General features: G+C 44.7%; 3 protein-coding genes and 1 pseudogene across 6 annotated transcripts; all 4 read left to right on the forward strand.

Moving 5' to 3' along the window:
• The first annotated feature begins 25823 nt into the window (after positions 1-25823).
• LOC124703378 (serine/threonine-protein kinase ATG1t-like) lies at positions 25824-27771 on the forward strand. Of its 4 annotated transcripts, XM_047235595.1 has the most exons (8): positions 25824-26075; positions 26151-26268; positions 26383-26441; positions 26543-26607; positions 26880-26973; positions 27047-27127; positions 27199-27310; positions 27394-27771. In XM_047235595.1, exons 1-8 carry the CDS (start codon positions 25824-25826, stop codon positions 27456-27458), a joined length of 846 nt encoding a protein of 281 aa, XP_047091551.1. In that variant the 3' UTR covers positions 27459-27771. The 4 variants fall into 4 exon arrangements, with proteins under 4 accessions (XP_047091551.1, XP_047091549.1, XP_047091550.1 ...); XM_047235593.1 differs by having other exon boundaries at positions 25824-26268; XM_047235594.1 differs by having other exon boundaries at positions 25824-26268; positions 27208-27310.
• A 1441-nt stretch (positions 27772-29212) lies between these two features.
• Positions 29213-36076, forward strand: LOC124696446 (annotated as a pseudogene).
• A 14549-nt stretch (positions 36077-50625) lies between these two features.
• Positions 50626-52395, forward strand: LOC124703379 (serine/threonine-protein kinase ATG1t-like). Its single transcript, XM_047235597.1, has 8 exons — positions 50626-50877; positions 50953-51070; positions 51166-51224; positions 51324-51388; positions 51649-51742; positions 51818-51898; positions 51970-52081; positions 52166-52395. Exons 1-8 carry the CDS (start codon positions 50626-50628, stop codon positions 52228-52230), a joined length of 846 nt encoding a protein of 281 aa, XP_047091553.1. The 3' UTR covers positions 52231-52395.
• A 5513-nt stretch (positions 52396-57908) lies between these two features.
• On the forward strand, positions 57909-60116 carry LOC124703377 (putative pentatricopeptide repeat-containing protein At3g15130). Its single transcript, XM_047235592.1, is given in 2 exon segments — positions 57909-58988; positions 58990-60116. Coding segments are annotated over 2 exon segments (2106 nt in total). The 3' UTR covers positions 60016-60116.
• The last annotated feature ends 11973 nt before the right edge of the window (positions 60117-72089 follow it).

The following is a 72089-nucleotide window of genomic DNA, read 5'->3' on the forward strand; positions in this document are numbered from 1 at the left end:
CAGTTGACACAAGTGTTTGCTTCTAGGATAGAAAGAATAGGTAAACTGACTCAACAATAAAGTAAAAGATAGGCCCTTCGCAGAGGGAAGCATGGATTACTATTTTTGTGCTAGAGCTTTTCATTTTGAAAACAAGAAACAATTTTGTCAACGGTAGTAATAAAGCATATGTGTTATGTATAAGATATCCTATAAGTTGCAAGCCTCATGCATAGTATACCAATAGTGCTCGCACCTTGTCCTAATTAGCTTGGATTAACATGGATTATCATTGCATAGCATATGTTTCAACCAAGTGTCACAAAGGGGTACCTCTATGCCGCTCTGTACAAAGGTCTAAGGAGAAAGCTCGCATTGGATTTCTCGCTTTTGGTTATTCTCAACTTAGACATCCATACCGGGACAACATAGACAACAGATAATGGACTCCTCTTTAATGCATAAGCATTCAACAACAGATAAAATTCTCATAAGAGATTGAGGATTAGTTGTCCAAACTGAAACTTCCACCATGAATCATGGCTATAGTTAGCGGGCCAATGTTCTTCTCTAACAATATGCATACTCAAACCATTTGATCATGAAAATCGCCCTTACTTCAGACAAGACGAACATGCATAGCAACTCACATGATATTCAACAAAGGTAAAGTTGATGGCGTCCCAGAAACATGGTTACCGCTCAACAAGCAACTTATTAAGAAATAAGACACATAAGTACATATTCTTCACCACAATAGTTTTTAAGGCTATTTTCCCATGAGCTATATATTGTAAAGACAAAGAATAGAATTTTAAAGATAGCACTCAAGTAATGTACTTTGGAATGGCAGAGAAATACCATGTAGTAGGTAGGTATGGTGGACACAAATGGCATAGTTTTTGGCTCAAGGATTTGGATGCACGAGAAGAATTCCTCTCAATACAAGGCTAGGCTAGCAAGGTTGTTTGAAGCAAACTCAAGTATAAAAGGTGTAGCAAAGCTCACATATGAACATATTGTAAGTATTATAAGACTTTACATTGTCTCCTTGTTGTTCAAACACCTTAACCGAGAAAATATCTAGACTCTAGAGATCAATCATGCAAACCAAATTTTAACAAGCTCTATGTAGTTCTTCATTAATAGGTACAAAGTACATGATGCAAGAGCTTAAACATGATCTATATGAGCACAACAATTGCCAAGTATCACATTATTCAAGACATTATACCATTTACCACATGCAGCATTTTCTGTTTCCAACCATATAACAATGAATGAAATAGTTCAACTTTCGCAATGAACATTAAAAATAAAGCTAAGAACATATGTGTTCATACGAAACAGCGGGGCGTGTCTCTCTCCCAAGCAAAGAATGCTAGGATCCGAATTTATTCAAACAAAAACAAAAACAAAAACATAAAGACGCTCCAAGTAAAGCACATAAGATGTGACGGAATAAAAATATAGTTTCACTAGAGGTGACCTGATAAGTTGTCGATGAAGAAGGGATGCCTTGGGCATCCCCAAGCTTAGATGCTTGAGTCTTCTTAAAATATGCAGGGATGAACCACGGGGGCATCCCCAAGCTTAGACTTTTCACTCTTCTTGATCATATTGTATCATCCTCCTCTCTTGACCCTTGAAAACTTCCTCCACACCAAACTCAAAACAAACTCATTAGAGGGTCAGTGCATAATTCATATATTCAGAGGTGACATAATCATTCTTAACACTTCTGGACATTGCACAAATCTACTGAAAGTTAATGGAACAAGGAAATCCATCAAACATAGCAAAACAGACAATGCGAAATAAAAGGCAGAATCTGTCAAAACAGAACAGTCCGTAAAGACGAATTTTTTAGAGGCACCAGACTTGCTCAGATGAAAATGCCCAAATTGAATGAAAGTTGCGTACATATCTGAGGATCACGCGCGTAAATTGGCAGATTTTAATAAATTTTCTACAGCAGGGGCGGCTCAATTTCGTGTCAGCAAGAAATCTGTTCCTGCGCAGTAATCCAAATCTAGTATTGACTTTACTATCAAAGACTTTACTTGGCACAACAATGCAATAAAATAAAGAGAAGGAGAGGTTGCTACAGTAGTAACAACTTCCAAGACTCAAATATAAAACAAAGTGCAGAAGTAAAATAATGGGTTGTCTCCCATAAGCGCTTTTCTTTAACGCCTTTCAGCTAGGCGCGGAAAGTGTGAATCAAGTATTATCAAGAGACGAAGCATCAACATCATAATTTGTTATAATAATAGAATCATAAGGTAACTTCATTCTCTTTCTAGGGAAGTGTTCCATACCTTTCTTGAGAGGAAATTGATATTTAATATTACCTTCCTTCATATCAATGGTAGCACCAACGGTTCGAAGAAAAGGTCTTCCCAATATAATGGGACAAGATGCATTGCATTCAATATCCAAGACAACAAAATAAACGGGGACAAGGTTATTCTTAACCATAATACGAACATTATCAATCCTCCCCAAAGGTTTCTTTATAGCATTATCAGCAAGATTAACATCCAAATAACAGTTTTTCAATGGTGGCAAGTCAAGCATATCATAAATTTTCTTAGGCATAACAGAAATACTTGCACCAAGATCACATAAAGCATTACAATCAAAATCATTGACCCTCATCTTAATGATGGGCTCTGTGGGTGACCCAGCGTACCACTGCATGGTGTAGTACACAAGTCGTTGACATAACACAAGTGAAACACCGTTCCACTCATATTACATCTCTCAGAGTGGTACAACAGAAACATATGCGAGTCCAAGGTATGTCTATAGAAGTACACACGAGCTGTTTACAGAAGATCAACACAGCATCCTACTTTACAGTGAGGTAAAACTTCAAATAAAGCTCCAGAAGAACGTCTCGTGGTCTATCTTATTGCTAACTTAAGTTCAAGAGCTACTTGGCTTGCTATAGAAATCTAGCTACTTAGGTTCTAGGGTTAGGGAAATGTTCCCTTCTATTACTAGTCTAGGTTTCCATAATAGCTGATGTAGAAGTTGACTCCATTGACTTCTTTGATTGGATTCTTCATCTTGTTGCAGTTGACTCCTTTGTCTTTGAGTTCCACGGTAGTTTCTCCTTCGGTGCCTTGATCTAAGAAGGGGGTTCAAACGGGATAGAATGAGTACGAGCGTACTCAGCAAGTTCATATTAGGAAATAGGTGTATCATGCACTAGCTACAGCCATAGACCAGAAAGTCATAGGCCAATGCAAGTTTTCATAAACATTTCTTCCAAAGGTTTATTTTATTCTGAAAACTATGCCCGTCAGTCTTCACAGAGTTGACTAGAACTTCGTGGAGTTCCTTTCTGCCGCGTTCGCAGTTCCCTTCCCGGAACAGGGAGTGACGAGTCACAATTCTTGATACCCTCTGCAGAGGTGCGTTACTTTACCCCACAAGAGATCTTAACTTTGTTGCCGGCCGAGAGTATGTCCCCGTCCACACTTCCTTGGGTGTGAGGCCCGAGTATAAGATCCAAGCCAATCACTGCCTTCTCCGCGACCACCGCAAACCCACCCTTTTGTCCAACCGTACACCCCCGGTAGACTTCTCCCGATAATATGGCTTTACTCACGGTGTACTCCGGACAATCCATCATAGATCGTAGAGCTTATCATCACTAATGGATGGGGATTTAAAAGGCTATCCCAACCTATTGCGGCGGTGCCTCCGGCACCCCACCAGCTCTACCAATCCGTTGGCGTGCGAGAAGGGAAAAGATACGGCTGACTTCCCCGAGCCATTATAGATCTTATGGATAACGCGATATGTACGGCGCTAGAATCATCTGGACGGCATTGGTACTTAGTCCTAGATGAGTAGTACCCATGCAATGGAACCTCCACCATATCAACACATACCATGGTTCCATTGCCCACCACATAGTCATATTCATAATTGTAAAATAATACTTTGCTTTTCAATGCATGAGTTATAAGTATAGTACTTTGCATATAGCTTGATACAAATAATCAAATGACATGAGCAAGCGATGAACTTGCCTTTCTTGACTGCAAGATTATGCAGGCAAAAGCTTCGATACGTGATAACTCCAAATGCTGAAATACCATCATCGTCCGGTAAGGACAATGTTTAAGAAGCTGGCAAAGATGCTATAATGCATAATATGAGATGCAATCGTCCGAGCGTAACCTAACCTCGATGATTTAGGATGTATGAGTTGTAAAGATTTCTTTAGGGTTGGTTGCACTTTTATAATGGTTCTGAAACAAGGTTCTTATTAGGGTTTGGTTATATTAGCATCATAACCAAGTGATATAAGGCATCATAACAATCATATACATAAGAATAGTGATGGAATAGTATGTAAAGAACAGTTGTCAATTTTAAGTTCTACAGAACATGGTTGATGATTACTTATACTATACTTCAAAAGAATAACTTTTGAAGAACATGTTGTTTAAGAAATAATGAGTATTTCAAAGAAGGATAGGGTTTCTAAGGTTTGATTGACATTTGTACTTCAAAAGAATAACTTTTGAAGAACAGGTTAAAATAACAATATGAACTACTTTAAATAGGAGCTAAGTGCTATTAGGGTTTACTAATAGGACTGGTTGTTGCTTAAGTAGAAGTGATCTACATGTAGCAAGTATTAGTAGGTTTATTACTATGGTTTCTCCTAAGCATCATATCAAAGGATGGTTATTAAGGTGTTGCTATGAGTTAGGGTTTACTATGACTTCATATTTGCTTTACCAAATAATCTCTAATAGTTTCTAAGCTAAGTGGTTTATCATTTCCTAAGTAAGGTTTAGTTGGATAGGAACATGTAATGTGATTTGCTACACAAAGTTGATACTAGGGTTTATCATTATGGTTCTACTAGGGTTTAATGAATGAGGTTGATCTTAATGGTATGGTATATAGGAGTGGTGATCAATGGTACTAATTCAATTAACAAGTTAGGGTTTCTACCTAGGTGACATTAGTGGATCATATAGGTTTTAATTAAGAATAGGAACATGAAATGATAATCTCATGTGACTTGGTTTTATGCTAGTGGATTCTAAGCATGTATTCAACTGTTGATAATTAGGGTTCTATATGTCAAGTAAATCTCCCATGATCATATGTGACACATATCCAGGGTTTTAGAGTTGGTTCTAAGGTGGAATGATCACATGAAATAATGGGATCCAGGTCTTACTCAATTTGAAACTAGGGTTTCTAAATCATGGTACAACTCCTAAAAAGGATGGTTGGACATATAGGTGTGGTAACTAATTACTCAAAATTAGGAATGGTTTGACATTTTATTACTCTTCACAAGATTTAATAATTAGAGTACTCCTATTTTGGTTTAATTAAGAATCAAGGTTTAATAATTTTTATTAGGGTTTAAAATAATTAACTTGTTAACTAAAGATGTTTAAGTAAATAAGTTTTGATTTACCAAAATAATATTGACTTATAATATTTTCTTGAGTTATTACTATTTAAAGAAAATAGAAAATAGTAATTTGGAGAGTAGGGTTTATGAATTACCACTAATAATTAAGTTAATGCAAATATGGTAAATAAAATGAATCTTAACATTTTACTTAGTTACTGAATAGTTAAAATTTAATTTTTTAAACTTAACTATTTATTGAATTCAATTTGTATTTCAAATAATTGAAATAGCATAATTAATAAGGTTAAAAAATAAGTGAATTTTGATTTTGACACACATTTTTGTTTTATATTTTATTTGAATAGAGTTTATTTTTGTGAGCATTTTGACATATTATTCATAATTTTCTGAGTTGAAATGAAATTTCTATGATTTTGCAAAGTTTCGACTATTTCTTGGAATTTGAAATTAAAGGAAAATACTAAAGATACCGGTTCATTTCTACTCCTAGACACCGACGAGTGGGACCCATGGACACGTAGAGCTGCCACGCGAGGCAAAGACCGGTCAAAACGGGTCGAGGTTGTTGACCTCCCCGACGTTTAAACGACGGCGGCCAGAGCACGGTGGCGCCGCCGCTAAAAGGCCTCCCTAGATGCGTGGTTGGTACTAAACGAACGGGAAGAAGACAAGGAACACGATGGTGGTGATGGTTTGTCGAATAGTTCATCGGAGCTTCGCCGGCAGTCATGTCCGCGGCGGAGTACTCCGGCCAATATATGAACTAATGCTAGGATGATCTTTAGGAAGCAAGAAATGGCTCAATCGACGCGCTGCTCACCTTGATGCTTCCCGGATGCTCGGCGGAGCTCTGCGGAGACGAGGACGACGACAATCTTCAATGTTCTGCGGGATGCCGATCAAAGGGAACGGTCGATTGGCTGCGATTGAGACCTCCTCTCCTCGATTCCTTCCACGAGGATGCTCCCTGAGACATGGCGCTTCTCCTCGACTACACGGTGGACTCCGGGGTGGCTTCTATCGATGACTAGCCGGAGAACTGGCCGGCCATGGCGGTGGTTCCAGTGGGAGATAGAGAGCGATTGAGAGAGAATGGATGGGCGACGAAGAACAAGGATTATGCGGTGATGATCTCCAACTATTTATAGGCCGAGGGGAGCTCTGAGACCTCGACACGACGACGGCGATGGTCGGGAGGTGGCGGTCTCTAGAAGGTGGTCTGGCGAAGATCTTTTCTCTCCCGCGGATAGACTCGGACGCGAAACGATTAGGGTGACGTTCTGGAACCTTCTGCGACGTCCGGGCATCCTTATCGTCGACGAGAGCGGTGTCTACGGCGATGCCGCGGCTGTCGACGCCGGAGAAGAAGACGATGACGAAGTCCCTCCATTGCACGATTTTTAAAGCAATTGAATCGGTAAGTGGCTTTGGGCTGGCCGCGTACGGGCTGCGTTGGCCTGCTTTGGCTGGTGCGGATGCGGGCTGCGACGTGGTGGTAATGGGCTGCCACCGGGGTAAGTTTCCCTCCACTTCTTATTTCAAATTTTTATTTCTGTTTTTATTTTCTGTTTTGAATTTTGTTATTTGAATTCAATTCTGATTTCTATTTTGTTTTGTAGGTTCTAACTTATTTGAATATCATAACAATTTGATAATGATACTCATTGTCTTGTTTTGTTTTTAAACAACCATTTATAATTGATTAATTTTGGTTCTTATTAGGTACAAATTAAGATTCAAATAGATATTATTTTAGGGTTCATCTCAATTGCTTTTAAATTTAGAAATCAAATCTGTTTAAATGCTTTAAAATTTTAGAACATGTGCGTGGTGAATAAATTATATTTTTCTATTGCTTAACCATAGTGATTGCTCACATATAGTTGAATTATGGATAGGGTTTAACAAATGGTAAGCTGTATTGGATTGGTTCATGATTTTATGTGTATGATTGTTTCTAAGGTTTGAGAAAATGGTTGATTAAACTCTATAATTACTAATCTTGCTTAGCAACTTCTAGGTTGGATTATACTTGTGATCCAGGATACACAAGTTAGGCATATCATTTTATGTGGAGTGGATCCTATGTGGAAGGTTTAGGGTTTTGGTGATGCTTCATTATTTGAAGTAACAATAGGCATGAGGCATGGCGGGGTTCTTTTCATGATCCCATTTGATACTTGGATTCAAATGTGGTCTAGGGTTTTATTTGGGATTACCCATGTAATACACAAGCTAGAATTGGGTATAAGCATAAGCTTTGATTATGTTTTATTGGCTAGCTAGGGTGACTCCTCCACACAAGGCATGAGGATTGGTGCAGGGGTTAACTACTAGTGATATACTTATTATTTTGTGTGATAGATGAGATCTAGTAATCATATGGTTTAACTTATTATCTAGGTCTACAAGATATGATCATGCATTATACAAGATCCACTCATTCCTCACTAATCCTTCTTTAATATTTATCTCATCACACTCATCCAAGATTCTTAGGGTTTGTAATTAATACCAAGTTGTGATGATTATGGAATTGGTTTGCTAAGGTATTGTTATTGAAATAGGGTTCTCACCTCCAAGATCAAATATTGACTTGAATAACTAGGTTTAGTACTTCTCTAATATGCTTGTATGAACATGGCTATGGTTAGTATTATAACTTCTCTCACTTATCAATGTCTTGGAATATCCTAAGGTCCTACTCAAGATATGATGATATGATCCTCTAAATATATGGTTTCCCTAGGAATTCTACCTTGGTATCTTTTGTAGCTTGTTCTTCGGAAATCCGATAAACCTGCATCTTGTGGTATGCCTCCACCTCCTAGCTTCTTCATCTTGATCCTAGCTAATTCACATGGAGTGGCTCTATGTGTTCTCTTCCTTGTGTCATGCTACAAGGTGATGAAATGGATGAAGGGTGTGGCTCTATTTATAGGCTTGGGCAAGCTCTAGTATCATGACACATAGGTGGTGACTCTTGTGTTGGTTTGATGAGTAAGGTGCTTGGTTGTCATGCCCTTATCCATAGCAATCCTTTGAGCATGAGGTGGCAAAGCTTGGAAAGCAAGTCATGTAGATATTTTCATCCCACATGGCTAGAGATTATCCTCTCATATGATTTATTTTTGGATAGCCAAGTGGCATTTGCTACTAAATATCATGTGGATGGTTTTATTAATGTGGATGAGTCATCATACCATCTTTGATTGGATTTACACTATAATATTGGTAAAAAGGTTAAGGTTGAGGGTTATTTCTCAAACTTGGATTGTTGTTGTTTGATTTCACCAAGGCATGATCATATGAGTTTCAAAATACTCATAGTTAGTTTTATTTAAATAGTTTGAACTATAATTCGTAATGTAAATGGATTTAGTTTTATGATATTCCATATACTTAATAAGTTATGATTTAAATAAGAATGTGTGGCTTTTATGCACTTTAGACCCTGTGGTTTACCTTATTTATAAGTGAATTAAATTACACACAAAGGTAGTTGCTAACTTTTAAGTGTTAATAAGTTAGAGTTTGATTCTTAAAGAATGTGTTGTTGTAAATCTAATTCCATTTGATCTAATCCATAGATCAAATCATCTCTACCCAAAACAAGGTTTAGCAAAGATCACAGTGAAGTTTATAGCGCTTGACTTGATGATCTACTTCAATTCCAGCAAGTCAAGTGAAACTTCGATGGCTTGTGGTAAGTTTTATTTGAAAGCGCTAAAATTCCCCGGATTTTCTATGCATGAATGCAATGCACACTTTGGTGTTCTCTCATTTTATTGCCTCTAAACCTGGGATATTACAGCCTCTCCCCCTTAAAGCTGAACTTCGTCCCGAAGTTCGAACGCTCTCATGTTTCGGAACATTGAAATGTCTTGAACAGATCACCATCCTTCAACTCCATGGTGATCACACTAGATATAGTTGAATATATCCCTTGTCTTGATCCTTCATGAAGTCCTTTGATATCTGGCACTGATACTTTCTTCAATTCTATGATTCCTTCCAACACTCTAAGCTTATAGGCTTACTCTCCAAAGATTCTTGGATTAGGACATCTTCTTATGCTAATGGACTTTACTAATGGTTGTGGTGATAGCTTCCTATCTGGGTACTCAAAACTTGGTTCTACCAGCTGCGATAATCCAACTGCGGTGCAATATGGCACTATGGTGTACCAGCTGTGATGTCCAAACCTTAATTCTAAAAGATTCACTTAAGGTAGGGTATTGTTTTCCCTTACTACCATAACGAAAGTAATGGTACTTGGTATGGTATTTACAATAGGCATGATCCTGGTTGTTTAGTCCTACGAATGGATTAGACTCATTTAGTCCATCCAATCATGGCTTCTAGTTTATACTAATTATCTTCCCTTTGGTTTCTTTAGGTTTCATGAAAGGAATCTTTCTAATAGGCTTATGTTTTAGTATGGTCAAACTCTTTCGTATAGTATATTCTTAAGCTTTGATTGTCCTCCGACATCTTCTTCATCCAACTTCATTATCTTAAGCTTACTTAAGTTCTCTTGGTTTTGGAGTAATTACAATTACCCACTTAAGTTAAGGTCTAACCCTTACTTCTTCAATATATAAACCTCGGCTTCTGGTCTGACAATCTCCTGAGAGTACTTTTATATGGGTACTTCCCAACAACCTTATAAAAATAAGATCGGACTTCCTCTCAGTTTAGACCTTTTTCTCCGTCTATCATACTCCAAATCATATTTTAATACTTCTCCTTCAACCTTCCTCTCCCCCTTGGAGTTTACTAATGATCTTCAAACTTCCTTTCTTCTAATCATTAAACTCCAAGGTTTGAAGATTAGTGTTGGTCTAACTTGTAGTTTGTACTTTTCTAGAGTCTCACGAAGAATTCTTTGTGGTGTATCCACTCAGTTGTGGGTATCCATTATGAATCCTCCAATTAAAAAAATTTACCAGCTACGAGATACCAGCTGTGAAATACTAGCTGCGGAATCCCCCTTTCTTTTAGGTAAAGAAATGTTCAGGCTGTGGCTATCTGGTACCAGCTGCAGACTACCTAGTACCAGATGTAGCTTATTGGATACCAGTTGTGGCTATGTTGTGGTTGTCAATATCTACCTACCAGCTGTGGCTACTTACATAGCTTTAGTTAAGATATACCTCACTTAACATTCCTTCTCTTCATGGTTATCCTATATCAGCTGCGGTCTTATTATACCAGCTACGACTTCACTTGTCTATTTTCCTTCTTCCAGGGTTTGTTTTGCAAGAAACCACTTGTTGACACTATGAAAATAGTATTGTAAGTGACTTCGCTTGCATTCCCTTCTTCCATAATGAATACGGCTCCACTTCTACTACTCCATATTCACTATTTTTCTCACTTTTATGGTACTTCCATGTTGAAATACTCCTTGATTAAGGATAAAAGTGAGTTTTGATTGGTCTTTCCTTTAGAGTATTGTGGTTGCTTCCCACAATTTGACTTCCTTCATCTAGTGAACCTTCATCTTTTCTTCAAAATCTCCGAATTCGTCACTTCCTCACCCGAATACCTTTACCCTCTAGACCTATAACATCAAGTAAGAGCTTGATATCGCAACATGCATTTGCATATCAAAGTCAAACTTCATGTATGGATCTAGTCAATCAATGAAGATTCAAGAAAATCCAAGAAGATCCAGCTTTGTGCTTATAATACACATCCTTATATGCCTGAATACAACAGTTGGGTAAGACATCCCTAAACATCAGGATCAGATGTGTAGTATATAACACCACATTACATAGGTTTAGGTCGTGATACTTAGCACGAATACGTGAATTTCTACTATTTGTCTCAACATTTATCATAATTGCACATTTGCAATGAGACAAACTTGAAACAAAATGGCCTGGGATAGTTGAAGTTAACCTAGTTTTCTTTGGAAGTACTAACAAAATAGTATATCATATATATGTGCTATTGAGGATTACTTCCTATAATACAATTAGTTCTAACATGTCTACTCTAAACACATGATGGTTTAGAATATACCACCTATAACTCTAGGATTTCTCAATGTGATATGCTTTAAATAAGCCTTCTTTAAATTAAGGACTATGGTTCTAGAATACTTGGCACAGCTATTAGGATTTTAAGGCCTAAGCTTTCGAACTATTCCTTAAATCCTACTCCTTATCATCCTTTTGTTATCGTACTTATGATGTTCTTTTCCCTCACATCATGATTCACAAGTGAATCATATACGATTACCAACTTTACCATGAAAAGTAGAGCTGTATAACTCCTATCATTCTTCCTTACCTCCTATAATTGACTCATCATAGACAGATACTACCTTATATAACTTATCTTCATTACTTAACATCAGTCATTTGACATTTTAAAGGACTCTTATTTAACCATAACATGACTTGGTATACATCTTCCAATAGGATATCTTCCTTATGGTTGTATCCTCTCTTTGGACTACCATGTGTTGTATACCAGTTGTGGTCTACTACCACCCATTATCTTAAGCTTCAAAGGTGTTCTACTATTTTGGAATGAAGCAAGATAACTAATTAACCTCATTTAAGAAATATAGGATAGAAAGATTGACTCAAGTGTGTCAGGATTATTCTCAAGTGAATACCCATCTCAAGTCAAAAGAATAGTTGGTTTAGCTATGACAACTTCCTATAGACACTACCAAACCTATAGGTCTCCTTTAAAGGGTTTTAATCCTAGGGTCAAAGCATTTGCTCTGATACTAGCTGTGGGTGACCCAGCGTACCACTGCATGGTGTAGTACACAAGTCGTTGACATAACACAAGTGAAACACCGTTCCACTCATATTACATCTCTCGAGTGGTACAACGAAACATATGCGAGTCCAAGGTATGTCTATAGAAGTACACACGAGCTGTTTGACGAAGATCAACACAGCATCCAACTTTACAGTGAGGTAAAACTTCAAATAAAGCTCCAGAAGAACGTCTCGTAGTCTATCTTATTGCTAACTTAAGTTCAAGAGCTACTTGGCTTGCTATAGAAATCTAGCTACTTAGGTGCTAGGGTTAGGGAAATGTTCCCTTCTATTACTAGTCTAGGTTTCCATAATAGCTGATGTAGAAGTTGACTCCATTGACTTCTTTGATTCGATTCTTCATCTTGTTGCAGTTGACTCCTTTGTCTTTGAGTTCCACGGTAGTTTCTCCTTCGGTGCCTTGATCTAAGAAGGGGGTTCAAACGGGATAGAATGAGTACGAGCGTACTCAGCAAGTTCATATTAGGAAATAGGTGTATCATGCACTAGCTACGGCCATAGACCGGAAAGTCATAGGCCAATGCAAGTTTTCATAAACATTTCTTCCAAAGGTTTATTTTATTCGAAAACTATGCCCGTCGGTCTTCACGGAGTTGACAGAACTTCGTGGAGTTCCTTTCCTGCCGCGTTCGCGGTTCCCTTCCCGGAACAGGGAGTGACAATCACAATTCTTGATACCCTCTGCAGAGGTGCGTTACTTTACCCCACAAGAGATCTTAACTTTGTTGCCGGCCGAGAGTATGTCCCCGTCCACACTTCCTTGGGTGTGAGGCCCAGTATAAGATCCAAGCCAATCACTGCCTTCTCCACGACCCTGCAAACCCACCCTTTTGTCCAACCGTACACCCCCAGTAGACTTCTCCCGATAATACGGCTTTACTCACGGTGTACTCCGGACAATCCATCATAGATCGTAGAGCTTATCATCACTAATGGATGGGGATTTAAAAGGCTATCCCAACCTATTGCGGCAGTGCCTCCAGCACCCCACCAGCTCTACCAATCCGTTGGCGTGCAGAAGGGAAAAGATACAGCTGACTTCCCCAGAGCCATTATAGATCTTATGGATAACGCGATATGTACGGCGCTAGAATCACTGGACGGCATTGGTACTTAGTCCTAGATGAGTAGTACCCATGCAATGGAACCTCCACCATATCAACACATACCATGGTTCCATTGCCCACCGCATAGTCATATTCATAATTGTAAAATAATACTTTGCTTTTCAATGCATGAGTGATAAGTATAGTACTTTGCATATAGTTTGATACAAATAATCAAATGACATGAGCAAGCGATGAACTTGCCTTTCTTGACTGCAAGATTATGCAGGCAAAAGCTTCGATACGTGATAACTCCAAATGCTGATATACCATCATCGTCCGGTAAGGACAATGTTTAAAGAACTGGCAAAGATGCTATAATGCATAATATGAGATGCAATCGTCCCGAGCGTAACCTAACCTCGATGATTTAGGATGTATGAGTTGTAAAGATTTCTTTAGGGTTGGTTGCACTTTTATAATGGTTCTGAAACAAGGTTCTTATTAGGATTTGGTTATATTAGCATCATAACCAAGTGATATAAGGCATCATAACAATCATATACATAAGAATAGTGATGGAATAGTACGTAAAGAACAGTTGTCAATTTTAAGTTCTACAGAACATGGTTGATGATTACTTATACTATACTTCAAAAGAATAACTTTTGAAGAACATGTTGTTTAAGAAATAATGAGTATTTCAAAGAAGGATAGGGCTTCTAAGGTTTGATTGACATTTGTACTTCAAAAGAATAACTTTTGAAGAACAGGTTAAAATAACAATATGAACTACTTTAAATAGGAGCTAAGTGCTATTAGGGTTTACTAATAGGATCTGGTTGGTGCTTAAGTAGAAGTGATCTACATGTAGCAAGTATTAGTAGGTTTATTACTATGGTTTCTCCTAAGCATCATATCAAAGGATGGTTATTAAGGTGTTGCTATGAGTTAGGGTTTACTATGACTTCATATTTGCTTTACCAAATAATCTCTAATAGTTTCTAAGCTAAGTGGTTTATCATTTCCTAAGTAAGGTTTAGTTGGATAGGAACATGTGATGTGATTTGCTACACAAAGTTGATACTAGGGTTTATCATTATGGTTCTACTAGGGTTTAATGATTGAGGTTGATCTTAATGGTATGGTATATAGGAGTGGTGATCAATGGTACTAATTCAATTAACAAGTTAGGGTTTCTACCTAGGTGACATTAGTGGATCATATAGGTTTTAATTAAGAATAGGAACATGAAATGATAATCTCATGTGACTTGGTTTTATGCTAGTGGATTCTAAGCATGTATTCAATTGTTGATAATTAGGGTTCTATATGTCAAGTAAATCTCCCATGATCATATGTGACACATATCCGGGGTTTTAGAGTTGGTTCTAAGGTGGAATGATCACATGAAATAATGGGATCCAGTGTCTTACTCAATTTGAAACTAGGGTTTCTAAATCATGGTACAACTCCTAAAAAGGATGGTTGGACATATAGGTGTGGTAACTAATTACTTTGAATCAAAATTAGGAATGGTTTGACATTTTATTACTCTTCACAAGATTTAATAATTAGAGTACTCCTATTTTGGTTTAATTAAGAATCAAGGTTTAATAATTTTTATTAGGGTTTAAAATAATTAACTTGTTAACTAAAGATGTTTAAGTAAATAAGTTTTGATTTACCAAAATAATATTGACTTATAATATTTTCTTGAGTTATTACTATTTAAAGAAAATAGAAAATAGTAATTTGGAGAGTAGGGTTTATGAATTACCACTAATAATTAAGTTAATGCAAATATGGTAAATAAAATGAATCTTAACATTTTACTTAGTTACTGAATAGTTAAAATTTAATTTTTTAAACTTAACTATTTATTGAATTCAATTTGTATTTCAAATATATGAAATAGCATAATTAATAAGGTTAAAAAATAAGTGAATTTTGATTTTGACACACATTTTTGTTTTATATTTTATTTGAATAGAGTTTATTTTATTGAGCATTTTGACATATTATTCATAATTTTCTGAGTTGAAATGAAATTTCTATGATTTTGCAAAGTTTCAGCTATTTACTGGAATTTGAAATTAAAGGAAAATACTAGATACCGGTTCATTTCTACTCCTAGACACTGACGAGTGGGACCCATGGACACGTAGACTGCCACGCAGGCAAAGACCGGTCAAAACGGACTGAGGTCGTTGACCTCCCCGACGTTTAAACGCCGGCGGCCAGAGCACGGTGGCGCCGCCGCTAAAAGGCCTCCCTAGATGCGTGGTTGGTACTAAACGAACGGGAAGAAGACAAGGAACACGATGGTGGTGATGGTTTGTCGAATAGTTCATCGGAGCTTCGCCGGCAGTCATGTCCGCGGCGGAGCTACTCCGGCCAATATATGAACTAATGCTAGGATGATCTTTAGGAAGCAAGAAATGGCTCAATCGACGCGCCTGCTCACCTTGATGCTTCCCAGATGCTCGGCGGAGCCTGCCGGAGACAAGGACGACGACAATCTTCAATGTTCCGCGGGATGCCGATCAAAGGGAACGGTCGATTGGCTGCGATTGAGACCTCTCTCCTCGATTCCTTCCACGAGGATGCTCCCTGAGACATGGCGCTTCTCCTCGACTACACGGTGGACTCCGGGGTGGCTTCTATCGACGACTAGCCGGAGAACTGGCCGGCCATGGGGGTGGTTCCAGTGGGAGATAGAGAGCGATTGAGAGAGAATGGATGGGCGACGAAGAACAAGGATTATACGGTGATGATCTCCAACTATTTATAGGCCGAGGGGAGCTCTGAGACCTCGACACGACGACGGCGATGGTCGGGAGGTGGCGGTCTCTAGAAGGTGGTCTGGCGAAGATCTTTTCTCTCCCGCGAATAGACTCGGACGCGAAACGATTAGGGTGACGTTCTGGAACCTTCTGCGACGTCCGGGCATCCTTATCGTCGACGAGAGCGGTGTCTACTGGCGATGTCGCGCTGTCGACGCCGAAGAAGAAGACGATGACGAAGTCCCTCCATTGCACGATTTTTAAAGCAATTGTATCGGTAAGTGGCTTTGGGCTGGCCGCGTCTGGGCTGCGTTGGCCTGCTTTGGCTGGTGCGGATCTGGGCTGCGACGTGGTGGTAATGGGCTGCCACCAGGGTAAGTTTCCCTCCACTTCTTATTTCAAATTTTTATTTCTGTTTTTATTTTCTGTTTTGAATTTTGTTATTTGAATTCAATTCTGATTTCTATTTTGTTTTGTAGGTTCTAACTTATTTGAATATCATAACAATTTGATAATGATACTCATTGTCTTGTTTTGTTTTTAAACAACCATTTATAATTGATTAATTTTGGTTCTTATTAGGTACAAGTTAAGATTCAAATAGATATTATTTTAGGGTTCATCTCAATTGCTTTTAAATTTAGAAATCAAATCTGTTTAAATGCTTTAAAATTTTAGAACATGTGCGTGGTGAATAAATTATATTTTTCTATTGCTTAACCATAGTGATTGCTCACATATAGTTGAATTATGGATAGGGTTTAACAAATGGTAACTGTATTGGATTGGTTCATGATTTTATGTGTATGATTGTTTCTAAGGTTTGAGAAAATGGTTGATTAAACTCTATAATTACTAATCTTGCTTAGCAACTTCTAGGTTGGATTATACTTGTGATCCAGGATACACAAGTTAGGCATATCATTTTATGTGGAGTGGATCCTATGTGGAAGGTTTAGGGTTTTGGTGATGCTTCATTATTTGAAGTAACAATAGGCATGAGGCATGGCAGGGTTCTTTTCATGATCCCATTTGATACTTGGATTCAAATGTGGTCTAGGGTTTTATTTGGGATTACCCATGTAATACACAAGCTAGAATTGGGTATAAGCATAAGCTTTGATTATGTTTTATTGGCTAGCTAGGGTGACTCCTCCACACAAGGCATGAGGATTGGTCTGGGGTTAACTACTAGTGATATACTTATTATTTTGTGTGATAGATGAGATCTAGTAATCATATGGTTTAACTTATTATCTAGGTCTACAAGATATGATCATGCATTATACAAGATCCACTCATTCCTCACTAATCCTTCTTTAATATTTATCTCATCACACTCATCCAAGATTCTTAGGGTTTGTAATTAATACCAAGTTGTGATGATTATGGAATTGGTTTGCTAAGGTATTGTTATTGAAATAGGGTTCTCACCTCCAAGATCAAATATTGACTTGAATAACTAGGTTTAGTACTTCTCTAATATGCTTGTATGAACATGTCTATGGTTAGTATTATAACTTCTCTCACTTATCAATGTCTTGGAATATCCTAAGGTCCTACTCAAGATATGATGATATGATCCTCTAAATATATGGTTTCCCTAGGAATTCTACCTTGGTATCTTTTGTAGCTTGTTCTTCAGGAAATCTGATAAACCTGCATCTTGTGGTATGCCTCCACCTCCTAGCTTCTTCATCTTGATCCTAGCTAATTCACATGGAGTGGCTCTATGTGTTCTCTTCCTTGTGTCATGCTACAAGGTGATGAAATGGATGAAGGGTGTGGCTCTATTTATAGGCTTGGGCAAGCTCTAGTATCATGACACATAGGTGGTGACTCTTGTGTTGGTTTGATGAGTAAGGTGCTTGGTTGTCATGCCCTTATCCATAGAAATCCTTTGAGCATGAGGTGGCAAAGCTTGGAAAGCAAGTCATGTAGATATTTTCATCCCACATGGCATAGAGATTATCCTCTCATATGATTTATTTCTGGATAGCCAAGTGGCATTTGCTACTAAATATCATGTGGATGGTTTTATTAATGTGGATGAGTCATCATACCATCTTTGATTGGATTTACACTATAATATTGGTAAAAAGGTTAAGGTTGAGGGTTATTTCTCAAACTTGGATTGTTGTTGTTTGATTTCACCAAGGCATGATCATATGAGTTTCAAAATACTCATAGTTAGTTTTATTCAAATAGTTTGAACTATAATTCGTAATGTAAATGGATTTAGTTTTATGATATTCCATATACTTAATAAGTTATGATTTAAATAAGAATGTGTGGCTTTTATGCACTTTAGACCCTGTGGTTTACCTTATTTATAAGTGAATTAAATTACACACAAAGGTAGTTGCTAACTTTTAAGTGTTAATAAGTTAGAGTTTGATTCTTAAAGAATGTGTTGTTGTAAATCTAATTCCATTTGATCTAATCCATAGATCAAATCATCTCTACCCAAAACAAGGTTTAGCAAAGATCACAGTGAAGTTTATAGCGCTTGACTTGATGATCTACTTCAATTCCAACAAGTCAAGTGAAACTTCAGTGACTGTGGTAAGTTTTATTTGAAAGCGCTAAAATTCCCCGGATTTTCTATGCATGAATGCAATGCACACTTTGGTGTTCTCTCATTTTATTGCCTCTAAACCTGGGATATTACAGGCTCCCAACCATATTCTAACTTCCTAGGAATAGAAGTTTCAAGTTTTAGTTTCTCCTCTCTAGCTTTTATGAGAGCATTTGTAATATTTTTTGTAAAGGCCAAATTTATAGCACTAGCATTGGGACTTTTAGCAAGTTTTCATAAGAACTTTATAACTTCAGAGATGTGACAATCATCAAAATCCAATCCATTATGGTCTACAGCAATGGGATCATTGTCCCCAATATTTTGAAAAATTTCAGCAGTTTTATCACAAGCAGTTTCAGGCAATTTTGCACGCTTTTCACTAGGAGTAGAAACATTGCCAACACCAATTATTTTACCATTGATAGTAGGGGGTGTAGCAACATGTGAAGCATTAACATTACTAGTGGTGGTAATAGTCCAAACTTTAGCTACATTATTCTCTTTAGCAAGTTTTTCGTTTTCTTCTCTTTCCCACCTAGCATGCAATTCAGCCATCAATCTAATATTCTCATTAATTCGAACTTGGATGGCGTTTGTTGTAGTAACAATTTTATTATCAATATCCTCAGGTTTAGCAGCCATTTTATTAATTAAAGAAGATTGTGACGCAGACATGTATGAGATTCGGTTTTCAGCATTTGAAAGCTTAGTTTGCAAACCAGAAATCTCCATATTTAAATTTTCAAGCCGATTTCCTATATTTTTCAACAAGGCAGATTGTTCATTCATAGTTTTAGTAAACAATTGATTTTGCTCATATTGTGATTGCATAAAGCTCTTGGTAGCTCTTTCAATTTCTAACATCTTTTCCTCATTAGGCGAAACAAATCTACCATAAGAATTACCATAACTATTACCATTACCAGAAGGATATGGCCTATAGTTGTTACCAGAATTATTCCTATAAGCATTGTTGTTGAAATTATTACTTTTCATGAAGTTCACATCAACATGTTCTTCTTGGGCAACCAATGAAGCTAAAGGAACATTATTAGGATCAACATTAGATCTACCATTCACAAGCATAGACATAATAGCATCAATCTTATCACTCAAGGAGGAGGTTTCTTCAACAGAATTTACCTTCTTACCTTGTGGAGCTCTTTCCGTGTGCCATTCAAATTAATTTGTCATCATATCATCAAGAAGATTTGTTGCCGCCCCCAAAGTAATGGACATAAAGGTACCTCCAGCAGCTGAATCCAATAGGTTCCGCGAAGAAAAAATCAATCCTGCATAGAAGGTTTGGATGATCATCCAAGTAGTTAGTCCATGGGTAGGGCAATTCTTCACCAAAGATTTCATTCTCTCCCATGCTTGAGCAACATGTTCATTATCTAATTGCTTAAAATTCATTATGCTACTTCTCAAAGATATAATTTTAGCGGGAGGATAATATCTACCAATAAAAGCATCCTTACATTTAGTCCATGAATCAATACTATTTCTAGGCAGAGATAGCAACCAATCTTTAGCTCTTCCTCTTAAGGAGAAAGGGAACAATTTTAATTTTATAATGTCACCATCTACATCCTTATACTTTTGCATTTCACATAGTTCAACAAAATTATTAAGATGGGCAGCAGCATCATCAGAACTAACACCAGAAAATTGCTCTCTCATAACGAGATTTAGTAAAGCAGGTTTAATTTCAAAGAATTCTGCTGTAGTAGCAGGTGGAGCAATAGGTGTGCATAGGAAATCATTATTATTTATGCTAGTGAAGTCACACAACTTAGTATTCTCAATAGTACCCATTTTAGCAGTAGTAAATAAAGCAAACTAAATAAAGTAAATGCAAGTAACTAATTTTTTTGTGTTTTTAATATAGAGAACAAGACAGTAAATATAGTAAAACTAGCAACTAATTTTTTTGTATTTTTGATATAAGAGAAAACAAAGCAGTAAATAAAGTAAAACAAAGCAAGACAAAAACAAAGTAAAGAGATTGGATGTGGGAGACTCACCTTGCAGCGTGTCTTGATCTCCCCGGCAACGGCGCCAGAAATTTACTTGCTGCGTGTAGTTGACACGTCCGTTGGGAATCCCAAGAGGAAGGTGTGATGCGCACAACAGTAGGTTTCCCTCAGTAAGAAACCAAGGTTATCGAACCAATAGGAGTCAAGGAACACGTGAAGGTTGTTGGTGGCGGAGTGTAGTGCGGTGCAACACCAGGGATTTCGGCGCCAACGTGGAACCTGCACAACACAATCAAAGTACTTTGCCCCAACGTAACAGTGAGGTTGTCAATCTCACCGGCTTGCTGTAAACGAAGGATTAGATGTATAGTGTGGATGATGATGATTGTTTGCGAAGAACAGTAAAGAACAATTGCAGTAGATTGTATTTCAGATGTAAAGAATTGGACCGGGGTCCACAGTTCACTAGTTGTGTCTCTCCCATAAGATAAACAGATGTTGGGTGAACAAATGACAGTTAGGCAATTGACATATAAAGAAGGCATAACAATGCACATACTTATATCATGATGAGTACTATGAGATTTAATCAGGGCATTACGACAAAGTACATAGACCGCTATCCAGCATGCATCTATGCCTAAAAAGTCCACCTTCGGGTTATCATCCGAACCCCTCCAGTATTAAGTTGCAAACAACGAGACAATTGCATTAAGTATGGTGCGTAATGTAATCAACACAAATATCCTTAGACAAAGCATCGATGTTTTATCCCTAGTGGCAACAGCACATCCACAACCTTAGAACTTTCCGTCACTCGTCCCGAGATTCAATGGAGGCATGAACCCACTATCGAGCATAAATACTCCCTCTTGGAGTCACAAGTATGAACTTGGCCAGAGCCTCTACTAGCAACGGAGAGCATGCAAGAACATAAACAACATATACGATAGATTGGTAATCAACTTGACATAGTATTCAATATTCATCGGATCCCAACAAACACAACATGTAGGATTACAAATAGATGATCTTGATCATGATAGACAGCTCACAAGATCTAACATGATAGCACAATGAGGAGAAGACAACCATCTAGCTACTGCTATGGACCCATAGTCCAGGGGTGGACTACTCACACATCGATCCGGAGGCAATCATGGCGATGAAGAGACCTCCGGGAGATGATTCCCCTCTCCGGCAGGGTGCCGGAGGCGATCTCCTGAATCCCCCGAGATGGGATTGACGGCGGCGGCGTCTCTGGAAGGTTTTTCGTATCGTGGCTCTCGGTACTGGGGGTTTCACGACGAAGGCTTTAAGTAGGCAGAAGGGCAGGCCAGGAGGCATCACGGGGGCCCCACACGCTAGGGCCGCGCCGTCCTAGTGTGGCGGCACCCCGTGGCCCCACTTCGTATCTCCATCGGTCTTCTGGAAGCTTCGTGGAAAAATAGGCCCCTGGGCGTTGATTTCGTCCAATTCCGAGAATATTTCCTTACTAGGATTTCTGAAACCAAAAACAGCAGCAAACAACAACTGGCTCTTTGGCATCTCGTCAATAGGTTAGTGCCGGAAAATGCATAAATATGACATATAATGTGTATAAAACATGTGAGTATCATCAATAAAGTAGCATGGAACATAAGAAATTATAGATACGTTTGGGACGTATCAATAATCCCGGTCTGTTTCATGCTGACGATGCACGCACAAGGCGAGCTGCTGAGGCCTGTTCGATCTCCGGCAGGTACTGCTGAAGTTGCTCAAAAAAGCTTCCTCAAAGTCCAGCCAGCCGTTTATGCTTCCTGCCGGCAAGTTGTTTAGCCAGATACGTGCCAGCCCCACCAGGAAAGATGGTATGATTCTCACGGCCCAACGCCGGTTTCCTCCACCGGTAACGGTTCCTCCGCCACCAGCGACATAAACTGCGGTCACGTAATCCGCAAGCCAATCTTCCGGCTTAGTGGTGCCATCGTAGGTTTTTGTGTCACGGGGCAACGTGAAGTTGCGAACCGGTGGTTCCTCTTTCATGATCCGTGGTCCAAAGCACTTGGGACCCGGAGGACCTTCTGCCTCGACCATTTCAGATAAGTACATCCTATCCAGCCTGTGCCTCGCATCCTGGTCTGGTAGACATCTTTCTCCTAACCGTGTCCCTAAAGGGTTTCGGTAGGCTGCAACTCTTTCAACTCCTGAATCAGCTTCATCTTAACGTTCCGGTACCGCGGCCCTTGCCTGCCGGTACCTTGGTGGAGGCATTTCCTCATACGCTCCTCTTGGCGCACGATAATTTTGCCCGCTTTCTTCTCTAGCGGCATAGTCATTTCCGGCATAGCCTTTTCCGGCATAACCGCGTGCTGCCCCTTGGCTTTTTCAACCGGCCTCGTGTCGCCCGGCTTGTTGCTTTCCGGCAAGTACCGGATCGTACACAGTCATTTGCTGTGCATTCACTACTTTTTCTTTTCTTCTGTCCGGATGGGGGGACGATGCCTGCCAATGGGACTTGCTTCCGGCATTCTTTGTAGAACGCACAGATTTTGAAGCCGCAGCCTTGTTTACCTTAGCAAGCTGCTCAGCATTTTGTGCCTCTATCATGTCAAGCAACTCCCTAACGCGATCCTGTTGTTTAGCCAAAGCATCTCCGGAAAGCGATTCACACAGCTCTACTGCAGCCCTAGCAGCTTTTATGGTTTTATCCGGACTACTGTACTTAGGTTTCTCTACCATGCTCAAAGATACAGAGGTACTCTTTCCGACAAGAATCTCCTTACGCAGATCATGATCTAGGTTGCGAGCTCTAAGCTGGTTTTCCGGTATCCTGGCAGCCTGGGCGCTAACAGAAGCAAAGCCATGGGCAGCGTTATACTCACGTAGGGTTAGGTTCAGCTCGCGCTGCGCCCGGATGATGTCGGCGCCTGCGGAGAGCAGCTTCTGTTGTTGTGCCTCCAGCTCCGCCTGAGCCACTGCCGGATCGATGTTCTGCGCCAGGGGCGTCGCCAGCACGTTCATGGCCGCTTGGAGAGGAGTCTCCGGTGGCGCTGTGGGCGCACCCGCAACCACCTGGTCGCGCTCGGTCGGCGGCTTGGCCGGATGCGTGGACTTCGTCGGTCCTGCGCCTTCCGCCGCAGCTCCTTTGCCGACGTCGCCTGCACCAACCACCAGCACCTCGACGCTGCCGGGTCCGGAGCCACCAGCACCGGCGAGAGGAACTTGCGCTCGGGGACGGTGCCGTAGTAGACGCGGAGGCTCCCGAACTCGATGACGCGGCCGTTCTTGGGGAACTTACCTCCGTTGGCGAAGCAGCCCGTGTTGTCGTTGATGAAGTCCATGGAGAGGACGCGTTCGACGAGCGCGGTGACGACACGCTCGCCGTCGATGGTGAGGAGGCCCGCCCGAATATGAACTCCAGCAAGCGCAGCTGCTGGCCCCATGGTCTGCGCCAACTGTCGTCGTGGTGAACAGACAGATGCCATGGGATGGCTTAAGTTGGGGCCGAATGTGCGCTAGAGGATTCGGGTGAGGGTTTTGGTATGGATGAAGAGGTTTCCGGATGGATTCCTCAAGAACTTGGCCTTGGCCAGAGGTAGAAGAAGAAGAACACAAGAGCTATTCCTCCTCAGATCTTTCTATTCCTTGATCATAAGAAGTTACAGGTTTCTGGATACAACATAACACCTACCCGCGTATGGGTGTACCCCCTCTCCTTATATAGGGGAGAGGGTGGCTTACAGGGGAAGAAACCCTAATGGCATCTTTGACTAGACAAACTACTTTACAAAGCTTCTTTAGCTACCGGCGTCACCGGTATCTTTAATCAGGGAGGCTGACGTCCTCCGGTACATTTTACGTCATCATTTGCTTTAGCTCCAAAGCTTCGATTAAAGCTGAAGTGCTTCGCTCATCTTTGTCCTCTAGCTCCTGAGAGAATCTTTGACCAGTCTTACCGACGTGCTACAGTGTAGCCTGTACCGGTAATCCGGTACCTTCTTTGCTCTTTCCGGTATACCCCTCCTGGGATACCGGTATAGACTTACTTAGCCAAGAGCCTAGTTGCTCATTCCGGAACGATCTTTAAACCGGTATCTTGATGGTTCAAACCATCCGGTTTGGCACGCCTTTGGCATACCGGGGATCATCCCCCCAACAGTTACATCGTTCAAAGCATCTGTCAAAACAGATGGAGGTGGATCACTATCCCAAATACAAAAATTATTAGAATCAAAACTTAATCTAGCTTGATTATGCGCCGTCTTATTTGCTTCTCTGCTTCTCTGGGACAATGTGAAAAGAGATTCTTCCAATTCTTTGAGCAATCTGAAAACAATCTGCCAGAATTGCTGAATAAGGACTCCAAAGCTCAATTTCTCCATTGCAAGAGAATTGCTGAATAAGGACTCCAAAGCTCAATTTCTCCATTGCAAGCTGTAATCAATTCCAAACTATCAGATTCCACCTCTACACGAGAGCATCCAATATTTTCCAGTAGCAACATGCCATTCTTCAAAACCATAGCTTCGGCAGAGGCTAGACTTAATATGTTTAGCAATGGCCAAGTCCCGCCACCAATAACCTCACCATGATCATTCCTTATAATATCTGCCGTAGAACCCGACCCATTAGGGAAAAAGCATGCATCTATGTTCAGCTTGTAATGGCGAGCCGGGGGTTTACTCCAGGTTATCACCTTTGGCGTTGTTTCCTGACAAATAAAAATTCATAGTTAAAGCTTTAGGGCTCCTTTGATTTGAAGGATAGGAAAAACATAGGAATAGGAAAGATATAGGATTGGAATGGCATGTCTACTTGAATCCTATAGGAAGATGAAGTTTGTTTGATTGTAGCAAAGGAATTTTTTCCATGAGGTATGAGCTAATGTTTTTTTCCTATAGGAATTACACTACAAGATTCCTATAGGAATTTTTCCTATAGGCTATGTTCCTATGAATCAAACAACATGTATAGGAAATTTTCCCATAGGAACCAAATCCTACACAATTCCTATGCAAATCCTTTGAATCAAAGGAGCCCTTAATGGAAAACGCTGAACTAATTGGTGAAGCAACCTTTTCTCCTTTCACTCCTTGACACTTCGAAATATTGATTCACCTAACAGGAGCAATTGCTCCTATGAGGCAAGTGAATATCCTGCTATTTAGGACTATTCTTGTACTCTCACATTTTTCTACTAGTTCTTTCTCTATTTCCCTAAAAAAAAAAATTGTCGATGGCAGGGAGGAGTACGGAGGAGGCGCCGGCGACGGTGAGCGGCTACGAGCTGCGGGAGCGCCTGGGCGGGAGGCCCCCGTTCACGTCCGTGTGGCGCGCGGTCCTGCTGTCGACCGGCGCCCCCGCGGCGGTGAAGCAGGTGCGGCTCGCCGGTCTCCCCGGCCGCCTCCGGGACAGCCTCGACTGCGAGCTCCGCTTCCTCGCTGCCGTCAGCCACCCCAACATCGTCCGCCTCCTCGAAGTCATCCAGGTACAGCCTTCCCTTGCCCCTAATTATGTCATCTGTCTTCTCCTACCAATCGGATTGGTGTTCATTTTGTCTCAGACCCAGGGTTGCCTCTACCTCGTCATGGAACTGTGCGAGGGAGGAGACCTGGCGAGCTACATCGAGCGGAGCGGCAGGGTGGAGGAGCGCGTGGCCAGAAATTTCATGAGACAAATCGGTAAATTGATTGACCCATCAGCCATTCCCAATTGTTTCGATTGCACACATGCAAGCTTGTGGTAATACAAGATGTGATGTGAAAGAAAATGAGCTTGCCCCTTGTGGCTGGCAGGATCTGGTTTGCAAGTGCTCCGCAGGCACCATGTCGTCCACCGGGACTTGAAACCTGAGGTCCAGGGACTGAAATCACTCTTAATTTATTTGTGTGTATAATGTTTGATAACTAGGTTCAACCATCTTTTTTGAACTGATGGAAGCGTTGAATGTTGCAGAATATCCTACTCTCTTGTCCTGGCAGCGATGCGATACTCAAGATATCTGATTTCGGCCTCTCCAGGTACCTTCTAAAATGTACAACTCCTGGATTGATTGTACTCATCTTAGTCAAATAGGAATGCAAGCAGAAGTTGCTATTCTTTCAGTTAACTGTGAGATCATTCGACAGTCTTTCAACTTCTGTTAGCTACTGAGCCACATAAAAGTAGCGGCCAGAAAACAAGTCATGATGCTAAACTTGATGTATTGGTTGTAATCTGATAAGTTAGGCTCGTTAGGCATCGTGTTTTTGGACAAACAGAGATCAATGTCACATCTGTTGCTGCTTGTTAGGGTTCTTCATCCTGGGGAATATGCAGACACAGCATGTGGCACTCGTTTGTACATGGCACCAGAAGTCATGCTGTTTCAGAAGTATGATGACAAGGTATGCTGTATGTTTCACATGCCCGACATTTTTGGCCAACACGAATAGGAGAAATCTGAAAATATCTGTGCAGGTAGACTTGTGGAGTATCGGTGCGATCCTCTTCGAGCTCTTGAATGGTTACCCGCCGTTCCATGGTAGAAGCAATGTGCAGGTACTAGGGTTTAGGTCTATCAGAAATTTAGATTTCGCAGCGGTCCTTGGCTCAAATATTTCGTTCTTTAGTTGCTTCAGTGCATAAACAGAACTAGCTCTCTGCCATTCTCGGAACTCGTCACCCCCAGCCTGCATCCTGACTCTATCGACATATGCACCAGACTACTACGCACAAATCCAGGTTTGACACTGGTCATGTTGCCTCTTACTTCACTTAAAAATTGCTGAAACTCTGGATGTTATACATTTCGATGCCCTTTTCAGTTGAGCGGCTGTCCTTGCAAGATTTCATCAACCACGGCTTCCTCAGGCCACAAATGCCACAGTGAAACTAGATATTGGCGCTGAGCAGTATTGTCTGAAGCAGAGGATTCACTGACTTGTTTGTTGTACTGGACTGACTTCAAAGCTTAGGATCAGTTGATTGGTTCTTGACTTGATGTATATAAAAGGTATGGATATCTAGGGAATTTATAAAAGTGAAGACCCGTTTTGACGTACATTATAACTGAAAAAAAAACATTGGATTCTTGAACCAGTCCACAATACAAAATGGTAATAAGTATAGGTTTTACAGTCATGTATTTTTTCTGGTGCTACTACTTCGTCTGTTCTGGTTTGCAAGCAGTGTTGTGGCTGACATTGTTTGTGGCATGCTTTACTTAATTCCGCTCATATACAACTGATGGCTTCTACATATACAAATGAAAGAAAACACTTGTACCTTACATACATGATGAAAATAAAATACTCTCTTCCCTGACTAGCTTGTTTTCTCAGTCAAGCAGGCCTGTCGAGGTAAATACACCTGAGTACTTGATGCCATTGAAACAACTGAAATATGCAGGTTAGAAATCTTTTTGAAAAGGAAAAAAAAGGCAGAGACAGAGAGCACCCATGTATCTTGGTGCACCTCACCTTCCATTTGATCTGGTTATAGTAGTGAAAGACGGAATGAATATGATGAATCGTTCAAGGAAGTGCTACAAGAATAAAAGAGGAGTAAAGACAGCAAGAATGCCTATATTTTTTTTTCGGAAAAAGGAACCCCACAGGGGATCCCCAGTTTCATTAGAAACTGAGAGTCACTCAGAACATTACATGGTTCAAGGAACTAACTCAACATGAAAACCAGGACAAACGTGCTATCTATCCAACTTGAAACTAAAGAGAGGCCAGAAGGAAAGCCTAACCATCCAAGCAACAAACCACAGGCTAGGTATTTGAACCAAAATTACAAGTTTTCAGGCTACACCCCACTACAGAGAAAGATAGCTAAGACAAACGATGACAGATGACGATGTTACAGATTTGAGGTTTTGCAGAAACCAAATTAGGTGCTAATCCTCCTCTCCTCACAGGATTCAATCTGTGATTCTGCCCGAAGACCTCTTGCGCCACTTGCGCCATCTTTCGGCCCCATGTAGCAGTAACTTTTGCAGCCTGTGGCTTGTGTCCAACCCAACTGTCTTCCTAGAAAAGGGTTTTTCTGCCATCTCCAAGAACGCTCTTACATGAGCTATAAAAATGTCTTTCATCCCCAAGAATGCCTATATGGTATCAGACAATTTGTGTAGCAAACTGCGAAAAACCTAGCGAGTTCGAAATTATCTCATACCTTTAAAAACTAAATATGCCGTCAATTTCAAAGTTTCCATATGAACACATAAATGACTTTGAGCCAAATTTAAATTGAACCTTGAAAGCCACACTTCCACTACTTCAAAATTTACAGAAAAAACACCAAGAGAATCTGCCTAATACATTGGCTCAATCTTTAGCAGAGAAAACCTTGAAATAACAGTCACTTGAATTCAATCAAAATTTACCCTGAAAACTTACATGTGTTACATGTGGCACAGTTAAGGTTCTTTTTTCTGCCCTTTCCTCACTGACATGTGGTCCGTCGCCCCACTACTCAGCATCTCTCTCCCACGGCCGACGCCACTCCTGGCACGCACCGGACGCGCTCGCGGCCGGCTGGCGCCGCCGCGCATGCCTCCATGCTGATCTTGCCGCGGTATCGTATCGCCCCAGCCAGACCCCTCCCGGCAGTGGCACTCCCACCCTCACCGCGAATCCAATGGAGCGGCGGAAGATGCTCGCGGACCTCCTCCGGGCGAGCGCGAGGAGCGCGGCCATCCGCGGCGGCGTGCAGCTCCACGGCGCGCTGCTCAAGCTCGGCTTCGGCTCGGACACCATGCTGAGCAACAACCTGGTCGACATGTACGCCAAGTGCGGTAAGCTCGACATGGCCCGCGAGGTGTTCGACCGCATGCCCGAGAGGAACGTGGTGTCGTGGACGGCCCTCATGGTGGGCTTCCTGCAGCAGGGGGGCGCCAGGGAGTGCCTCCGGCTGTTCGGGGCGATGTGGCGCCTCTCGGAGGCCGCGCCAAACGAGTTCACGCTCTCGGCGACCTTGAAGGCGTGCGGCGTGGTCGGTGACACCGGCGCCGGCGTTTGCGTGCACGGAGGATGCGTCGGGATGGGGTTCGAGGGGCACGGCGTCATCGCCAACTCGCTGGTGCTTCTGTACTCCAAGGGCGGAAGGGTCAGTGACGCGCGGCGGGTGTTTGATGGTGCGCCGTTCAGGAACCTCGTGGCCTGGAACGCCATGATCTCCGGATACGCGCACGCCGGGCATGGCAGGGACGCGTTGCTCGTCTTCCGGGAGATGCAGCGACGGCGAGACGAGGAAGGTGGTCAGCCCGATGAGTTCACCTTTGCCAGCTTGCTGAAAGCTTGCAGCACCCTTGGCGCGGCTCGCGAGGGTGCGCAGGTTCATGCGGCGATGGCGATCCGAGGGGTCTCCACAGCGTCCAACGCCATCCTTGCTGGCGCACTCCTGGATGTGTACGTCAAATGCCGGTACCTGCCTGCGGCGATGCAGATGTTGATCGACTGGGAAAGAAGAATGCCATCCAGTGGACGACGGTGATCATCGGGCATGCGCAGGAGGGGCAGGTGAAGGAAGCGTTGGAGCTGTTCGGCAGGTTCTGGAGCTCCGGCGTCCGAGCCGATGGGCATATCATGTCCAGTGTCGTTGGCGTATTTGCAGATTTTGCTCTCGTGGAGCAAGGGAGGCAAGTGCACTGCTACACGGTCAAGGATCCGACCGGTCGGGATGTGTCGGTGGCTAACTCCCCGGTCGACATGTACCTCAAGTGCGGGCTGAGCGACGAGGCAGAGCGGCGGTTCAGGGAGACGGTAGCAAGGAATGTTGTCTCATGGACCACAATGATCAATGGCCCCGGGAAGCATGGCCATGGCCGTGAAGCCATCGACATGTTTGAGGAAATGAGAGCTGAAGGCATCGAGCCCGACGAGGTGGCCTATCTCGCCCTCCTGTCCGCGTGCAGCCACTCTGGCCTTGTTGAAGAATGCCGCCAGTACTTCTCGATAATCCGTCAAGACCGGCGAGCCGAGATCGAGAGCGAGAACACTACGCGTGCATGGTCGATCCGCTTGGCCGTGCCGGCACTACAAGAAATCTGCCATAATATGACGTTTTTTTATGATCGGAAATCAAAATGTCATAGCTTTATGACGTTCCTAGCTTTGACCGTCCTTGGCCACTCGAGGGGGGCAAAACCCTAGAAAATCGTGACGTTATTGGGCAAAAACGTCATTGGCAATTTAGGTCAAAACGTCATTAGCAAAATTAAGTGGCCTACGAACGTTTTTCCACTGCCGATTGCGACAAATCAACAACGTCATTAGCATGCCAAAAAAATTAGCCAATCAGAAGACAGGAAACAACCTACCAAGGATCAGCCCAAGACTTGGATCTCAACCGTCCGAAGCATCCAACGCACCAAACAGAACCGAAATTGCCACCCGGGATTTTCCCATTCGCGCCGAAAACTTTTGGGCCACACGCGCCGAAAACTTTTGGACCGACCCAACAAAGTCGACCGACCCGCGCCGGCCAGACCACTCCAAACCCTAGATCCCGGCCAGACCTCATGTCCATGTTCCTTCCGCCGCCGCTGCTCTCCGGCCTAGATCCCGGCCAACTCCTCCTCGCCCTCGTCGCCACCATCCCAAACCCTAGCCCGCCGCGGCGCTCCCCTTCCCCATCCACCGAAACCCTAGATCCCCCTTCCCCATGGCCTCCGCCGTGTTTGTTTATGCTCCGGGCTGGGCATATCCCTTCGCCGCCGCTGCCGCGTCCACCATTCTTTCCACCGCCGTCGGGTTGAGTTGTTATGTGCCGACGAGACACATAGATTGTTCAGTTGCTGCTAACCCCCACCCAGCCTTTACCCCCAACCAAGCGATCAACGAATCGGAGACAAAACTTTCCGATTAGTTTTGGTGGCGTCGCTCTCAAGTGTTTGACGCTCGCTAATCGCTATGATGGTGATGATCAGATCCGCGGAGGAGGCTCGCGCCAGCGCCGAGCAGCAGCAGAAGCAGCAGCAGCCGGCGGCGGTGGTGGTCAAGGCCGAGAATCAGCCGCAGCAGCAGCCGCCGGCCAGGCCGCATCGTGCTACAGAAAAGGAGAAGGGAAAGGCGCCGGCCGCCCCCGAGTCGCCCAGGCAGCAGCAGAAGCCGCAGGCTCAGCAGCAGCCGACGGAGCTGCAGAAGCTGGTGGCGGCGGCTCGGCCGGAGCTGCCGCGGATCCAGACGCAGCTGTCTCGCAAGGAGAAGGAGGAGGACTTCCTGGCCATGAAGGGCACCAAGCTGCCCGTGCGCCCCAAGGCCGTCGAGAAGAATGTCAGCGTATGGAATCAGTCACTGTCACTGAAATACTCGCCCCATTTTTCTTTCTTGCATTATTAGTTGATATGAAACTGACATGATTTGCTTGTGCGTGTGTGTTTGTGCAGATGATCTATCCAGGGCAGTGGCTGTCGGAGGTGTCCAGGACCAGGTACATGGTGCGCGAGAAGAAGTCCCGGAAGGTAACGCCATACCCTCCTCCCTTTTAAGCTGCACTTAAACATTATTATTTACCTCATTCGCCTAGCAGTTTAGATGATTGTGCATATTTTGGCTAGGAATTGTTGATAGGCTGAAACTGAACTAAAATTGACACCGCAGAAGTTTGTTATGATGAATTGATGACAGACAGGTTCCTAGAATACTTTATGTACGGGATTTTATTCTGTGAAACTGCATGTCTTATTATGTCGTGAAATAGGTGCAGGCTCAAGTAGAATGTTAGAAACAACTTTTTTTATAATCTTGAAGAAGACACACAGTAAGCAATATTAAATAACTACTATACTTTTGTTTGGCATTCTTTAGCATGACAAGATTCGAATTGTGCTACCATTCGCCTAAACAAACTTCACTATTATAGTGATGAGTGTGGTGTACATTTCTTGAAATAAAGTTATAATAAGTTTTTTCTAGCATCTACTCACGAACTGCATAGATAGTTTTCGGTTATCTACTAATTTTGCCTCGCATACATGGAGCGCGATTTTGCAGAGTTGCGAGTGGCCCTGTTTCCCTGTGCATAAGGGCAGTTTTTGCAATTAGATTTAGCATTTTTGCTTGGTAAAATCCCCACTCTAATTCCCACATTGACTACTTATTTGTATCTCTTTTCGGGCCAATGAGAACCTGACCAGAAAATAAAACGACAATGCATTGCACCACTGTGCATACATTTTCATCTGTTGACAGTTCACCTCACGGAAAGAAGAAGCAAACCAAGGAATTGTTTCCCCCAAATGAGCCATCGCCTTTGATCAGGTAAAAAGGGAAAAACAACTGCAGAATCAGCTGGATGGTCTATAGTAAAATAGCTATCAATGGTGCTAAGCAATTTCCTTTGCAATAGAAACGGCGTCACCAACTGCCACCTATCCTGAAGACCCACCTATAGAATTTTGTGTTTTGTCTGCTGCCGTAGTCACTGCATCGGCAAAGAAATCCACCTTGAGATTGTCATGTTAGCTATTATGTTAATATGTTATCCACCTTATCTGTCCTTATGCAAAGAACTTCCTGCCAGTCCTATACAAGACTACCGACTCTTGCACTCTGTTAAGTCCCTGTCATGATGCGTCGATGCACTTACGTACTCGTTACGCTCTCCTCGTGATTGCAGCAGCTCACCGTACAAAATAGTGATGTACTTAGCTCTGAATATATCCACACACTACACTTAGCCAAATGCCCACTCTAGCTCGCAACATAAATACCTTTTGTTCTTCGGCTCATGTCTACAAGAAAGGCGCGGCGTGCCGCCGTGCCAGCCCTGCTAGTGGAACCAACTTGACAACTAACTAACCTAAAAGCAAACATTCTGTTACGTATTTCTACACCTAAGGTTCCTTTGCGTGACGAGGAATCATTCCGCAATGCTTGCGAGTGCCCGCCGAATAGACATTGCCGTCTTTATATCTGCTAGATAGTATTGTGAAGAACATAGGACGAGAATACATAGCGCAGTTTAATATGTAGTGTCTGATTGTTAGTGAGGTCTGACATATGATGGGCTTTACCGAATTTGAGAGAAATGTCAAGAATTATATCGTGTACTAATTGTGATCTGATGCATCCGGTGGTACGTGGACCCGGAGGACGGATACTTGGCCGAGCTGGAGAAGCTGCAGGGGCGGACCGATGCGGAGAATACCCGAGCACACGGAGTTTGGTAATGCACTCGTCCGATGCTCCCGGCGCCCCCTTTGTATACTAGGATTGATCCCGTGAGGAGTTTGAAATGCGTCATTTATTGCACATGCTATATCGTATTTTTCCCTTTTACTCGAGTTGAGGAGCCATGTATCTCGTACATTTAAGATTGATATTAACCATGAAGTATCATGATAGTACTGCGAGTTTTATATTCTATATCGGGACAAAATGACTTTCTACTAAAATTATATGTTTATCATCTATATCTTGACATTACTGCAGACACCAAACTACACCATGCCTACCTTTGCTTGCTCGGTTAGTGCTCTTGCTCGTTAATTCATTGCACTTGATGCTGCCGAAGTACTTTGTCCACCGTAACTTAATCCGGAACTTGATGCAAGCTGTTTTCTTTCATCTTTGAGTCGATGTCTTATCGAAGTACTTGTTGTTTCCCCGGCTCGGATTTTGCATTACATTTCTTTCATCTTTGAGTCGATGTCTTATCTTGTTTATGTATCACCAAAGTTAGCTAAAGATAATCTAACTTGAAAATGGGCGAGCAGGTGCATGGTGGCCAGCGACAAGCTCAGTGACCAGGGATGTCGGTCATGCGAGCGGGAGCACGAAGCACCGACATGTGATGATTGGGGTTCACCCAAACCCACGGGTGGATAGTTGGGATACTGCTCGGTGCGATGCTTGCTTGCTCCATGATATGAATATGAATATGAATCTGTTGTCCGTATGATACTTGCTTGGTCTTGCGATGGATGTTTTACGTATGATATGAATATGAATCATGTTGTCGGTGTCTTTCTTGTATATATATCCGATTTCATGTATTCATGTGTTGATGTTTATATATTGTCTAATCTTGTTAATATAAACCTGACCAACCCAAGAATAAATGGATCGTAAAAGGCTAAGGCCCAAATAGAGAAAGGTCTGTAAAAATGATGAGGCCCAAAATAGAAAAAGGGTGCAAAAAGGCTAAGGCCCAAAACAGAAATGGACCAAAACAAAGGCCAATTCTTACGGTAAAAGGCTGGAATTATTGGGCTCGGCCCATGTAGAATACGGAATTGGACCGGGCTGATTTCGAATTAAGACGTTTTGGTTTCGTCATAATTTTGCCACGTAGGACCGCCACGGCTGGACTCGGGGCGAGTGCCCATGACGTTTTGAGAATGTCATGCCGTCAGTGACATTTTAAAACGTCACAAAGCTCTACGACGTTTTCAAGTGGAACGTCTTAGCGATCACTGCTGCGACTCCCGGCTTTCGACGTTTTGAAAAGCGTCACCGTAACGTCACAAGTAGCCATTAGTGACGTTTCAGTGACACCTTATTTTTGTCAACTTATGGCAGATTTCTTGTAGTGTGGAGAGCTTGGCGAGGCCAAGGACCTCATCGCGACAATGCCGATGGCGCCAACCGTTGGTGTGTGGCAAACGCTGCTCGGGGCCTGTAGGGTGCACAAGAACGTCGCCGTGGGCGAGGAGGTGGGCGACACCCTCCTAGCCATGGATGGCGACAACCCGGCAAACTACGTGATGCTCGTCGAACATTTTCGCGGAGGCCGGGGAGTGGCGCGAGTGCCGGCGGGTGCGCGAAACCATGCGGCGCCGGGGCCTCAAGAAGCGGGGCGGGTGCGGCTGGGTGGAGGTCGGCAAAGAGGCACACTTCTTTTATGGTGGCGGCGATGACATGCACCCACGCATCACAGACCTCCGCCTCATGCTTTGCGACGTGGAGAGGAAGATGATGGAACAGCTCGGGTACATCCCTGGTGCCGTCACCGGGGACGGCACGCAGCTGCATGACGTTGACGAGGAGTCGCGCGCCGAGAGCCTGAGGGCGCACCGTGAGAGGCTGGCCGTGGGGCTGTGGCTGCAGATCAAAAATCTGCTCAGCTTTGCTCACATCAAAGTCAAACCCTCTGGGAGGCCCTGGTGGATTCACCCATTTGCAGGACACACGCACTGCCGTCCGAGCCCATTCAGCCACCGCGACTTCCTGATCTTCCGCAGAATCTTCATTCTCATCAGCATCAACCAGGCTTATCGTGCGCTTGTACTTCTTGGTACAGTTCTGGGTGGCGCTGTTCATACGAAGTTAGTCTCTGGACCATGTGCGCCAGCGAATTGTACTCCACTTGGAACGTCAGATCCTTGAATGGCGCTCCGAGTCCTGCCACGGCCAGCTCGACTGCTTCTTTCTCAGATAAATGAACCGAATAACATCGGTTCTTGACAGTTCTGAAACGCTGAATATATTCAGACACCGTCTCTCCCCGCCTTTGCCGAACCTGGGTCAGTTCGGCAATGCCAACTTCAGTGGCTTCTGAATGATATAGTGTGTGAAACTGCTCTTCCAGCTGCTTCCATGATCGAACTGAATTTGGCTGCAGCGAGGTGTACCATCCAAAAGCCGGACCGGTGAGAGATTGCGCAAAGAACCTCACACGTAGCTGATCCGATGCTGAAACCATGCCCAGCTGGGCCAAGTATCGGCTCACGTGTTCAATTGAACTAGAGCCTTCTGATCCACTGAATTTTGTGAAGTCAGGGAGCCGATACTTAGGTGGTAGCGGGATCAGGTCAAACTCATTGGGATACGGCTTGGAATAGCCGATTATTTTCTTCTTCGGCGGGATACCGAACCGGTCTCTCAAGACCGCACCGATCCGATCCACGGCGGAAGCCGTAGCGGTTGAGCTTTCATGGCTTGGTGCGGTGGCATATTTAGTTAGCCACGCACGCTTCTCGGCGTCCGCTCCCAAACTCCCCGCTCGTTCCAGCCCGTCCCTCTCGCCGTAACAATCGCTCCTCGCTCCGGCAATTCCTCCTGCCGAAGTTTGGATTGCTTGTGTCCGAGTTGTTGCGGTCCGGCACGTATGTGCACACGTATCCGTGTGGGATCTCCTTGGGCGGCTCATATAAGAACTGGTAGTCGCCAGGATCACCTCCAACCTTGTAGACGACGTATGCCGGTGAACCTTGTTGCTGTGGAGCTTCCATCGCGTACGGCAATGGTGGCTGGTGTGGAGTTGCATCTCTCCCTGGTGAGTTCCTAGAACAGGTCCTGAGGGGGAGTACTGATGCTTCATGATTTCCTGCACCACATGAAGCGCAACGCGCTCCAAAGTGTTCACCAGGCTCTCAGAATGCCGATGTAGCGAATGGGCCACAACGTAGTTGATTTCCTGTCGCAGGGCTCTGGTACGTTCCTCTGAGGGGAGAGACAGATCCAAACCCTCGAGTACGCCTTGGGGTGTGAATCCTTTGAACCTGATGCCGTGCGACCGGGTCTTCTCAAAGGAGCCGATGAGTTCGGCTTCACAGATGGCCTTCAGCTCATCGTACTTCTTCTTATGCTCGCGAGGAGCTCCTCGTACTTGATCGGTTCTTCTCGCCATCTCGGATGCGGGTGTTGACGTGGATGTTGCGGAAGATGGTCCCACCGGGCGTGCCGGAATGTGTTACCCGCCAAAACCCACCGGCGAGCGGTGGTTAAGCAACACGAAGAGCCGGGAGGCTCCCAAGGCCGCTTAGTGGACCCCGGCACCTCGCGTCGTCCCGCAAGTTTTCCGGCCCACGTCCTGGCGGTTGCTAGGGCGTGCCACCTGACCTAGACCCGATCAGGAAGGTGTTAGATTGCTTCGAGTTTCCTGCATGGTAGACACGTAAACATTAAATACGAGCCCTCTCGGCTCTCAGGTTTCCCTGTGGATCGGCTCAAAGAGCCGATCGCCCCATGGTTCACGTTGGATTTGCAATGACATGGGGATCCTGCTTGATCAAAACAAAGCTAAAACGATCTACGACAGTTTAGGGTTTTCACCGCATAACCGGAACATCCTACGCGTAGTTGGGCCTAGCAGATACGAAAAATGATGAAAACTACCCCTACAAGAGGCCTAAAAACCAACACTAGGTCAATTCCCGGAACATCCCTTGCGAGAACGGTAAACAACACCTAACGCACTACCGGATCGTCCGACCCCAGCATAAGGCCTAATCATGCGGATATTAAACTAATCCTTGCGGAACAAGGAGCAACTATAACGAGATCGGATCTACTAAGTAACGAACAAGCAAGATGCTGCCCTTACACCCCAGATAGGCGTAAGGGCAGCTAGGTGTCGAGGGACGGCATTGCCAAGCAGATATGCATAAGAAAGCATCAATGCAAGCCCCTAAACACCTAAAGATAAGTAGTGCTACTCGCCATCAAAAACGCTTCAGCACGAGTAGCACAAGGTGTAAGGGTACATTGCCCCTATGTGTGGTTTCGGTAATTAATGACAACCCCTATGGACTAATGTTTTCATTGAGTTTATATGAAGGAATATTCCATAGGTACTACTTGCTCTCCATGTGTTGGATTCAAGTATGGATGCCATGAAGATAAAGGTATATCTTGTGTATTGGCATCAAGATCATCGGTATGAAGATATATACATGTGACATGATCAATAAGAAGAAATGAAGATGGAGTTCTTATGTGGAACTCAATATTAGCCATGCTCTATCTTATGTGAGTATGTGAAGATACAAGGTTGAGTTGGGCAAGTTCAAGATGAGCATCTCAAGTGAATCACATACTTGAAGCTTGCCATCCATTTGGTGATAATGGACTAGTGAAGATGTGTATCAATGGAGCTTTCCCATCATAGTGTATGGGGGAGCATTTGTGAGTCTTCACGAAGCAACATTGGTCAAGTGAGGCATTCCGGCTTGAGTGAAGCTTGAAGAGTTATCATCAAGATCAAGCGGGATGCGCAAGGCAAAGGTATGGCCTTGCTAGGTTTTCCTTTTACCGGTCTCAAGGTGGATGTTGGGAGACCGGATTATAGGATAGATAGCCGCACTATCAAGAGGGGCTTTCGGTTGGTTAACTTGATCACATCGTCTTAGGGAGCTCAATCCTTGCATGCGTTGCATATTCTTATTGCTTCTTGGTATTTCTCGGTGTGAGGTTCTTGAGCTTGTTGCTAGCTTTACAACAAGCCCAAGTTCATCGAAAACGGAGTTCACATGCATCTTCTATTGTGTTTTCGAGGTTGGGTGATTTTACCGGTTATTCATGATATAAGGTTCTACCTTTTATATTCATGATAAAATCCCCTCCTACAGATTCTTGGGTTTTCACTTTCTATAAGATAGCATTCGTTGTTATCTTCCAAACAAAATTGGTTTCATGCGATTCGGAGTTCGGGAGCATTTGTTATTAAAGAAAAGGGAAAAGAGAAAAGAAAAGAAAAGAAAAGAAAAAAACTGGGGCGTGGCAGCCGGCCGGCCGCCCGGTCAGCCGGGCCGCGCGCCGGCCCACCCGGTCCCTGACCGGCCTGGTGACCGGTGCCATCCGGGCTGCGGCCAGAGGCCTTTTGGCCCATGACCGGCCTAAGGCCCGGTCCCTGACCGGCCTGGCTGGCGCGTTCCCCGGTCCGACCGGACCCTTAACCGGGCCGCCACCTCGTCCGGCCCGCGCTCCTGTCGCGCGCCTCCGCGCGGCCTGGGCTCCGCGCCGCTCGGCGCTGGTGGGCCGCCGTGGCCCACGCGGCCTGGCGTCTCTCCCCCGCGCGGCCTGTGGCTGTTTGCTGCCCAAGCGCACCACTGCCCAGCCCCGGTCGGTGGGCCGGTCCGACCGGGCAGGCCTCCGGCCTCTCCGGCCCGAGCTCCGGTCAGCCGGCCTGTCGGCCGGCTGGGCTGCCTTTTTAGAGCGTTTTTTTCAGCCCGTTTTCCTTTGTTTATTTCCTGTCTTTTTCCCCAACAGCTCTATTTCTCCCTTTGCTATAAATAGGCTTCTTCCACCTTGAGCCAAACGAGTTCTTCCCCTTTCTTCACCTCCATTGTTGCTCTTGGAAGAACTTGCTCTCCCCTTTGATTCCTCCCATAAATCTTGCTAATCCTTGAGGGATCTAAGAGAGGAGATCTAGATCTACACTTCCACCAAACCGTTTCTTCTCTAAGTGAGGGAATCTCTTGGGATCTAGATCTTGGAGTCTTTTGTTGACTTTCCCCATTGTTCTTCCTCTCCAATCTCATCCTAGCATTTGTTGTTTGGGTGGGATTTGAGAGTTAAGGACTTGAACACCTCTAGTGTTCTTGCTTTGCATCATTGCATAGTGTTGAGCTCTCCACCACGATTAGTTCGAGTGAGAGACCGTGAGCTTGTTACTCTTGGAGGGAAACCTCCTAGTTGGCTTGGCGGTTGGTGCTCCGGTGATCTCTTCAAGAAGATTGTGAAGAGGCCCGGGCTTCTCCTTCGTGGAGCTTGTGAAGTGGTTGTGGAGCTTGCCATCTCCGGAGCGGAGGAAAAGCTAACCATAAGGAAAGGGCCATTATCCTTCGTGGGTGTGGTTCGGAGAATAGGGTGAGCCTTCGTGGCGCGGGGAATCCTTCGTGGGACCTCCACTCCTCCAAACGTGACGTACCTTGTTGCAAAGCAAGGGAACACGGGAATACATCCTCGTCTCCGCGTGCCTCGGTTATTTCTATACCCGAGCTCTCTTTCCTTGTGATAGCCATCGTGCTTGAAGTACATATATCTTGCTATCACTTGTGCTACATATATCTTGTGCCTATCTTGCTTAGCTCTAGTTGCCATTGTCACACTTAGTTGAGCTTAGCATATTTAGGGTTTGTGCTTGTAAACTAAACATTAGTTTAATTCCGCATTCTTACAAGACAAATCCGCAAGAGTTTGTAATTGCCTATTCACCCCCCCTCTAGGCGACATCTCGATCTTTCAATTGGTATCGGAGCAAGGTCTCTCCTTGTTTTAGGCTTCACCGCCTTGAGAGTAAAGATGTCGGCTAGTATAGTGCACAATGACACAATTTTCTTTGTTGGCACAAATTATCTTTTGTGGCGAAATTGCTTGCTTTGCAAACTTCGGACCTTGTGTTCAAACATTGAGCAATTTCTAGATGTAGGTTTTTCTCCTCCGATGGACCCTCAAAATCTATCTTTAGAGGATGAGAAAAACTTACATCTTGAAGCTCAAGTATCTAATGAGCTTGTATTCTCTTTGAGACCAGATTTTCATAGGTTCTTGATAAAAATAAAACGAAAATCGTCTCATGAGATGTGGATCAAGCTCAAGGAAATGTTTGGTGGATCCACTTCTAAATTGGTCGGTGGTGACTCCGAGGAGCTCTCTTCCTCTTCACATCATGAAGAGCTCCAAGTTGCTTCCACCTCCGGCCATGATGAGTTCTCATCTTCTTCCACTTCACCAACGTGTAGAAAGACACGAGGTAATGATATGGTAAGTGGTGAGGAAAATTGCAATGATGATATTGTGCTCAATAGTGATGATTCTTCATCTATATCCCATTGCATTGTTTCTTCTTTGGACTTGAACACATATAGCACTAAAAACAATCTACATGCTTGTGTTGATAGTCCTTGCATATCATGTGTGAATTGCTTGCATAAATCCCATGATGATATGCTTACTTTGTCTTCTTGCCATGAACAAAATGCTTCTATTTCCTCTAGTTGCTTGTTGTCTAACAATGTAGAGGAAACTGAACAATATATGAGGCATAAGACTCTCATGAATGAAGATTCCGAAACATCTTCATCGTCATCCTCCGGTATGCACATGTGCCTTATGGCAAAGGGACCAAAGGTAACTCCTACCTTGAATCCCAACACATCTTCTAATGATGAGAGTGATGATGATGAACAAGAAGAAGTTGCTAGGCTTAAGGAACTCTTTAATGTTAGATGCACTCTTCGTGGTAATGCTCTTGTCAAATTCGATTACTTGATGGACGCACTCAAAGAAAAAAATGAGTCCATTGAGGAGTTGGAATCTCATATTGAAAATGAGCAACGGAGATTCAATCTCCTTAGACAAGAGCTGAAAGACGAAAGGTGCATAACTCATGGTCTTAAGCAAGAAATGGAATCTTATGTGCATGAAAATGAGAAAACTATTATTGATGCTTGTGCTACTAACTCTAATTCTTGTGAAGCATCTATCTTAAAGGAGAATGTTGAGTTGAGGGCTCAACTTGAGTTGCTAACTAGCAATTATAGGGAATTGGAAGAAAGTCATAAAAAGCTCTCGGGCTCTCATGATGACCTTCTAATTTCCTATGATGGGCTAAAGTTAGCTCATGAGGCTAGCATCACTAAGGTAACATCTTGTGAGCCTCATGTGGACATTAGCACAATCTCTACTACAAATGCTATATTGCCATGTGCTAGTCCTTGTAATCCATCTAGTCAAACTAGTGATACACCTTGTGTTGGATTACTTGCCTTGCCTTGTTGCTCTAACAATGAAGCTTCTACTTCCTCTAGTACTTGTATTTCTACTAACCATGTAGAGGAAATAAAAGAGCTCGAGGCCCAAGTCCTTTCTTTGAAGAAAGACTTGGAAAAGCGTCATGAAGGGAAATCCACACTTGACAAGATGCTAAGTGTGCAACAATCCCCCAATGACAAGAGTGGACTTGGATTCAACTCCAATAACAAGAACAAGTCCAAGAGCAAGAACAATAGGAAGAAGGGCCAAGACAAAGTCAAGGATTCGGCCAAGTTGGTTTGCTTCAAGTGCAAGGTTGAAGGGCATCATGTTAGATCATGCCCATTGAAGAAGAAGAAGCACTTGAGTGAGAAACAACAAGGAAAACGACCACAAGGTCAAGGTCAAGCTCATGCTCGACCTCAAGTTGAAGATAGGCCACTTCCCAAGAAGAATCAAGATAATGTTCCCCAAGAGAAGAAATCAATAAAGAAGAGAAAGGGGAACACTTGCTACTTATGCCGTGAGAAGGGGCACTTTGCTTCTTCTTGCTTAGGTGGTACCTTATCTAACCCTATAATTGTTGATGATGATTATTCTCTAGGGAAGGATAAGGATGGCAATGTGTTTGCCAAGTTTGTTGGAACTCAAAGTGGTTTCAAGAAAAGAACCATTTGGGTTGCCAAGCCTATTGTGACTAATCTCTTAGGACCCAACTTGGTTGGGGACCAACAATCTCAAACTTGATCAATAGGTACAACTGGAGGGCATTGGAGACTTGGCTACTTCATGAAGAATTAAGGGATCTTCATATATTATATTTTTACCAAGCCAAGTCGTATGGATTATCATCTATATCTTATATCCAATGTTCCTCTTTGCAGTAACTTATACTTCAACTCTTCATGTTTATTGTAAGTTACTTGCCCCTTTGCATGTTTGGTTTTGTACCAAATATGTGTATGTATGTGTTGTGTCTTACTTGCTTATCTTGTTCAAGTATGTTTGTTTGACTCACCATATACTTGTGTATTGTTTTGAGCCTAATGCACCTTGATGATATCTTATTTGGCTCTCTTTGAAGTGGTTAATGGAACATCCCATTTTGGGGGAGTGATATGCTTTGTGCATCTCTCTTTCTTTAAAATGTGTGTACATGGGTACCACCACTTAGTATTGATATTGCAAGATTATCTAGTCACTATGTGGTGTGCCATACTCATGAGAAATTCAAATTCTAAATATCCATTAATCATCTCTAGTTGAATTTTAGTTGACTCTTATTTAAAAGAAATGTTTTATCACATTATGGGGGAGTAATATGTTTTGTACATATCACAAGCCTAGAAAATGTGAACATATGAGGTTATGCCACTTAGAGTTGATGCTCTTAATTATCTTGCTCCTAGGTGGCATGATTGCTCAAACAAGCTCCATTCCTAATAAAAATATTTTATTACTCATCTTGTGGGCTCTTGTTTGAATATGAAATTCTTGGTGCGGTTTTTCCTCAAATACATATCTCTATATCTTATTTGGGACACCGTTTGCTTCAAGTTATTCTAATCATTGCCGTGCGTGATTGTGTGACTAGTTGAAGTTATCAAGAATCTTCATCCGTGCATAGTGCATAATTCTATATACTTACCCTATGCCTTTTATTGTGAAGTTGATCCTTACTATCATTGTCAATACTCCACTGGAAATTATTTCCAATATACTCATTGTCTTTGACAATTGATAACCTTGTATGTGGTTGAATTTTTGGATCATCCTCACCTTGGATTGTTTCTTACTTCCTTATTTTATTCCAAGAAATCTTTATAACTCCCATATGTCTTCCTTGTTCCTTTGGAAAATCTTTTGATAAATCCCCTTGATTCATATCAAGTGTTTGTTTTGGAATACATACCTTTTCCTTACGGTACATTGTGCCATTGTGAAAAGTGAGGGTTTGGTTTATTTGTTCGAACCTTGCTCTTTTGGGGAGTTTGCTATCTCATTCCTTCTTACATATTTTATTAGCTTGAATGAGATAAATCTTTGAGCATGTTTGCTTTATTTAATCTCTATGCTCAATGGTTTCTTCTTAGTTCACTTGTTGAACTTTGTTGAACAAATCTTTTGTGATTTGCTTCTTAGATATAATTTGGACAACAAATTTGTTTTGTGACACCTCTATGCCTTATTTAATTCTTTTGGTGTTTTGTCCAAAGTATATCTTTCTTGGATCTTTAAAAGTTTTGGTGCATGCTTATATGTAATTTGTTTATGCTTGTAGCATGCTTGCTTTCTTTCGATCCATTATGTAGGATATACTCCATCAAATCCTAAATGGCTAAGATGTGCATGAAATTCGAATTTCATCTAAATATGCACATGTTTATATGGAGTGTGTTCTATATATTATGGTTAGTCTAACCATGTTGGACCCAATAAGTTTGGGGACCAAGATGTACTTGAATGATGTTTTAGGTACATTGGAGATGCAATGGAGGCTTGTCTCATCTATAAGGAAGGTGTTGTCACCATATGAGGATTGGAGTCAAGCTAGGATGATCGATGAACTCTTATCCACTACATCAAGCCATTGCCATCTCGGTAACAAGTATCTTTTTCATGCACTCTCATATAGCATCCAACCTCTTGTAGGTTGTATCTTGGCATGAAATTATTTATTTCGAAAATATTGCGGTTCTTGAAAAACCCTTTTAAAGTAAAACTTCTTATTGAACACTTGAGTAATTTGAGAAGATGCATATGATAGGTTATATATATATATATATATATCATATTTTATGATTCACCTATCACAAATATGCCCTCTAGCAATTTATTGCATATCAATTCCTCAAAGAGCTTTTGTGTACAATATTGATGAAATTGTGAAATAAATCCGTATTTGTGATACTTGTTGCCTCTCTCAAAACATTCCAACTAGCTCTACTTCCCTTATTGTTAGTTGTAATGTTTTTGAGGTTTAACTTGGTTGATGTTCATTCATATACCATAAGTGAAAATTGGAGCCATAGGCTATATATGCTTCTTAAGCAAACATCCTTTGGTATATTTTATGACTTCATCTTGGATATCTTGTCTTATCTATTTTGTTAACCTCTTGTGTGTGCACGTTTCTTTATGGATCACTTTGTCCACTTTAGAAACTCATATACATAAGAGCGTTAATCCACCATCTTGATATCCTTGCTCTTTGCCGACCATCTTTTACCCCTTTTGTTTTTAGTGGGTTGGTAAAGAAAATTTATGAGTGCTTGGTTTATTTATTTTCTTCATGCACTCATATCTCGTAATTGTTGGACTAAAGTTGTTCTTGATAAGCATACTCTCTTTATCTTAGTTGTGTTCTAAATGATATATAGGGAGTGAGGATTCCATGTTTGTGCATATTGTATTCAAATGCAAACATTATAAATTGTGCACGAACCTTGGGGAGCTTTCTTATTTCTAGAAGCACTATATCTCTCTTATCATGATATCTTTGTTTGTCCAATTGGATCTTTGATTGCTTGCTTTACTTGTTGAAGCTCACTTCACCATGTTGTCTTTATGCAATCTTTGATCCTCAATATAGTTTGATTTCCTTCAAGTATTCATCATTGAATATGTGCACTTGATTCCGCTCAAATTATGAGAAGTGCACACTTTGGGAGGAACTCACATTATATTGGCCTTCTAAATTTTTCACCCATTTTGACAATCGATGCCAATGGGGGAGAAGTTTAGAGGGTTTAAGGGAATGGTTTTATACTTAAGTTTGGTTTGTGCTTAAGTGTTTTGCCTCTCATGCATTCCATATTTCTATGTCTTGCATGGTTGTATATATATAGTGGAAACTATCCCAAAGGTTAATCTTGACAATGTATGCAATGAATTCATGTTCATCACACGTGCATACATTGTGGGGGAGTTTTCTCTATATATATTGGTTCTACTCACATTCATTGCATTTGTTGTAGTTGTGTGAGTAGAGCCGGCGGTTTTGATATGGACTAGTAGCTTTGTGTTACTTGACCATATCAAATACAACCTCTTGTATACAACTTATTCTCGGATAAGTTGCGTACTTGTCACCAATATTCATTATATAAACCCTCTTATTGTGGTTGTCATCAATTACCAAAATGGGGGAGATTGTAAGGGTACATTGCCCCTATGTGTGGTTTCGGTAATTAATGACAACCCCTATGGACTAATGTTTTCATTGAGTTTATATGAAGGAATATTCCATAGGTACTACTTGCTCTCCATGTGTTGGATTCAAGTATGGATGCCATGAAGATAAAGGTATATCTTGTGTATTGGCATCAAGATCATCGGTATGAAGATATATACATGTGACATGATCAATAAGAAGAAATGAAGATGGAGTTCTTATGTGGAACTCAATATTAGCCATGCTCTATCTTATGTGAGTATGTGAAGATACAAGGTTGAGTTGGGCAAGTTCAAGATGAGCATCTCAAGTGAATCACATACTTGAAGCTTGCCATCCATTTGGTGATAATGGACTAGTGAAGATGTGTATCAATGGAGCTTTCCCATCATAGTGTATGGGGGAGCATTTGTGAGTCTTCACGAAGCAACATTGGTCAAGTGAGGCATTCCGGCTTGAGTGAAGCTTGAAGAGTTATCATCAAGATCAAGCGGGATGCGCAAGGCAAAGGTATGGCCTTGCTAGGTTTTCCTTTTACCGGTCTCAAGGTGGATGTTGGGAGACCGGATTATAGGATAGATAGCCGCACTATCAAGAGGGGCTTTCGGTTGGTTAACTTGATCACATCGTCTTAGGGAGCTCAATCCTTGCATGCGTTGCATATTCTTATTGCTTCTTGGTATTTCTCGGTGTGAGGTTCTTGAGCTTGTTGCTAGCTTTACAACAAGCCCAAGTTCATCGAAAACGGAGTTCACATGCATCTTCTATTGTGTTTTCGAGGTTGGGTGATTTTACCGGTTATTCATGATATAAGGTTCTACCTTTTATATTCATGATAAAATCCCCTCCTACAGATTCTTGGGTTTTCACTTTCTATAAGATAGCATTCGTTGTTATCTTCCAAACAAAATTGGTTTCATGCGATTCGGAGTTCGGGAGCATTTGTTATTAAAGAAAAGGGAAAAAGAGAAAAGAAAAAAAAAAGAAAAGAAAAAAACTGGGGCGTGGCAGCCGGCCGGCCGCCCGGTCAGCCGGGCCGCGCGCCGGCCCACCCGGTCCCTGACCGGCCTGGTGACCGGTGCCATCCGGGCTGCGGCCAGAGGCCTTTTGGCCCATGACCGGCCTAAGGCCCGGTCCCTGACCGCCTCGGCTGGCGCGTTCCCCGGTCCCGACCGGACCCTTAACCGGGCCGCCACCTCGTCCGGCCCGCGCTCTGCCCGCGCGCCTCCGCGCGGCCCGGGCTCCGCGCCGCTCGGCGCTGGTGGGCCGCCGTGGCCCACGCGGCTCGGCGTCTCTCCCGCCGCGGCTCGTGGGCTGTTTGCTGCCCAAGCGCACCACTGCCCAGCCCCGGTCGGTGGGCCGGTCCGACCGGGCAGGCCTCCGGCCTCTCCGGCCCAGGCTCCGGTCAACCGGCCTGCTGGCCGGCTGGGCTGCCTTTTTAGAGCGTTTTTTTCAGCCCGTTTTCCTTTGTTTATTTCCTGTCTTTTTCCCCAACAGCTCTATTTCTCCCTTTGCTATAAATAGGCTTCTTCCACCTTGAGCCAAACGAGTTCTTCCCCTTTCTTCACCTCCATTGTTGCTCTTGGAAGAACTTGCTCTCCCCTTTGATTCCTCCCATAAATCTTGCTAATCCTTGAGGGATCTAAGAGAGGAGATCTAGATCTACACTTCCACCAAACCGTTTCTTCTCTAAGTGAGGGAATCTCTTGGGATCTAGATCTTGGAGTCTTTTGTTGACTTTCCCCATTGTTCTTCCTCTCCAATCTCATCCTAGCATTTGTTGTTTGGGTGGGATTTGAGAGTTAAGGACTTGAACACCTCTAGTGTTCTTGCTTTGCATCATTGCATAGTGTTGAGCTCTCCACCACGATTAGTTCGAGTGAGAGACCGTGAGCTTGTTACTCTTGGAGGGAAACCTCCTAGTTGGCTTGGCGGTTGGTGCTCCGGTGATCTCTTCAAGAAGATTGTGAAGAGGCCCGGGCTTCTCCTTCGTGGAGCTTGTGAAGTGGTTGTGGAGCTTGCCATCTCCGGAGCGGAGGAAAAGCTAACCATAAGGAAAGGGCCATTATCCTTCGTGGGTGTGGTTCGGAGAATAGGGTGAGCCTTCGTGGCGCGGGGAATCCTTCGTGGGACCTCCACTCCTCCAAACGTGACGTACCTTGTTGCAAAGCAAGGGAACACGGGAATACATCCTCGTCTCCGCGTGCCTCGGTTATTTCTATACCCGAGCTCTCTTTCCTTGTGATAGCCATCGTGCTTGAAGTACATATATCTTGCTCTTGTGCTACATATATCTTGTGCCTATCTTGCTTAGCTCTAGTTGCCATTGTCACACTTAGTTGAGCTTAGCATATTTAGGGTTTGTGCTTGTAAACTAAACATTAGTTTAATTCCGCATTCTTACAAGACAAATCCGTAAGAGTTTGTAATTGCCTATTCACCCCCCCCCTCTAGGCGACATCTCGATCTTTCACAAGGTAGACGAATAAACGTATACTGCCTAGATCGCGAGATGCGATCTAGGCAGCATGATGCTTACCCGGAAGAAACCCTTGAAGGAAGGGGTGGCGATGCGCCTGATTTGTGTTTGTTGTGAACGTGATTGTCCTCCTTTCTCAATAACCCTAGATACATATTTATAGTCCAGGGGACTTTCTAATTGAGGCGTGCACCTAACCGTGCACGGGCTAAACTCTATCTGTTACTTCCAAACTAAGATGCGATCTACTATATTACAGATACATGGGCAATCTAGCCCAAACTCTTCGTCCAAGGCCGCTTCAGAGATCTTCCACGTGTAATCTTCCAAGCCCATCTCCCTTACGGCCCATCTCCTGATTTGGCCAAAATCTGGTGATAACACCTTCTCAGTGCTAGCTTCTCTGGGACGATGATCTCTCGAGATCGTGGTCACCCGCATCTTCTGGTCTACATCGATGACTTTCCGACCGCTGCTTCTACAAGTGCCTAGGTTTTTTCAAGATTTCTCCAACATGAGCATTACTTCACTGGAGGCCCAAAGGTGGTATCGAGCTTTGCTCACGGCGCGGCGTTGAGAGATGCAGAAGGAAGATGGTGCTGAATTTTTTAAGGACTTGTGTTTTATTTCTTTTTGTAAGGATGTTCTTGTAAAGGCTGGTTTCAGATAATATATGACTTTATGCCTTTTCGCAAAAAGAAAAAGAATCAAAGAAAAATCCGTTGACTGGGGAAAGGCCGAACTGGCAGTGCTATTTGCTAGTCCAATACTCATCGTGGGTAATGGAGCTCTCGGGAGGTGGTAATTTGGCTCATAGGAGAGCGAATGCTTCCATTATATAAAATAATTGAAAAACAATTTTAAAAATGTTAAAAAAATTCTAACATAAACTTTTTAGTGTACATCATGACATTCTATGTTATTGCATAAATTTTCATCGATAAACAACATTTTATGTAGCGTGTACAAAAAGGACAAAAAAATATCATGTACGTAGTCATGTTATAGCATCAAAACTTGTCTTTTTTATAGGAGTCTCAATTTTGTTTAGTTTTTTTTTGAAAACTTGTGTACGAACATTAAATATGTAGATGTATATGGAAAATTTTATTTTACAATTTTTTAACACTTCGAAATGTTTTTTTTTGTAATAACCAATATATTAAGCCAGCAAGCCGTCTCATTAAAAACCTTCCAGTCCCCTTCGGTACCCTGGTAAGGAAAAGAGTGCGTCTGATACTTGCTGCTTTAAAAATTTAGTGCAGTTACATCGTTCAAAGCATCTGTCAAAACAGTTGGAGGTGGATCACTATCCCAAATACATAAATTATTAGAATCAAAACTTAATCTAGCTTGATTATGCGCCGTCTTATTTGCTTCTCTGGGACAATGCTGAAAAGAGATTCTTCCAATTCTTTGAGCAATCTGAAAACAATCTGCCAGAACTGCTGAATAAGGACTCCAAAGCTCAATTTCTCCATTGCAAGCTGTAATCAATTCTAAACTATCAGATTCCACCACTACAGGAGAGCATCCAATATTTTCCAGTAGCAACATACCATTCTTCAAAGCCATAGCTTCAGCAGAGGCTAGACTTAATATGTTCAGCAATGGCCAAGTCCCGCCACCAATAACCTCACCATGATCATTCTTTATAATAGCTGCCGTAGAACCCGACCCATTAGGAAAAAAGCATGCATCTATGTTTAGCTTGTAATGGCTAGCCAGGGGTTTACTCCAGGTTATCACCTTAGGCGTTGCTCCCTGTTCTGACAAAGAAAAATTCATAGTTAAAATTTTAATGAAAAACGCTGAACTAATTGGTGAAGCAAGTCAAGCAACCTTTTCTCCTTCCACTCCTTGACATTTTAAAGTGAATATCCCAGCTCTCGGTCCATTTGCTATTTAGGACTATTCTTGTACTCTCACATTTTTCTACTAGTTCTTTCTCGATTTCCCTTAAAAGAAAATATTGTCGATGGCAGGGAGGAGTACGGAGGAGGCGCCGGCGACGGTGAGCGGCTACGAGCTGCGGGAGCGCCTGGGCGGGAGGCCCCCGTTCACGTCCGTGTGGCGCGCGATCCGGCTGTCGACCGGCGCCCCCGCGGCGGTGAAGCAGGTGCGGCTCGCCGGCCTCCCCGGCCGCCTCCGGGACAGCCTCGACTGCGAGCTCCGCTTCCTCGCTGCCGTCAGCCACCCCAACATCGTCCGCCTCCTCGAAGTCATCCAGGTACAGCCTTCCCTTGCCCCTAATTATGTCATCTGTCTTCTCCTACCAATCGGATTGGTGTCCATTTTGTCTCAGACCCAGGGCTGCCTCTACCTCGTCATGGAACTCTGCGAGGGAGGAGACCTGGCGAGCTACATCGAGCGGAGCGGCAGGGTGGAGGAGCGCGTGGCCAGAAATTTCATGAGACAAATCGGTAAATTGATTGATCCATCTGCCATTCCCAATTGTTTGTCAAATTTTACAAGATGTGATGTGAAAGAAAATGAGCTTGCCCCTTGTGGCTGGCAGGAGCTGGTTTGCAAGTGCTCCGCAGGCACCATGTCGTCCACCGGGACTTGAAACCTGAGGTCCAGGGACTGAAACCACTCTTAATTTATTTGTGTGTAATGTTTGCTAACTAGGTCGAACCATCTCTTTTGAACTGATGGAAGCGTTGAATGTTGCAGAATATCCTACTCTCTTGTCCAGGCAGCAATGCGATACTCAAGATATCTGATTTCGGCCTCTCCAGGTACGTTCTAAAATGTACAACTCCTGGATTGAAATAGGAATACAAGCAGAACTTGCTATTCTTTCAGTTACCTGCAAAATCATTAGACGTTCTTTTAACATCTGCTAGCTACTGAGCCATACAACAGTAGCAGCAAAAAAACACGTCATGGTGCTAAACTTGATGGACTGGTTGCAATCTGATAAGTTAGGCTCGTTAGGCTTATGCATCGTGTTTTTGGACAAACAAAAATGAAGCAAACATTTGTTACTGCTTGCTAGGGTTCTTCATCCTGGGGAGTTTGCAGACACTGCCTGCGGCACCCGTTTGTACATGGCCCCAGAAGTCATGCTGTTTCAGAAGTACGATGACAAGGTATGCTGTAAGTGCTCACATGCCCAACAATTTTTATCAACACGAATAGGAGAAATCTGAAAATCTCTTGTGCAGGTGGACTTGTGGAGTATCGGCGCGATCCTCTTTGAGCTCTTGAATGGTTACCCGCCGTTCCGTGGTAGAAGCAATGTGCAGGTACTAGGGTTTAGGCCTATCAGAAATTTAGTTTTTACAGCGGTCCTTGGCTCAAATATTTCGTTCTTTAGTTGCTTCAGTGCATAAACAGAACTAGGTCTTTGCCATTCTCGGAACTCGTCACCCCCAACCTGCATCCTGACTCAATCGACATATGCACCAGACTACTATGCGCAAATCCAGGTTTGTCACTGGTCATGCTGCCTCTTACTCCACCCCAAAATTTCTGAAACTTTGGATATTATACATTTCGACACCTGTTTTCAGTGGAGCGGCTGTCCTTGCAAGATTTCATCAACCACGGCTTCCTCAGGCCACAAATGCCACAGTGAAACGAGATATTGGCGCTGAGCAGTATTATCTGAAGCAGAGGATTCACTGACTTGTTTCTTGTACTGGACTGGCTTCAAAGCTTAGGATCGGTTGATTAGTTTCTGTACTTGATGTATAAAAAAAGGTATGAATATCTAGGGAGTTTATAAAAGCGAAAACCGGTATGTTTTGATGCACATTATAACTGAAAACAAAAACACTGGAGTATATGTTTTACAATCGTGCTTTTTTTTTCTGATGCTACTACTTCGCATGTTCTGGTTTGCAAACAGTGTTGTGGCTGACATTGTTTGTGGCATGCTTTACTTAATTCCGCTCATATACAGCTGATGGCTTCTAGATATACAGTACAAATGAAAGAAAACACTTGTACCTTACATACATGATGAAAAGAAAATACTCTCTTCCTTTTTTTAGGACTTGAAGGGTATAGTGATTCCAATTGGATTTCAGATGCTAAGATGAAGGCCACAACTGGATATGTTTTCACTCTTGGTGGTGGTGCTGTTTCCTGAAAGTTTTGCAAGCAGACCATCTTAACAAGGTCAACTATGGAAGCAGAACTCACAGCATCAGATACAACTACTGTCGAAGCAGAATGGCTTCGTGAGCTCTTTATGGACTTGCCTATGGTTGAAAAACCAATACCGGCTATCCTCATGAATTGTGATAATCAAACTGTGATTATCAAAGTGAAAAGTTCTGAGGATAATATGAAAAGTTCCAAACATATCAAGAGGAGATTGAAGTCTGTCAGAAAACTGAAGAACTCCAAAGTGATAGCATTGGATTATGTCCAAAATGCTAAAAATTTGGCAGATCCTTTCACAAAAGGACTATCAAGAAACATGATAGACCATGCATCGAGGGAGATGAGTTTGAGACCCACTTGAGTTGCCGAGGGGGTAATCCAACCTATGTGATCGGAAATTCCGTGAACTAGGACCTGGGAAAACAAACCGGAGCAACTGAGTTGAGAGAAAAATTAATACTCCCACTTCGCTGCAGATGCAATTCTCTCATAGCTACTGTAAGGCAGGTTGACAATATCTTAATATGTTCTGAGCGGCTCTTGATGAGCGAGACACTGTCCTACATGGCGATCTTTTGAAGAACACACCTATGTGAGTGACACTACTAGTCATAGTGTGGGAGATTTGGGTGAATCTCTAGTAAGCTCATGAAGGACCGAGGAGTATGACTTATAAGCTCCACCCGAGGGGAAGGCTATGGTAGCCTAGTACCATGCCGGCATTGAGCGAAATTTGCTGCACAAAGACTGACAATTCAAGGCATAGTCCATTGTTCAGTTGTAGTCAAGCGTAGCACCTTGCCTAGGTGGAAGTTCAACTTAACAGTCTCCACCGAAGTGCAGGTATATTAAACAGTGAATGGAACTAATGTGTCATCTGATGTGCATATGAGATCTGGTGGGGGATTGTAGAATGTAGATGAGCTGCAGCCCAATAAGGCAACCCATGTAGTCTACAATTCCTGAAATCTCAAGACCCATCACGTTGGCAGCTTAGGACAGCCTTGGGGGACAAAGTTTAGTCTCACATTGCTAGTTGGGAGAGAGTTGGAGTGTGGTATATAAGGGCAACTGTTCTAGTCATTCCAAGTGAGTGAGAATAGAAGGAGCCCTCGCACGCTCCTCCTCCTCCGCCCGCCCCGCCTCGCCTCGCCTCGTCACGCACGCACGTCGCGTTTCGTGACTCGAGTTCGAGTTCGAGACACACTCAAGGAATGCTAAATTTTTGCTTGGTGCACCAACTGAGTTGGGTACGTGTCGGCCTGCATGTGTATGCTCGCCGCGTGTCCCTGGCTTCCTACGCGTGGCAACGCGGTCGGGTCGGCTCTCCTCCCAGGCTATACAAGGAGACAGATCAGATCTGGAGAAAATACAGTTCTCAGAACTCTCTAGTTCATCTCTCTCGCGAAGTTCTTTTTGCTGCGCTACTCTCTAGTCTTCCCCATCCCGGCGACTGCGTGCACAGCCGTCCGGGAGAGCAGGCCTCCGAAACCCAGTCCGTTGAGATCCTGCACCGGGAGATGTGCGATAAGGTTTTTTGGGAGCGTCTCGGCGCGACTGCTCGCTAATGTTCGTGTTCTTCTTCGTCGGTTCGACTGCTTCATCACCGACACCATGGGCGACATCAACAACTCCCATGGTGGTGGTGGTGCTGCTGCTGGTGTGACCTTCCCGGTCGCGATGTACATGCTTTTACTCTCCTACCTTACACTGCTACTTGTTTCATGTTCAGATGCATGTGCTTAGTCTGATGTGTATGGTTAAGTATATTTGTGCATCTGTAATCTTGCTTTCGGTAATTAAACTCACACGGAAATTACCTAATAATCCAACACGTACCAATCAAAGATCAACGGAAATCTAAACTAGTACTGTTTTCAAGACTTCACGTGAACTAGCAGAACCTAACCTTGATACTTTGCCTGGGAACTTGATCTGTTGGCTGATGTAGTACCTTGATTGAACGATGTAGACTGCTGCTTCGCTGATTCACGGCGTGCCGATGCTTCGGACCCATCGGACTGAAACAGCGCCGAATAAAATACTCCGCGAATTGAGACGGACTTGCTCACAACCGGAACGGCAACGCAATGCGAGGAATCCAACACCAACGAAAATCGCAAGAGTCTCGATCATGTAGATTCAATCTCACGAACCGGAAGTTTCTTGACGCCGCCACGCTACAGCGGTTGATCCAAACGACGCGGTGCTGCCCCAGGAGCGCAAGGGAGAAGTCTCATGGGATAGCAGATAGATCTTGAAACCTTGTGCTCTCATAGCACTTGTTATAAAATCGCGTAAATAAAAGTAGATCAAATAAGAACAAGAACATGGGAGTGATGTTTTGGAACATGGGAGCATATGCTCCCTCTATTTTGAAATTCATCTTACACATATTTTGAATTTCAAAAAAATTGAAACGAAAAATTCGCACGTACATCTTCACGTGCTACACGCTCACAAAGTTGTTTCATAAAAAATGGACTTGTCATCTGACGTGTGTAAAAAATACAAAACTCAGTGCTAAAAATAATGCTTTTTACAAGATAAATTTTTCTCTTTTTTACATAGACCACAAAAAATATTGATTTTTCGTGAAACTTGACGAATGCACGTGTATTATGGATATGTACATGTAGAATTTTTTTTCAAAAATTTTCGACAACTCAAAATATAATTTTTTGGTATAGGGAGCATACGCACCCGGGAGCCGAATTGAATTTCCGCAAGAACATAGATTTTTTACGTGGAAAATCCAAACGGGAAAAACCATGAAATGCACGGCGGCGGTCTCATTATAATTGGAGGAGTATTACAATACACGAGAGGACAGACCCTCTAAATGCATCTATTCTATGACTCCTGAGACTATATATAGGGATAAACAACTCTCTTTCTTGGAGAACACGAAATAGAGTTGTAGATGTGCTACGTCTAGCACGGTTGACACGCCGTAGTCCGTTAGAACTCCTTTCATAGTACAACATGTAAATAGATTTTGGATCACAATACAACACTTGATGACATCGAAACAACTGCAACATGCAGGTTACAAATCTCTTTGAAGGGGGGGGGTGGTGTGTGTGGGAGGGGGGGGGGTGTTTGTGGAAACAGAGACAGAGAGAACCCATGTATCTTGCCAATCTTGGTGCACCTCACCTTCCATCTGATCTGGTTAAGTAGTACTGAAAGACGGAATGAATATGATGAATCGTTCAAGGAAGTGCTACAAGAATAAAAGAGGAGTAAAGACACCGATGATGCCCACATGGAATCGGACAATTTGTGTGGCAAATTGCGAAAAACAACCATGTTTAAAATTATCTTATACCTTTGAAAACTAAATAACGTCAAGTGCAAAGTTTCAATATATATGAACACATAAAATGACTTTGAACCAAATTTAAATTGAACCTCGAAAGTCACACTTGCATCTTTTCCTTGACGTAAAGAGCGCCAATCTCATCCTAACCTAAACAGCACCCTCCTCCTCCCGTCCTCCCCCACTCTGTCGCCATCGAAGACTCGGAGGTCACGCCGGGCAAAGCCCGGGCGGTGACAGTGGTGGCGGGGTCTCTCCCCTCGGGCGGTGATCTTCTCCCCTTGTGGATGCGGTGTGGTGTCTCGCGGATCTAGCGACGCGGCGCTGTGGGATCTCACGGCAAGGGTGGCGCTCCAGCGGCACAGGTGGGCGAGGCCTCTCCCCTGCGGTGGGTGTGCCTGCTGCAACTTAGTCGAGCTCCAGGTTCCCCATGGTCTTCGGCTGGGGGCGGGCCTGTGGAGCTGTCTTGGCAATGGCAGGCGTGGTTGGCTGCTGGCTGCTCATCACCGTGGTGGTGCTGGCGGCCGTCTTGGCGGCGGCGGGCTAATACTCCACCGTCTAGTCCCGTCCAGTTGTGGTGGTGGACCGGCAGTTAGCGCCTCCTACTCCGCCAACTATCATTCCGGCGCGCCTCTCGCCGGCGGTGTGCTAAAATCAGGCTCCTTCTGCACTTGTCCGACGGATTTGGGGGTCATCGACAGGCTGGGGCGAAATCCCTGAGTGTTGTTGATGATGACGACGCTCGTTGGCGCCATCACCATCTTGGAGGCGTCGTCATGGCCTTGCTCATGCTCCCCCGCCTCAAACATCGGGGGAAAACCTAGATCCATCCTCGGATCAGGCGGCGGCCGCACAACAATGTCGTCACCTCCTTGGAGGCGTTGCTTTGGTTGTTCAGAGTCCTCGATACGTTCGTTGGAGCTGATGTTTGGCTACCGCTTAGAGCGTGAGCTTCCGGTGCGCAATGTACATCATTGGTGAGTCTTCTTGGTCGAAGCCTTCTCCAGTTTGGTTTATCCAATAATAAGGATAAAGTGGCTTCCGAAGATATCTAATCCAAACCTGTACATTTTCTTTTATTAAACTAATTCTAGTGTCTTGCCGTCAACTCGCCATCTCTTAGGCGCTGAAGGGCGGGCGTTGCATTGATCTGCGCCATCTCAGAGTCGGATCGACCTTCAGGGAGCTTCCTTCATCAGGCGTGACGCGGTTCGGGAGCTTGGTGTATAGCCTCCTTGCCATTCTTGGGGGGCAACAGTGTAAGGCGAGCTTTCGGTGTCTGGTTGTGGGTTGTGTTGTTAGCCGGGCGTGCGTTTGTATTGTGGTAGCCATCATTGGTGTTGTACCATCCGTTGTGGAGTGAAGGTGTAACCTTCTTAGCGTTGTACTGAACGTCTTTGGTCTTTCTTTTATGTGATTGATACACTCACCTTCCGAGGTGTAATTTCGAAAAATAAAGTCACACTTGCATTACTTTAAACATTATAGAAAAAAAATACTAAAAGTGTCTGCCTAATACATTGGCTCCATCTTTTGCAGAAAACCTTGAAATAATAGTCACCTGAATTCAATCAAAATTTACCCTGAAAAGTGAAAACTAACATGTGGCACTGTTAATGTTCTTTCTTCTGCCCTTTCATCACTGACATTTGGTCCGTCGCCCCACTACTCAGCATCTCTCTCCCACGGCCGACGCCACTCCTGGCACGCACCGGACGCGCTCGCGGCCGGCTGGCGCCGCCGCGCATGTCTCCATGCTGATCTTGCCGCGGTATCGTATCGCCCCAGCCGGACCCTCTCGGGCCACCCTCACCGCGAATCCAATGGAGCGGCGGAAGATGCTCGCGGACCTCCTCCGGGCGAGCGCGAGGAGCGCGGCCATCCGCGGCGGCGTGCAGCTCCACGGAGCGCTGCTCAAGCTCGGCTTCGGCTCGGACACCATGCTGAGCAACAACCTGGTCGACATGTACGCCAAGTGCGGTAAGCTCGACATGGCCCGCGAGGTGTTCGACCGCATGCCCGACAGGAACGTGGTGTCGTGGACGGCCCTCATGGTGGGCTTCCTGCAGCAGGGGGACGCCAGGGAGTGCCTCAGGCTGTTCGGGGCGATGCGGCGCCTCTCGGAGGCCGCGCCAAACGAGTTCACGCTCTCGGCGACCTTGAAGGCGTGCGGCGTGGTCGGTGACACCGGCGCCGGCGTTTGCGTGCACGGAGGATGCGTCAGGATGGGGTTCGAGGGGCACGGCGTCATCGCCAACTCGCTGGTGCTTCTGTACTCCAAGGGCGGAAGGGTCGGTGACGCGCGGCGCGTGTTTGATGGTGTGGCGTCCAGGAACCTCGTGGCCTGGAACGCCATGATCTCCGGCTACGCGCACGCCGGGCATGGCAGGGACGCGCTGCTCGTCTTCCGGGAGATGCAGCGGCGGCAAGACGAGGAGGATGGTCAGCCTGATGAGTTCACCTTTGCCAGCTTGCTGAAAGCCTGCAGCAACCTTGGTGCGGCTCGCGAGGGCGCGCAGGTTCATGCGGCGATGGCGGTCCGAGGGGTCTCCACAGCATCCAACGCCATCCTCGCCGGCGCGCTCCTGGATGTGTACGTCAAATGCCGGTGGCTGCCTGCGGCGATGCAGATGTTTGATCGACTGGGAAAGAAGAATGCCATCCAGTGGACGACGGTGATCATTGGGCATGCGCAGGAGGGGCAGGTGAAGGAAGCGTTGGAGCTGTTTGGGAGGTTCTGGAGCTCCGGCGTCCGAGCCGATGGGCATATCATGTCCAGTGTCGTTGGCGTATTTGCGGATTTTGCTCTCGTGGAGCAAGGGAGGCAAGTGCACTGCTACACGGTCAAGGACCCGACCGGGCAGGATGTGTCGGTGGCTAACTCCCTGGTCGATATGTACCTCCAAGTGCGGGCTGAGCGACGAGGCAGAGCGGCGGTTCAGGGAGACGGTAGCAAGGAATGTTGTCTCATGGACCACAATGATCAATGGCCTCGGGAAGCATGGCCATGGCCGTGAAGCCATCGACATGTTTGAGGAAATGAGAGCTGAAGGGGTCGATCCCGACGAGGTGGCCTACCTCGCCCTCCTGTCCGCGTGCAGCCACTCTGGCCTTGTTGAAGAATGCCGCCGGTACTTCTCGATAATCCGTCAAGACCGGCGGCTGAGACTGAGAGCAGAACACTACGCATGCATGGTCGATCTGCTTGGCCGTGCTGGAGAGCTTGGCGAGGCCAAGGACCTCATCGCGACAATGCCGATGTCGCCAACCGTTGGTGTGTGGCAAACGCTTCTCGGGGCCTGTAGGGTGCACAAGAACGTCGCCATAGGCAGGGAGGTGGGCGACACCCTCCTGGCCATGGACGGCGACAACCCGGCGAACTATGTGATGCTGTCAAACATATTCGCAGAGGCCAGGGAGTGGCGCGAGTGCCAGCGGGTGCGCGACACCATGCGGCACCGGGGCCTCAGGAAGCAGGGAGGGTGCAGCTGGGTGGAGGTCGGCAAAGAGGCGCACTTCTTCTATGGTGGCGGCGATGACATGCACCCACGCATCGCAGACCTCCGCCTCATGCTTTGCGACGTGGAGAGGAAGATGATGGAACAGCTCGGGTACATCCCCGGTGCCGTCACCGGCGACGGCACACAGCTGCATGACGTTGACGAGGAGTCTCGTGCCGAGAGCCTGAGGGCGCACAGTGAGAGGCTGGCCGTGGGGCTGTGGCTGCTGCACCACCATGAGCATGATCATGGTGAGGTGGAGGGCAAGGAGGAGGTGATCAGGGTGTACAAGAACCTGCGGGTCTGCAGCGACTGCCACGAGTTCTTCAAGGGGCTGTCGAGCGTGGTGGGGAGGACGCTGGTAGTCAGAGACGCTAACAGGTTCCACAGGTTCCAGGATGGTGCCTGCTCTTGTAAAGACTACTGGTGACTTGGCTAACTGAACTTGCTATGTTGGGATCAAATCGCCTCCAGTTACTGTCTTAATCCTCGTACCCGCAGTACAATTCTCAGAGGCACAAAGAAATTCTTGTTTCAGAGTATGCTGAATTTCTGGGGCTCGAGGTAATCGACTCGACTTTGGCTATGAAGATGGTAAATTCGTGGCAATTTTGGCCTCAAGTAATTCTATATTAAAGTTTAGTATCCCTCGGTCAACCTTTGCAGATGGAATTATGTTGTTACCTTTCCCCCGATTACCTCCAGATGGGAGGTATGGGCTTGTGCTACTGGAGATCTGCACACGAAGGCGTCCAATAGACCACGAAGGCATCAAATATACCGAGAAGCACCTGCGAACATGTTGGATGTTATTGATTGGGTTTGGAATGTGCACTCTAAATCAGAGCTCTTGGATGCTGTTGATTTAGAGCCTGAATGAGGAGTATGGAACAGAGCAGATGATGAGTCTGCCTCTTCTAGGTTTGTCGTGAGGACTGTTGTAGGTATACTGGAGGGCAAGAATGCCTGTTTGGAGAAACAAGCTGCTGCTTGATTTTGTTTCGAATGCACGTATTGATCTTGTGGAGATAGTTTCCAGGTGCAATCAGAGTAGAGCAAGTAATCTTTTTGAGCTGAAAATTGGTATAAACTTTAGCTAGGCGAGAGGTCCTTTTGGATATATAATTGTTGGCAAGTGCGATCCATATTATACTTTTACTCTCTGCACTTTGTTTAATCTGTGGAATTGTTTCCTAGTTATGTTCTAGTCCAAATTCCAGCAACTAGACTAAAGGCTAGCACTTAGCACTTTGGCAGGATTACAGCAAGCTCCTCTGTTGTGAATAACCATTTATAATAAGATGCATACTTAGCTTGTCACTTTTCATGGATGATTTCTGAGAACAAGTATTCGTGAAGCAATAGGTAGTCTTTTCCAGCACCTCATATATGTGTAAGCTAAACAAACTACTCTATGGTGATTAGTTGAGCTGAACTTGTTTTATAAGACTTTCCATGCTTAATTCGTAAAGTTTTGATGCACTCATGCACAGGTAGCTGCTTATAATTCTAAGATTATTGACGGACTCTCAAGTTTTAGTGATATAGTTTGTGAAGCCTGTAGATGTTGACATTATCAATATGTAATTCACACAGTGCAGAAGGAAGTAAGGTTATGGCTCGATGTTGACCCTATAATTATGGCTCATATTTGTAGCACTATTCGGGATGTTTCACGTGCATATTTTAAGACTAGCCTTAAGTATCTCCCCAATATCCCAGGAACTGTTTGAATTTGCAGCTATGTACATATCTCGGGAGTGAACTGTAACACCTAGGCAGAAACCCTAGTTCCTCCCAACCCTCCCGACCCAGAAACCCTAGTTCCTCCCGCCGCCGCCGCCGGCGGCGCCGCCGGGCAAAGGCCGCGGGGCGTGGCGGCGGCGGCGGGCTTTCCTCATGGCGCGTCGGGGACGGCGGCTGGGTCCTCTCCTCGATGCAGCGGCGGCGGCTTCCTTCCTCCCGTATGGTGGGGCGGCGGCGGTGGACTTCCGGCCTCCCGTGTGATGGCGGGGCGGCGGCGGTCGGAGGATGGAGGGGCGACGGTGGCCTCTGTGCTGCGGCCTCCCCCGCCTCCCGGCGGCGGCACACCGGTGGCGGCTGGTGGTGGGATGGAGCGCTATCCCCTTCGCTTCTCGCCGGTGCGAGGGGGTAACCTTGGGATTCTCCCGCGGTACGAGGACGCCCGGGGCATCAGCCTCGGGTTCGAAGGTGGAGGCGGCCTTCTTCTTCGCCGGAGGAGGTCGGCTGGTTGCTGGGGTGGCGGATCATGAGATCCCTCTACCCCGGTGATGATGATCTAGTCGACGACGAGTTAGCGGCGAAGGGGCCACCGGTGAACACCGAGCCTTGACTTCGTTCTTGGCGGATGATGGCGGCGGCTATTGGCGTCGTTCCCTCGCGAAGGCATCATCTTTGTTGGCCTCTACATTCGCTCTCGCCGAGTAGGGGACTTGCGGCTGTCGGTGAAAACCGTGCCATGATTGGCGGGCGATGGCGGCGTTAAGCGTCGCTTTCCTTCTTGAAGGCATCATCGTCGCAGTCTGCGGTCTCTCACTCGTGCTGCTCCGGGGGAAACCCTAGGTCCGGGTCTCCCGGATCGGACGATGGCGGCGCGCCCTGCGTCGTTCTACTTGGGGCATCGTTTTTGTAGCAGCTGCTGGATGCTGGCGGTTTTCGGTGGAGTGGTGTTCATCTACCACATTGTTGGCGCTGAGTCTCAGTGGCATGGTGCTGCAGGGTATCGACGACAGATGCGGGATGATGTATATGTGCAGGATGGTGGAGCCTTCTGGTGTCATGGTGGCATCGACGGCAGGTCTTGCAAGGTTAATGCGATGATCTCTCTTGAAGATGGAGTCGAGGAAGACGGCGGGAGCAACTTCTGTGGCGTGTGCGTTGGCGTGTGCTGAGATTCTGCTTAACTGAATGTGCTTCTCACCTGCTATTGAGCGGTTTGGGTAGGCATTTAGTTTTTGGATGATGTGAGTTGGTGTATTGTCACCCTCTTCATCCCACTGTAGGTATAGTAAGGTTGCTTCGAGATTGATCTTTTGTATTGTTCTTGTAAGGTTTTGTTTTGTGAACAATCTAATAAAAAAAACCGTGTGCATCCTTTGGATGCAGAAGCTGGGACGATATTTTCCCATTTCGAAAAAAAAAACGTAAAATGATGGCAAATGATGCACTTCCTGTCAAAAAAGAAGCTACACTTCCTTGCTGCAAAATCTGTGTTCCTATCCTTAAAGTGGAGAAGTGAGCCTTTTATCAGCCATGCTGAAGGACGGCCTGATGTTCAAGACGCCCAACACAGCCATGGCGGGGATCATCGAGACTCCGCCGCGCCACACTCATGATACAGATCGGCATGGTCGGGTGATGGCAGGGGCTTCGTGTCAGGTGCACAAATTACATTTAGCCTATTACAAATAGTGCACTGTCTTTTGGGGGCTGAACTGAGAGTGTAACACCATACATGTTGTAACAACAGCATTGACAGAGTCTTTGCTGATGGCAACCCATATACTGCTATTGCATCGGATGAAACCCGTTGTTCTTGATTAGGATTGCTTAAAAGTATTTGGTTAAAAGTAATATTTGGTTATCGAGTTCTTTGAACATCAGTCGTATTTCGTTAAAAATAAAAAGCATTGCTTGGTTCTGTTACTACAGATCCCATACGAAAATCTGGCATGCAGACTGCACTTTCAGCAAGACATGTATGTCATGCAAGTATGAAAAGACCAAAGTGAGCATTGCTCTTTGTTTATCAATGTTAGGGCATCCCAGCGGCGCGACGCAAACGGATGCTGAGCGACTGTTTGTGTCCGCCGTGACCGAAAATGCATCGTGCACCACCTCCAGCGGCGCGACGCAAAGTGACCGGGCCGTCCGCGGAGACGTAAACCTGGCCCAAATATGCGCCAGGTTTGCGTCTCGGCGGACGCTCGGCGGTCGCGGAAAATGTCCGTTCGGTCCTCGCACGGGTCCGCCTGGCAGCGGCACAACTGCTTCGTCTTCCGCAGCATTACTTCCGGGCGGCGCGCTGCAGCCTTTGCAGGGCCGCGTTAATGGCGTGCCTCGGCTTCCGCGAGCGTGCGCAGCGGTCGATGCGTCTTCTCCGCCGCATGCGGCACCGAGGCGTCGCTTCGGCAGTCTGCGGCCGCGTTAATGGCGAAGCCTCGCGTGCCGCGCGTAGTAATGGCGATGCCCCGTGTGGCGCGGCCGTCGCCCTGTCTCCGACCTATATAAACAGGGGCGCAAGCATCTCATCTCCTCCCCACTAAACCCTAGCCGCCGGTGCCGTAGCGCCGCTTCCGCCCAGCCCTAGCAGATCCGCCATGAGCAGCGCCGGACGCGGCCAGGCTGCCGCGCCTCCACCTCCACCTTCACCTCCCACTCCACCTCCCCCGGCCTCAAGCTCCGACGACGTGTTCGACTCCGAAGACAGCACCGACCTCCTCCACCCGGTCAGGGACGCCGCGGCCCTGGCTGAAGCGGAGAAGGAAGCAGAGGAGGAGCGGGCGGCCCATGCGGCAGTCGACGCCGAGCTGGAACAGCGCAGGCTGGCGGCCGCCGCTGCAGCAGAGGACTCTGACTCGGTGATATCTTGGTCCTCCGATGACCCTGATGCGCCGACGCCGGAGGAGAAGGCGGCGGAGCAGAGGTCCATCGTCGAGTCTTTCGAGACGCTCAAGGACGACGCCGCCAACGCGAGGCTGGAGCAGGCACTGAGCCAGGACGCGGCGGCGCACCGAGCCATAGCGGCCGCGCGGGAGGCGGCGGAGAAGTAGACGACGAAGCGACGCAACGACGGTGCCGGCCCGTCAGGAAGCAAGTAGTCTAGGTCTATAGATCTACTTTGTATAGTTTTTATGCATTTTTATGTACTACTTTGAATGTTTTTAACTATGTTGCAATTCAAAAAATGGGTCGCCCCGGTGGGAGCACACCTAGACGCAAACGGACGCGTGGACAAAATATGTCCGCGGTGCGACGCAAACGGACGCTCGCGACCACTTTTGGGCGTCCGAAATGCGTCGCGCCGCTGGAGATGCTCTTATTGATTAATGGCCCCCAAAAGCTGCATCCAAGATTTTCTAAATTGATTCGACAGTGTTGGGATGAAAATCCTCATACATGTCCTGTTTTCTCAGATATTACTTTAGAGTTGTAAGATACCCTATGGTCTATCCAGGTAAGATTGATGCAGTTGGTAGGCCATAAGTCTCATGAGAATGTGAAATTTGAAAATATAGTAACCCTCATACTGATGAAAAACAGCATATTTCTACTGGGGGGCCAATGCAGATGTACAAGTTTAACAGAGGGATATATCCAAACAAATAATAGAAAAAGTGGTTAGGCACGTGTTGCTTTATAGTGAAAGGAAACCAAGAAGAACCGAGTCTTGTGCAAGGTTTTTCTTCTCGTTCTTGAGAAAATACCGTTGGGTAACCACTATTACCGGTTATCGGAAATCTCAGTAATACTGGACTAAATACCGCCTAAGATTCTTCGAATAAATTGAAAATTTGTGCATATTTTATAAAAAACATGGCATATTTATTTTATACCGGTAGGTACCAGAAAAACTGGTTTCCCGTGAGTTACCGGAAATCTCGGCCTAAATATAAAATCCTGGTCGTGTGACAAATATTTTTTGGGACTGACTATTTAACAGCTAGCTGTTTTGCAATTCGAAAACAGACAGATTTTCAACCCAATAAGATGTTGACACCTGTAAGACTAAAACAAGTACAAGAATGAGAAAAAACTGTTTGTTTTCATTGTCAGCGCACAGACACATTCCGGCTTCCGGGCTTAAGCCCAAATTGAGTCCCAACTGCTGAGTTTTGAGTCAAACGATACTGAACATACGGGATGAGAAAATAAGAATCTGAACGACAAAAGAGGAAGTGTGGAGCCCGGCTCAAAAAAAAAAGTGCGGAGACGACGAGCCTTTGCAGGCACATAATTGAGGCTTTTGCATCACCAGCAAACTCACGGATACAGCACACGTAAGGTTTGTGGATCCATCAGGGAGAGATGAGCACACCATCAGACACAACAAACTCTTTGTAGGCACAGACGATGCCAAGCCATGGCAACAAACTGCCGCTTCCGGTACGGGTGATCAGTCAAGCTGCCGTTTCCGGAGTAGACGAACTGCAGACTTGGTCGAAGCACTGGAAACAAACTGCCACTTCCGACGGACACGAGCTGGGTGACACAAACCCAGCAGCAGGCAAACAAGCACACCAACCTATCAGCTAGAACATTGCAGTACATATGACAACGACTCGAAGAACTTCGGCCAGTTGCGAAAACGTAGCTCGGGCGCTCCAGAAACATTGGCTGGATGCGTCCACATCTGCAGGTCTTGACCTGCATCAGACGACAGCGAAGTGACGACCTCGGCCACGTCCAGCTACATGACCATGGCCACGGCCACGGCCAGCGATGTCCGCAACTCCGTCCTGGAGCATGTCCCTTCCTTTCTTGGCCTTCTTCACCATCTTGACAAGCTCGTTAATGGCGTCGATCGCAGAGTCGGATAACAGCCCGCGGAGCAGAGTCAAATAGGCCTTGAGCAGGGCATTGGTGAACTGCTCCATCAGCTGAAAGGATCCAAGGCGGCAGGCGACGATATCCTGAGCCGCATGCTCACAAGTTAGACTTGCATTTGGCCTTGCAACCAGCCTAGAGCTTCGCCTGGTGGAGTCCGCTGTTGTTGGACGAGGGGGCCTGGGAAAGGCAGAACCGGCTGCGTCAGCTCCCAAATGTTGCTTTACATGAACGCTCTCCAATCTCTCCTCCACTACCCGAATGAAGAATAAAACATTGACTGAGGAAAATGATAAACAAATCTAATGAAAGAATGAAAATCTAAGGATGGGTACTGAAATATTGCAAAACTTTGACGATATGATCTGAAATGAAGCCACGGGACCTGACAAAGAAAAAAAGGACTTACAGAATGCAAAACTGCAGGCTCAAGAAAAAGTAAAAGTGGGAATCAAAGACTGAAGGAATGAATCAAAATAACTACATAAGAATCAACTATAATGTCAGACTTAGAGACCGATTAAAGTGAAAAGAAATCAAGTCAAGGTCCAAATTAAGCAACATATGAACAAATGAAGATTTGGAGACTGACGAAGCTGGTAAAAGCGAAATAAAATGAAGACTGACACAATTAGGAAAGACAAAAAAGAGACTTTGAGGCTGCAAAATTGAAGACTCAAGAATATATAAAAGTGAGAATTAAAGACTGAAGAAATTACTAAAATATGAATGAGTGAATGATGACTGATGACTGATGACAACAGAAAAAATATAATGAAATAAATGACTAAGGAGACTGAAGACTGAAAACTAAAAACTAAAAAGAAAAATTATGACTGAAAAAAGGAAAACAAAGGACTGAGAAACTAAAGACATATAGAATGAGGAAGAAAAATGAAGAAAATACTTAAGACACCAATGACTGAAAAAATGACTGAAGATAACAATGAGGACAGAAGTGACAGATATATAAGATTGCGAATATTGACTGAAGAGAAAAACTGAGGGACTGGACAATGACTAAGGAATGACCAAGACTGATGAATGAACAAAGTGAGTGGCTTGTATGACAATAATCAATAGCTCAACTAGAGACACCTAATTAATGTGGGGAGACTGGAAGGAAATCAAATAACAATATGGTCAAGATAAATATATTTTGGGTTTTTCATTTATAAGATGTCTGCTACCCAAAATCAGCAAATTATAGGTTGCCCCACTTTTAACCAAACTTAAATAGGTGCATCAACCACTTGCGCATCACTAACTACTGAAGAGAATATCAACAACAGCTGAAACCTTTCCCCTGTCCAAGAATTGATCAGTAGATGTTGCTGCATTTGTATGCCCTGGCAACAGAAAAATGACTAACATAATTTTGATTAGCTTCTATCATAACCATATCAAATAAACCGAACATGTGATTGTTCCCACCACAGATTAGTACCTATATGTATATCAAGAATGAGCAAAAATTCACCATAAGGAGTAAAATAAAGCTAAAAGTTGTGAAATGACCACACAAAAACTCTCTGGGCACTTCCCATTTGTCAACGAGGCATAAATTTGGAGAAGCTTCACTCATTTCTAGCATGTTGTACGCAGTCTGTACGAGCAGTATACCACCATGGACTGAATGGAAGGAGCAAAGCCATCCTCATATAAGCGACATAGAAGCAAGTTATACATTATCTCATGACGAATACCTTCAATGATGAAGCGTGCGATGACACACACCACCATACTTAGCAATAAAAGTGGCTTCACTTGTCGGACAACACAACACACTCCATGGAGGCGTTTAGACAGTCACAACATATTCACATCAACTGTTAATAAGCAAACACAACTATTGCTAGATTTCTTTTTCTGAAAACCCAACATGAAAATGGATTGGAAAATCCCCACGGCCGGACCCGCAACATCCTCTCCCCTCCACACACGCACACACGAGCATGCTACTTAGCCTCTAATCTCTGTCCCATACAAATAGAAGCTAAGAAAAAGACGGAATAAAGTACAGATCTGAACTCTCAATCAAATGGAGCTCCCGTGCATGAAATCGAAACTACAGGCACCCTCGCTGACAAAAAAACAGAGGAAATCGAGCGTGGAGACCGACCTCCTAGACGGCACTGAGGTCTCCCGTCCGTATCGCCCGGCTCCCTTCCTCCATGCGCCTCTGTCTCTCTCTCTCCATAGTTCCTGTCCGGACTCGTCGTGGTTGATGCGAATGAATAAGGGGAATGAAAAGATAGACAGGAAAGAAAACGGGCGGAAACTCAAAACGGGTTCAGGTGCAAAGACGACAGGCCCGAAATATTAAAATCACTGACAAAAAAAATCAATCAACACAACGATGCGCGCGCGTTAGAACCATCGCACGGTCAGAAAAGTGACTGTTTGCGAATTAAAAAACAGCTAGCTGTTGTTTAGGAAAAGTGTATTTTTTTAGACCAAAAGGCCATAGCCCCATTCCATTTCCATTGAAAATGAAATTATCAGTTTTACATCATCCCAGCATTATAAGTTCCAGGTTCTTTTTTAGGCTAAAGCCTGCAGCTACATCTAAGCAGAGAAATAGCAAATGACAAGTTACTAGTAATTTCTAGGCACCATCAAGTTCTGATTCCATCTCTAGGGAAACCTTTCGCTGCTTTCCTCGTCTATCTTCATTCCCTCTCTTTTGCCTTAAGCGCGCGCGCCAGCACCCAGACACTGGACAGAGATCTCAGGTGTCCTGAACTGGTGTGCAGTGTGTCAATGCTACACAAAATCAGGCTGCTCCCATTTCTAAAAAAAAAAAAAACACAAAATCAGGCGGTTTGCTGAGAGATCTGACGTTTCAGGTCACTTCGCGTGTTATGGCAAGAGTTCCATGTTCGCTCGATATATTTTCCAAACTTATATATTGACAAAACTAACAAAAGCCAACAACACCATAAGAAGCCAACCAAGCACCACCAAAACACCTGCCAGGTGCCAGCTAGTGACATATTTAAGTCGAAGTTACGTTGACCATCTTTCCTGCTGAATAGAGTGGCATCCTGCTCTTCAATATACTCAACAAGCATAGCAAGCAACTCGGCAGCATTTTCTTGTAATCAGGCCTGTAATGTCATACTGTCTACTTAAGAAAAACAATGTTGTAGGGAGAACAAGGATTTTGGCATTGCATCTCATGAAGAAAACGGCAATGCCCTACTGTAAAGGAACAAATTACTCATCACCAACACCGGCATATGCAGAAAATATGGAAGAGAGATGGGCAGGTAATGTAAGACCATGGGGAAGTTATCAAGCCTGCTGACAAAAGACAACAGCAGTACGAGAAAACAAGCTTAATTTATTTCACCAAAACCAGCTGCTAAATAGTGACATAAATTCATCATAAGATGCATGTCGCCTCCAAGTTGGGCAACTTTCTTGTGGATTCGAAAGGCCTCGTGCCGCATCTTCACCCATGCGTTGCCAAATAATGGTCGCATTAGAGAAGCCCACCCTTTTTCCGAACCTAGATTTGTAATCAGATTATGAGCATAAAAAAAATCGTATTCCACTGGCTAATATATTACTACTTACTAATATTTGTTCCCAAATCACAAAAGAAAGCAGTTATAGATATACCTCATCGATTGTAGAAACTCATGTACGGAATAAGCGAAACGACTTCTTCTCTCTGCGTCCATATCTTCTTCCACCGTAGTGAACCTAGATTAATCTCATAGATGACAAAGTTCATGATCACGAAAATGATATCAGTGCCCTCCATAGAGCCAACCAGTCTAACTGTTTGCCTCGGAGCTGTAAAGGGAAGAAGAAGTTCCTTGAGGTTGACGACTGCACGTTGGGTCCATGCCGCAACACCATTAGAACCCATCTGCGTTGACCATAGATCGACGGTTAACCCGTCTAGCTGCGCAATCCCCAAACTGCCATCCTGCATCCCCATGAGGATGGGGACATCGGAAAAGTAATTAGTCTTCTCTAGGGGCGCATCATGCAGTGATAGGCAATTTGAGCTCAAGTCGTACTTGAGAATTTCTACACGCTCATCGTAGTTACACCCCATCATGAAGTAAAGCGCGTCTTGGAGGAGGACGGGGGGCACCGACTCGATGGTTGCTTCGCAATTCGCAAGACGAAGACTAGAACACGGCTCGCTCCAGTCACCCGTCTCTGGCGAAGACAAGGATGCGTGCACGACGGAACCGCCGCCGGTATGCAGGTACTTGCCGGCGAAGACCACCCGGAAGGGGCCCTCGTGACACGAGCGGTGGTCGCAGCCGGTCACGGCGCAGAGCACCGTGGCCACGACGGTGCTCTGGAGTATTGCGGTGGATGGAGCTTCAGGCTCGTGCAGCTCCTTGGTGCAGCCTGTCATAGGGTCCCAGACGACGAGCTTCGAGGGCCGTACGTCCACCTCGTGCTGAAGGAGAACGCGGCCATGGCGGGAGTCCCACGCAAAATAACGCCGACTCCCCCAGTCACCGGGAAAGCGCACGCCGAATTCCGTGGTCGGTACGAAGGGCGGGACCCAGCAGAAACAAAGGCCGAGCATTGGGGGAGCTCCATGAAACTCGCGGTACCGGCCGCGGAAGCTGGAGCCGGAGAGGAGGCCGAGCCAGAGCTTGCTGGCGATCGAAGCGCGGACGAGGCACGCGGGCTCGTCCGGGGGGAGGCGGAGGAAGATCTCCTCGAGAATTTCGGCCGGCAGCGCAGGTGTCGGTGCCGGCGGCGGCATTGTGGGTGGAGGCGGCGAGGGTTTGTGTCTTTGTGATCGGGAAAAGCTGGAACCAGAGTCGCACCGGTCGGGTTAATCTGGCTGGACACACGTTTTGGGTCCAGTACCAGGTGGGGTTTGTCCGACAGGTGGGGTCGGAAAGGGGTGCAAGCGAGCTGCTCACATCAATCCATCGCGGCGGAGACGGATACGACGGCCATTGCGGTTGTGGATGCCGGCGACGTTGTCCACCAGCCCACTTCTCCAATTAGTTCGTGCAATCGCGCTTTTACGCCTCTTCCACTCCATCTCATGCATGTTCGGCTGATTTTTTTAGATAATGGACGCTTTATTGCTTAGAGTTTAAGCATTACATGCAGCCTCTATATAACTGAGATGCACACAGCCGTACCAATCCACAAGTTACAACTATAAGATTCTAGTTCTCGAAAAAACAACATAAGATTGAACCAAAGAAAGACTAAGGCGAATGAGGTCCAATCCGAAGATCACGCTTCCATCCATGTTGGAAAAAAATATCCCTCGTCGTATCATCCAACCGTGTAGACACCTCTATAAAGTGGTCGCGATGCTCCACATGTTGCAGAGGCGACCGCAAACGGAGCGTAGCGGCGCATCGGTAGATCACTTGCATAAGATTACCATTTTTATTGTTAAAAATCTTGTCATTTCTACATAGCCAAAGCAACCAAATAACGCAATCGCTCCCACCCTAATAAGTAGCTTAAACCTAGAATTCACACCATTAAGCCAATTGCTGAATATATTTGCAATGCTACGTGGTGGATATAAGGTAGAACCTATCTGGATGACTGATTATATAGATCTAACAAAATTGCACTAGAAGAAAAGGTGTTTTATAGTCTCGTCATGATGATAAAAGACACGTGTTTTCCTTCCCCGCCAATTGCGCTTCATAAGGCTATCTTTGGTGAGAATTACCCCTCGACAAAATACCACGCAAACACCTTAGTTTTAAGAGGGATCTTTATGTTCCAAATTTTCTTATTAGTATCAACTAGAACATCAGGTTGCATTAAAGCATTATACGTAGAAGCTACCGAGAAAATGCCATTCTCCGTGAGATTCCAACGAAATTCATTGGATCCCATCGCACGATGCTAGTCTAGGAGCAATGAGACGTCTTCTGATCGACACATTTGGTGGTGAAGTCTCCAAAACCTTAGCGATTG

The sequence above is a fragment of the Lolium rigidum genome, chromosome 3 (assembly GCF_022539505.1).
Source record: "Lolium rigidum isolate FL_2022 chromosome 3, APGP_CSIRO_Lrig_0.1, whole genome shotgun sequence".
In the NCBI taxonomy this organism is placed as follows: Eukaryota; Viridiplantae; Streptophyta; class Magnoliopsida; order Poales; family Poaceae; genus Lolium; species Lolium rigidum.

Excerpts from the sequence above, each read along its gene's own strand:
- LOC124703378 (XM_047235593.1), top strand. The coding sequence starts at position 25,824 with ATGGCAGGGAGGAGTACGGAGGAGGCGCCGGCGACGGTGAGCGGCTAC. Across the intron at positions 26,974-27,046 it reads TTCAGAAGTATGATGACAAG|GTAGACTTGTGGAGTATCGG; the intron begins GTATGCTGTATG and ends ATATCTGTGCAG. Across the intron at positions 27,128-27,198 it reads ATGGTAGAAGCAATGTGCAG|TTGCTTCAGTGCATAAACAG; the intron begins GTACTAGGGTTT and ends TTCGTTCTTTAG.
- LOC124703379 (XM_047235597.1), top strand. The coding sequence starts at position 50,626 with ATGGCAGGGAGGAGTACGGAGGAGGCGCCGGCGACGGTGAGCGGCTAC. Across the intron at positions 51,225-51,323 it reads ACCGGGACTTGAAACCTGAG|AATATCCTACTCTCTTGTCC; the intron begins GTCCAGGGACTG and ends TGAATGTTGCAG. Across the intron at positions 51,389-51,648 it reads TCTGATTTCGGCCTCTCCAG|GGTTCTTCATCCTGGGGAGT; the intron begins GTACGTTCTAAA and ends ACTGCTTGCTAG.